At 39.6% G+C, this 52,565-nt stretch overlaps 2 gene segments (V, D, J or C); both read left to right on the top strand.

Moving 5' to 3' along the window:
- The first annotated feature begins 28,185 nt into the window (after nt 1–28,185).
- LOC127186647 (Ig lambda-2 chain C region-like) lies at nt 28,186–31,929 on the top strand. The segment is given in 3 exon segments: nt 28,186–28,203; nt 29,973–30,090; nt 31,482–31,929. Coding segments are annotated over 3 exon segments (453 nt in total).
- Nucleotides 31,930–31,990: 61 nt separating this feature from the next.
- Nucleotides 31,991–35,689, top strand: LOC127186645 (immunoglobulin lambda constant 6-like; the record flags this gene model as incomplete). The annotated part of the segment is given in 2 exon segments: nt 31,991–32,000; nt 35,384–35,689. Coding segments are annotated over 2 exon segments (316 nt in total), but the record flags the coding sequence as incomplete, so codon positions are not given.
- Between the last annotated feature and the right edge of the window lie 16,876 nt (nt 35,690–52,565).

Here is a 52,565-nt window from a genome sequence, read left to right as displayed (position 1 = left end):
AAGAAGAAGAAAAGAAAGAAGAAAAAGAAGACAAGAAACGAAAAGAGAAGAAGAAGAGAAGAAGAGAAGAAGAAGAGAAGAAGAAGAAGAAGAAGAAGAAGAAGAAGAAGAAGAAGAAAGAAGAAGAAGAAGAAGAAGAAGAAGAAGAAGAAGATTAATTTGTCATAGGAACAGATCCTGGGCCTGTTATCCTAGTTATGGCTTCCCAACACACTTTTATATTCTGGTCCTAAGACATCCAGCCTCTTGGGGTCAGTTAAAGAGGGAAATTCCTGTTCTTAGACTTTTACACCAGGAGAAGTTAGCAGGATGGCATCAAGAAGAAGTTGGGAGTTGCAAAAGGAAAGATGAGCAGATGATACTAGGCCAGGGATTCAGCAAGAGTCAAGGGACAGTTTTGTTTTTGTTTTTGTTTTTAATGTAAGTGATCACATCCTGAGAATCACATAAACAATGTCACAAGGCAAAAACCTAGGCATAGGTAATTGAAGGACTTATCCCCCCCCCCAAAAAAGCCTCTCTGGCAGAGTACAATCCCAGGTGTGAGCCTGGGTATCTCCATCATGGCTAACATTCATTGGGAGAGCACCCTGAGACCACGGAGAAGTTCACAGTGAGAGATCTGATTCCCCAGGGCCTTTGTCTTTTATTTGGGGTTAGAGTATCATGCCTGTGGTTGAGAGTTGTCATGGTTGTCTAGCCATTACCTGTCACTTATTTTTTTCTTTGGGACTTCAAGAGGAGGTTGTCTCTGGCTGGAGCAATCGAGTCTGTTCCTGTATGAAAAATTGACCTGGACACTGTGAATGACCTGGACACTGTGAATGACCTGGACACTGTGAATGACCTGGACACTGTGAATGACCTGGACACTTACCTGGTTAAGAAAAGGATCATATTTTATTAGAATGACAAGAATTGATTACAAGCATTCCTTTTTGACTAAGAGAGAGGAAAGAAAATGAAAGTGACATGTCACAAAACACCTGCTGAGTGAGGTGTCAGTACTGGTCTCTCAGCAAGGACTAATATAAAGCATGCACAATGTAGTGGAAGGTGCACACATCAGCAGAGTAAGGATACTGGTCATGACTAAGTCCCTGTGAGGTTATTGTAATCAGGGTCCACAGGTTAGGATGATTTTCTGAGCCAAGGGACTCTTGAATGAGTTGAGGCTCTACCCCTTCCTCATTAGTTTTGTCCCACTTTTTATGTGTTTATCTGTTTTTTATTCCCTTTACATCCTGATCACAGGCCTTCTCTCCTCTCCTCCTGGTCCTACCCTCTCAACCTCTTTCTCCTACGTTCCTTCCCTTACTCCTCAGATAATGAAAGTACACACACACAAACCTACTAGCAAATCAAATACCATTAGGACTGAGTGAATCTTTTACCCTTGTGGTTTGGCAAATCAGTCCCATCAGTGGGAAGTGATTAAAAGTCAGGCAACAGAGTCCATACCAAAGACAGCATCCTCTCCACTTTTTAGGAAACCCACATGGTGGCCAAGCTACCCATCATCTATGTATGTCAGCAGCCTAAGTCCAGTTCATGCATGGCCCTTGGTTAGAGCTTCAGTCTCCACAAGCTCCTCTGGTCAGAAGATACTTGGCTCTGTTGGTTTTCTTGTGGAGATTCTTATAGAGTTCCTTTTCCATTCTAGTATCAGCTGTAGAGCTAGATTTGGGGATAGATGCTATTTAAATTTGATTTTGTCTTATAATATCTTGTGTTCTCCATAGTTGGTTATTATATGTTTTTCTTAGTAGTCAGGGAAGACATCTGTCTTTTCATGCTTGTAGGATATCTGTTTAGGCCCTTCTTGCTTTTAGGATCTTGGTTGAGAAGTCAAGGGATAATTCTGAGATGTCTGCCTTTATGTGTGACATGACATGTTTCCCTTGCAAGTTTTATTATTCTTTCTTTGCTCTGTGCATTTAGTGTTTTGATTAGTATGTGTGTGGAGGATTTTCTTTTCTGTTTAAATATATTTGGTGTTCAGTGAGCTTCGTGTATGTTTATAGGCATCCTTTTTTTTAGGTTTGGGAAATTTTCTTCTACAAATTTGTTAAAAATATTTTCTTGACTTTGGAGATGAGAGTCTTCTTCTTCTATTTCTATTAAACTTGTGTTTGGTCTTTTCATAATGTCACATATTTCTAGAATACTTTATATTAGAAACTTTATAGTTTTAGTATTTTCTTTAACTGTATGCATTGATTTCTTCAACTGTACCTTCTACACCTAAGAATCTCCCTTCCATCATTTCTATTATGTTGGTAATGCTTAGGTTTGTAATTTGTGTTCTATTCTCTAGATTTTTTACCTCCAGGATTCCCTTGGTTTATGTTTTCTTTATTGCTTTCATTTACAGTTTAAGGCCTTGAACAGTTTTACTCATTTCCTTCACCTGTTTGATTGTATTTTCTTGTATTTATTAGATTTATTCACTTCCTCTTTAAAAGCCCATATCTTTTTTTAGAGTGAAGCATGTTTTATTTCAGACAAAATTTCCATACACATAGATTTTAGGAAGGGAGAAATTCCAAGAGGCTCACGTACACATACTGTATAATGATGGTGCTTTGAAAAAACATTTTGGTTTCTTTGTTTGGTTGTTTGTTTGGTTGGTTGGTTGGTTGGTTAACAAATGAGTCTTCTTGTGAACACTTACAATAATATAGGTCAGGTGTCATGTATAGGAACAGAGATGACTCAAAGACAGCTGTACCACTAAGCCCACCCCCGGCATGAGTGATGGCTCACATAAGCTGTGAACCTAAGCCCACTAAAAAGCCTGTTGCATACAGCTCTACAGTTTGGAGAGTGTAATTTTCAGGTACCTCAGTTTGTCTAAAGCTGAAGAAACATGTTGACCACAGACAGTTCATCAAAGAAAAAGTAAAGTAAGACTTTCTAAAAATACAAGTGGTGCTGGATGGTCGTTTGTTTATTTTCATCACACATTATTACTTTAAACAAATGTTCAACAGATTCCTGGTTTGCTGTTGTTTGAGGCAAATATTTTTCTGGCTCATGATGTGACAGTGACTGTTGTCAAGGGTTCAGAAGGGAAATCAGAGTTAAGCAAATTAATTTCCTACTCTTCATTGCTTTGTGAATTAATTGATGTGAATTACAGTTATGTTGTCCTTAATAGCCACTTCATTTTTCCAACATTATTATCAATTAAGTTTGGGTAAAAGTGTTTGATAAGCATTTCAGCTCATTAAATCTTACACTTCTCTCTGTGGAGAACAGTAGCTATATGCATGTATCTATAGCTCAGCAATCTGTCAATATGATTCTCTATCTATATATCATCTAATTATCTATTTGTCTATCTAATAGGTGTACTTACTCAGTATTATAGGTAATTGAGTTTCTTTTTCATGGAACAAACCATCTTCTCAGCTTTATGCTCTACCTGTTTTAAACAGCACAGCATCTTGATTATGTTACCTTAGTATGGAAAGAACTTAGAGAGCTTTTATGAAGCTTGTCCCTTTGTTCCATCTTAAGGTTATTTTCTGTTTTCCTCTGACTCATCTATTGAAGTGTAATAAATATATGAATATGCTTTGCATATTTGAGGTCCTATAATGGAACATTTCTCTTTGTTGTTTGAATAAACTGTGTTCATATATTCCAATTTAAACTCAGGAGCTGTAATATGCTGAGAGATCTTGGTTACAATTTTTTGAACCACTTAAAAGTCTATATAAATATACTTTTGAAAAAAGGAAGAACTTATTAATAGAATAAATTAATAAATGCATCCATAAAATAGAATCTCGATATCTTCAGCTTACAATCTCTAGATTCAAGGCTTAGACTTGCTGACAAGTCTCATTTGCTTCAAAAGTGAAAACACACTTGTTTTAAAAGTTAATCCAGGAGGGATCCAAGATGGTGGCAAGCAGTGTGGACTGTGTTTGGAGGCTCCAGTGAACAATTCAGGGAAGTACACAGATTTCTCAGCCAGGAACACTGAGGTCCCCACGCTATGGCAGCAGGAGTGCTCTGCAGTTCGAAGGGACCAGGGTGCGGAGGACCTGCAGGACCCTGCACATGGGAGGAGCACGGATTTTCTCAGATGGGAACAGCAGAGGCAGAGGCAATGGCAGCAGCAGTGGCAGCAGCAGCAGCACCAGGGGCACCAGCAGCAGCACCAGCGGTGGCTGAGGTTTGCAGCTCGAATCCTTTCGGTGGATGCAATTGGTGTGGTGCCGGTGGAAGTTACTGCTGGAGAGGGGACTCTGGGAAGGATTTGTCTCGTGGTGCCTTGAGACCCAAACTGGACTTGGTGGACATTTCAGCCCTAGAGTTCTGGGTTCAGCTCAGTGCACAGTGCTATGGAGACGCTAGCTTAGCTCAGCAAGCAATTCTGCCCAAGGCACTAGCTCAGCTCAGCCACAGCTCCCTTGCCATGACGCAGGCTGGGCGAAGCACTCAGTTCCACCCAAGGCGCTAGCTAAGCTCAGCAAGCAGTTCTGCCCAAGACACTAGCTCAGCTCAGCATGCAGTTCTGGGGCACTGATGCAGACTGAGGTCAGCATGCAGATCCGGCCCAGAGTCGTTAGCTAGACCTGCCGGGCAGATTGGGCCCAGAGACTAAGGGTGAGCTTTGCACAAAGGCTCATCAGCCCCAAGACTCTGGCTGGACTCTCCATGCAGTTTAGGCTGGGAGACCCAGGCTGAATCCAGTGTGGGTCCAGAGTCCCTGGCTGAGCTCAGTGCAGAACTTCGCCCGGAGACTCAAGTGGAGCTCGCCATGCAGTTTGGTGCCAGAGTCCTAAACTGTGCTTGGCAGACACATTGGGCCCAGAGACTCTAGCTGAGCTTTCGGCACAGTCCCGGCTCTAAGACTCTGGATGAAAACAGTGCACATTTTGAATCCAGAATTCCTGGCTGAGCTTGGCTGATGGTTCAGGCCCTGAGTCTATAACTGACCACAGCATTCACTTCGGGCCAAAAGCCCCTAGCTGAGCTTGGTGCGCAGTCCCAGCCCAAAATTTCTGGATGGACTCTGCATGCAATTTGGGGGCCAGAGTCCCTAGAGGAGCTCAGTGCATGGATTGGGGAGTCCCTAGCTGAGCTCAGCAGATGGGCCCAATGAGAATATAGCTGAGCTCAGTGCGTGTGTGGTGTTTCAGGCCCAGTGTCCCTGGCTGGACTTGGCAGGGGACCCAGAAGGCTGTGGATACCTTGGCCTAATCCAACGCTCATTCAGAGACCCAGAAAGATTGCAGGACCCACAGTACAGGGGAGCTGAGGATCACTGGCTGTGAGAGTACAAAAAGACAGGGCTGGCCTCGTGCCATCCACACCAGTGAAGCTTCAGAGCTTCCGGCCTAGGGAAATCATGAGAAAACAAGTGAATCTATAATCAGGCTCCCTCCACCAAACTTTGGAAGCTACCCAACAAAAACAGAGATGGCAAGATGTCTAAAGGACAGCTTAAAACCATACACAAAAAGCCCCAAACAACATGGTGTCTCCAGTTTCCAGCTATCCAAAAGAAAACACCCCCAGAGAGAACTCAATATCAGTGGAATACAAGAAAATGACCTCAAATCCTTAGTAATGAGGATGATAATGGGGGGAAACAAATAAAATTCGTAAACAAATGCAGGAAGACCAGACAACAGGTGAGAATATAAAGAAGCACATAGAGTGGAACTGGAAATTTTCAGGAAAATGCAAACAACCAGATGAAAGAAATAAATAAAACGGTTCAAGCTCTGAAGACCTATAAAGAGGCAATGGAAGAAACTCAGGAATATACAAACAATCAGATGAAAGAAATCAAAAAATAAGTTCAAGATCTGAAGATGAAAATGGGTTCAATGATAAACACACAGAAGAAAAACAAGAAACGTGAGTCCTCAGAGAAGAAGGCGAGCAACACAGAGGCAAGCTTTTCTAACAGAATCAAGAGATGGAAGACGAATCTCAGATCTAGAAGATACAATCACAGATCTTGAAGCAACCATTAAAGAAAATGCCAAATCTGGAAACTCCTGACAAAAAACATCCAAGAAATTAAAAACACCATGAAAAGAAAAAATCTGAGGAAAATAGGCATTGAAGAGAAGATATCAGACTCCAAGGCCCAGAAACTATTCTCAACAAAATCATAGAAGAAAATTTCTGAATCTAAAGAAAGAGATGGATATAAACTTACAAGAGGCCTACGAACACCAAATAGAATTGAACAGAAAAGAAAAACAGCCCATAACATAATATTCAAAACACAAAACATGTAGAACAAAGAAAAAAAATATTAAAAGCTGCAAAGGAAAAGGGCCAAATAACATTAATGGCAAACCTATCAGAATTACACACCCAACTTCTCAGCAGAGGACCGTAAAAGCCAGAAGGGCCTGGACAGAGATGCTGCAAATCCTAAGAGACCACAGATGCCAGGCCAGACACTTTACCCAGCAAAACTATCAATAACCATTGATGGAGAAAACAAATATTCCATGACAAAACAAATTCAAACAGTACCTATCCACAAATCCAGCTTTACAGAAGGTACTAGAGAAAAACTCCATCCAAATGGTAAAGCTACAACCAAAAACTACCCAGGAAATAGCTAACTATCCCATGGCAAAAACACAACTACACAAACGCTCGACTGGAACCAACATCAAAATTAAGACTCTTAACAGTCCACTGGTCATTAATATCTCTCAACATCAATGGCCTCAATTCTCCAATAAAAAGACACAGACTAACTGAATGGATACATAAACAAGATCCACATTCTTCTGCATTCAAGAAACACATCTCACCCATCATAAAAGGCATTACCTCAGGGTAAAGGTTGGAAAAAATATTCCAAGCAATGGTCACAAGAAGCAAGCAGGCGTAGTCCTTTTAATATCGAACAAAATAGACTTTCTACAAAAATTAATCAAAGGGATTCAGAAGGACACTTCATACTCATCAAAGGTAAAGTCAACCAAGATGACATCACAATTCTGAACATCTATGCTCCCAATACAAGGGCACCTACATTGTAAAAGATCTGTTAATGAAGTAAACCACACATCGATCACACCACATAATAGTGGGAGACTTCAACACCCCACTTTCACTGAAGGGTAAGTCATTGAAACAGAATCTAAGCCAAGAAATAACATCATTAACCAATGCCGTGGGTCAAATGGATCGAACAGATATATATAGAACCTTTCACCCAAACAAGAGAGAATATACCTTCTTTTCTGCACCCCATGGAACCATCTCCAAAATTGATCACATCGTAGGTCACAAAGCAAGCCTCAATATATACAAGAGGATTGAAATATACCTTGTATCCTATCAGATCACCATGCTCTTAGGCTGCAATTCAACAACAACAGACATACAAAAAGCCTACATGTACGTGGAAACAAACAACTCTCTGCTAAATGACCTGGGTCAGGGAAGAAATAAAGAAAGAAATCAAGGAGTTTCTGAAATTCAATAAAAATGAAGAAACAACATACCCAAATGGGTGGGATACATTGAAAGCAGTGCTAAGAGGCAAAGTCATAGCACTAAGTGCCTTTAAAAAGAAATTGGAAACATCGCAGATAAGCATCTTAATGACACAACTGGAAGCCCTAGAAAAAAAGAAGCAGAAAACACCCAAGAGGAGTAGACATCTGGAAATAATCAAACTCAGGGGTGAAATTAAAAATTAGAAACTAAGAAAACAGTCCAAAGAATCAACAAAACCAAGAGCTGGTCTTTGAGAAAATCAACGAGATAGACAGACCATTAGCCAAATAACTAACAAAGGGCAGAGAGAAGCGGTGAAATCAACAAAATCAGAAATGAAAAGGGAGATATGACAACAGACACTGAAGAAATACGAAGAATCATAAGATCCTATTTTGAAGACATATACGCCACAAAATTTGAAAACCTAAGGGAAATGGATTAATTTCTTGATCAATTTCACTTGCCAGGGTTGAGTGAAGAACAGATAAACAAGCTTAATAGTCCCATTTCCCCTACAGAAATAGAAGCAATCATCGATAGTCTCCCAACCAAAAAAAGCCCAGGGCCAGATGGTTTCAGTGCAGAATTCTACCAGACCTTCAAGGACGAGCTAATACCAATACTAGTCAAGCTACTCCAAAAGATAGAAATGGATGGAACATTACCAAATTTATTCTATGAGGCCAGTCTCAATGATACCTAAACCTCACAAAGACTCAAGAAAGAAAGAGAACTTCAGATCAATTTCTCTTATGAACATCGATGCAAAAATACTAAATAAAATACTTGCAAAACAAATACAAGAACACATCAAAGATATCATTCATCATGACCAAGTAGGCTTCATTCCAGGCATGCAGGGATGGTTTAATATACGGAAATCCATCAATGTGATCTACCATATAAACAAACTGAAAATTGAAAACCACATGATCATCATTTTAGATGCGAGAAAGCATTTGATAAAATCCAACACCCATTCAGTTGTTTAAGTTCGGGGATACAAGGCACTTTCCTCACATAATAAAGGCTATATACAGCAAGCCAGTAGCCAAAATCAAAATAAATAGTGAGATACTCAAGGAAATTCCTCTAAAATCGGGAACAATGCAAGGCTGCCCACTCTCTCCATATCTCTTCGATATAGTACTCGAAGTTCTAGCCAGAGCAATAAGACAACAAAAGGAGGTCAAGGGTATCCAAATGGGAAAGGAGGAAGTCAAATTATCCTTATTTGCAGATGATATGATAGTGTACATAAGTGACCCTCAAAATTCGCCAGAGAACTCCTACAGCTGATAAACACTTCAGCAAATTGGCTGGATACAAAATTAACTCAAAAAAGTCTGTAGCCTTCCTATACACAAATGATAAGCTTGCAGGGAAGAAATTAGGAAAACCACACCCTTCACATTAGCCACAAGCAATATAAAATATCTAGGAGTTACTCTAACTAAGCAAGTGAAGGACTTGTTTGAAAAAATTTTCAAAAATCTGAAGAAAGAGATTGAAGATGAAATGAGAAGATGGAATGATCTTCCTTGCTCATGGATCAGGAGAATTAACATAGTAAAAATGGCCATTCTACCAAAAGCAATCTACAGATTCAATGCAATCCCTATCAAAATACCTACACAATTTTTTAAAGACATTGAAAGTTCAATTCTGAACTTCATATGGAAAAACAAAAAACCCAGAATAGCTAAAACAATCTTGTATGATAAAAGGTGCTCCAGATGAATCCCCATACCTGATCTCAAACTGTACTATAAAGCAATAGTAATTAAAACAGCAGTACTGGCACAGCAACAGGCTAGTGATCAGTGGAATAGAATCGAAGACCCAGATATGAAGCCACACCATATGGTCACTTGATTTTTGACAAAGAAGCCAAATCTATTCAATGGAAAAAGGATAGCATCTTCAACAAATGGTGCTGGTCTAACTGGAGGTCTATTTGTAAAAAAAAAAATGCAACTGGACCCATATTTGTCACCTTGCACAAAACTCAAATCTAAGTGGATTAAAGACCTCAACATAAAACCGGAGACACTAAGTCACTTAGAAGAAAAGTTGGGAAGAGTCTGGAACATATTGGCACAGGAGAAATCTTCCTGAAAAGAACACCAATAGCCTAGGACTTAATGTCAACAATTAATAACTGGGACCTCATGAGGCTGAGAAGCTTCTGCAAGGCAGGGAGAAACTGTCAAGAGAACAAAGTGACAGCCTACAGACTGGGAAAAGATCTTCACCAATCCTAAATCTGACAAAGATCTAATATTCAAAATATATAAAGAACTCAAGAAATTAAACACCACCAAACCAAATAACTGAATTGAGAAATGGGGCTTGCAACTAAACAGAGAATTCTCAACAGAGGAATATCAAATGGCTGAGAAACACTTAAAGAAATGCTCAACCTCCTTAGTTATCAGGGAAATGCAAATCAAAATGACACTGAGATTCCATCTTACACCCATCAGAATGGCTAAGATCAAAAATTCAAGTGACACCACATGCTGGCGAGGATGTGGGGAGAGAGGAAGACTCCTTCATTGCTGGTGGGAAGGCAAACTAGTAAGCCACTTTGGAAATCTATCTAGTGCTATCTCAGAAAACTAGGAATAGGGCTTCCTCAAGACCCAGCTATTCCACTCCTTGGAATATACCCAGAAGATGCTTCAGCACACAACAAAAAAATTTGCTCAACCATGTTCATAGCAGCCTTATTCATAATAGCCAGAACATGGAAACAGCCTAAGTGTCCATCAGTAGAAGTAGATAAAGAAACTTGGTACATATACTATGGAATACTACTCAGCTATTACAAACAAGGAATTCCCAAATTTGTGGACAAATGGATTGAGCTAGAAATGATCATAATGAGTGATTAACCCAGAAGAGAAAGAATCAAATGGTATATACTCACTATATATGCATAATAGCCCAAGGGGCATGTCCCACGAAAGCCTTCACTTACCAGGAAACTGGGACAGAGGGGAGGACATCCTATTGGGACTCTAATGAGAGAAGCATGGGAGAATAGCAAAGTAGAAGGATCCAGAGGGTCCTAGAAACCTACAAGTAGAGCATTATTATAGGCAGATTTGGGCCCAGGGATTCCACTCAAACTAAGGCACCAGCCAAGGACAATACACATGGTAAACTTTAAACCTCTGCCCGGATCTAGCCAACAGACAGAACATTCTCCACAGTTGAGTGACGAGTGGGGTATGACTTTCACACGACCTCTGGTGCCTCATATTTGACCATGTCCCCTGGAGGGGGAGATTTGGTGGCACTCAGAGGAAGGATAGCAGGTTCCCAAGAAGAGGCTTGATACCCTATGAGCACATACAGGGGGAGGAAAGCCCCCTCAGGAACAGTCATAGGGGAGGGGAAAATGGGAAGGAGGGAAGAATGGGAGGATACAAGGGATGGGATAACTATTGAGATGTAACAAGAATAAATTAATTTAAAAAAAAGAGAGAGAAATTCAAGCTTAATAAAAGTCCTATGTATGACAGTCTGAATTGCTGGACCAATTGGAATCAGGAGCACTCTTCAAAGCTGTCATGGGAGATGTTCCGTTCTGGTGACAAACAGCAACTGAAGCGCTTATGAAACACAACGAATGCAGGATGCCAGCATCTCAGCATGGTGGAGGATGAATCCTGTCAGGTCTGATCGAGTATCAGTGTCTGGTAATTTGCTCTGAAATTATATAATTTCTCAGAAGCATTGTACAGTTCTAAAACTATAAATGCGTGAGGTGTGCAGGATGTACAGAACAATTGAGACTAGTTTGAATTCATGTGCATATAGACTGACTTAAGTTATCAGTCTCCCTTTCATCAAGGTCTGTTTTATTTTGACCTCAATCAAAGAGGAAATATAATATTGCCATTATCAAAGAACATACCATCATTATTTAATTAAAACCAAAACAAGATTGTATAGTTCTAAATGTCCTTCTCTAGGCTCTATAACACCTGATGAATAGGCTAGCCTGCTACCTGTCTTCCGCAAAAATGTATCCTGTTTTAGAGACAAGCCAGTTGCCCTGAGCAAAAGAAAAGGCATTAAGGTTGCCCTTTTAAGTATATTAACTTTAGCCTTTGAGTTCTGGGGATATAACTAGGCTGATGTGTACTTTGTCACCTGTAAGTCTTCAGTGTCTTTTTGCACTTGGTGTGACCACCACCTGTCCCCCATGAAGCTAGCTCATGTTTAGAGGGATAAGCTGGCTGCCAGAGCAGTGACACTTTAACTCAGCAAACAAAGGCTTTTTGAAGTGGGAGACATGCAGCTTGCATGTCTGTGAAGGAAAATTTTGTCATTTTAAATCCTAGGCTGTCAAATCTATTCAATGGGAAAAAGGTAGCATCTTCAACAAATGGTACTGATCCTACTGGATGTCTACATGTAGAAAAAAGCAATTAGACTCATGTTTGTCACCATGCACAAATTCAAGTCCAAGTGGATTAAAGACCTCAACATAAAACTAGAGACAACAAATCAGTTAGAATAAAAAGTAGAGAAGAGCCCGGAACACATTGCCACAGAAGACAACTTCCTGAACAGAACACCAACAGCCCACGCCTTAAGGTCAACAATTAATAAATGGGACCTCATGATGCTGAGAAGCTCCTATAAGGTAGAAAACACTGTCAACAAAACAAATCGACAGCCTACAGACTGGGAAAAGATCTTCACCAACCCTACATCTGATAAAGGTCTAATATCCAAAGTATATAAAGAACTCAAGAAATTAAACACCACCCAACCGAATAACCCAGTATACCCTGTGAGCATATACAGGGGGAGGAAATCCACCTCAGGAACAGTCATAGGGGAGGGGAATAAGGGGGAAATGAGAGGGAGGAAAGAATGGGAGGATACAAGGGATGGGATAAATATTGAGATGTAATATGAATAAATTAATTTAAAAATTGTTGACTAAAAAAAAGAAAAGAAAAATGTGGCTCAGATCTAAACACAAAGTTCTCAACAGAAGAATATCTAATGGCTGAGAAACACTTAAATAAAAGCTCAACCTCCTTAGTCATCAGAGGAATGCAAATCAAAATGACTCTGAGATTCCATCTTACACCCATCAGAATGGCTAAGATGAAAAATTCAAGTGACACAGATGCTGGCAAAGATGTGGAGAAAAAAGAACACTCCTTCATTGCTGGTGGGAAAGCAAACTTGTACAACCGCTTTGGAAGTCTATCTGGCGCTACTTCAGAAAACTGGGAAGAGAGCTTCCTCGATTGTTCCCAGTTATTCCAGTACTTGGAATATACCCAGAAGATGCTCCCCACAACAAGGACATATGTTCAACTATGTTCACAGAAGCCTTATTCTTAATATCCAGAACCTGGAAACAGCCTAAATGTCCCTCGGTTGAAGAATGAATAAAGAAATTGTGGTACATTTACACTATGAAATACTATTCAGCTATTAAAAAACAAGGAAATCCTGAAATTTGTGGACAATTGGATAGAATTAAAAGTGATATACTGAGTGAATTAAGCCAGAAGTAGAGAGACTCACATGGAATATACTCACTTATAATTGGGTACTAGCACAAAAGGCATGTCCCATGAAAGTCTTCACTTACCAAGACATTGACATAGATGTGAGGGCATCCTACTTGGACTCTAGGTAAGACAAATATAGGAGATAGGGAAATAGAAGGACCCAGAGTGTCCTAGAACCCTACAAGAAGAACATTATGATGTTCAAGGCCCAGGGGTGTCTGCTCAAACTATTGCACTAACCAAGGACAATACAAGTAGTAAGCCCTACTCTGATATAGCCAATGGACAGGACATTCTCCACAGTTATGTGGAGAGTGGGGACTCACTCTTCCATGAACTCTGCTGCCCCAAATTTGACCACCTCTTCTGGGTGGTACTCAAGGAAAGAATAAGCAGGCTACCAAGATGAGACTTGATACCCTATGATGATATAGTGATGGAGGATGTCCCCCTCGGACTTAGACCTATGGGAGGGGAATAGGGTGAGGGACAGAAGGATACAAGTGATGGGATAACAATTGAGTTGTAATCTGAATAAATTAGATAAATAAATATATATATAAAAATCCTAGGCTGGTTTTTGCAAGTAGCTTATCAGTAGAGGGGTCACACCCTATGGAGACCAGGCTGGTCCAGAACTCACAGAGATCCACCTGTCTTTTCCTCCATTGTGTCCTATTAAGGGTGTGTGCCACCACCACCCTGCACTAATATTTCATCTCAGTTCCAGTCGAAATCTACAAAAATTTCAAGTAATATTCAAGAGTTAAACAAAAAAATTCTAAGTATGGGTCAGTTGTGCCAATTTAGGCTTCAGTAAGTGAAGCCCTGTCCACCATTCTTTTGAATTAGTTTTTGCTAATTCACATAAGTAGACCCTTTCCAGAGAGAGCTGGCAAACACCTGACAGCTAATAAGTTCTGAATTTCAGCTGCTATCAACTCTATGGAAAAGAGTTTGGTACCTTCTTCCCTTCACATTGTTGGTAACTTAGCCTGGCATCTCTCAGCTTTCAGCGTTTCTCCCTGAACAACAAAAGCCAAAAAAAAAGCCAAAAAGGGTCCAGGAGCCTTCTGCCATAAAGACTTAGCTCTAGTGAGCTACTCCCCCTCCCCACAAAATCATAACAAAGTATTTCTTTTTTAAGGGTATGGATACAATAAGTATGTTGGGCACCAATTTGTTACATTAAAAATGTATTGATTCAGCCTAAGATTGCTAATAAAAGACACAGAGTCTGAAGCATACTTTAAAGCTGCCAGCACTACGGTAGGCAGAATCTAAACTAATACAAATCTACTCCTAAACTATGGTAAACAAACTACTCTAAACTGATATATCAAACATACACCCCAAGCATTTGCCACTATGGTGCTCTTTCGGCCATTTCTCTGCCTCTGTCCTCCTCAACTGTAAACCTGTCTTCTTTCCCAGCTGCCTATCCTCACTCTCCCCTCTCCAGGAAGTCCCGCCTTCCACTTCCTCTCCTTCTGCCTAGCTTATTGGCTAAACAGCACTTTATTTACAGTAGTAGTTGCATCCATTCAAAACATTCCTCCACAGAATTGGAAATTTGCTGTTGGGTCAGCTCCAATATAAGTGCTAAAATGCCCACAAGAAAATTTTTTAAGAATTAAAGTACAGGTGCCCCATATTTGACCAAGTCTCCTTGATGGGGAGGCCTGGTGGCACTCAGAGAAAGGATAGCAGGCTACCAAGAAGAGACTTGATACCCTATGAGCATATACGGGGGAGGAGGTCCCCCTCAGTCACAGTCAGAGGGGAGGGGAGTAGGATGAAAGCAGGAGGGAGAGAGGAATGAGAGAATACAAGGGATGAGATGACTGTTGGGATGGAATATGAATGAATTAATAAAAAATAAATTTAATTTAATTTTAAAAAGAATTAAAGTACAAATGCCTGAGTTTAGAAAAGCTTTGGTATGCATTCCTAAAGATAAACCCTTTGTTTTCTGTTGAGGGACTCTGATATTTAGCTGTGTCAGAGAGTTTTAAATAATTCGTGGAGATAGGAATTTAGGACTGGATGTTCCTTGTGTTAGTCTTTCTATCCTGTTATTATGGCTATAACCAATTGTCTATCAGGTTAGAGGAAAATAGTTAAAGCACCCACTGCATGCATTTCTAGTGGCAGATAGAGATAAAGACAATGAAAAGGAACCAAGATAAAATGGCACTGATATAAATTTTTGTTGTACCACAAAAGAGAGCCTGTCCATCAAGAAGAGAAATTTACAGTAAGTGACAGGAAGTGTTGCAGGTGACAGCCCTTAGTGCCATCTTCTTTATGCCTGCATTTGAATGCAATAGTTGAAGACTGAAGCTTAGAAAGAATCTCATCTTCCACCATATTTACATCCTTTTATCATGACTTTCTTCTAGTCATGATGATTACTGGCCCAATGAGCAACCCAAAACGTCTGATTTTCCACTGAGATTAAACCCTACCCCTCAGAGACCTTTAACACAGTAACCACATGTCCTTAGAACTATCTAGCAGTTGCAGATTGCTTGTTGAAATGACGGATGCCAGTCTCTGTATGTAATGCAATAATTAGAATCCAAAGGCATGGATTTAAACATGCTGGAAGATTATAAGCAAGTGCCCCAAGCCATGTACAGACATATGGGAATATTTTATTTTGAAGGTACATTATTATAATCAATGTGAACTTCAGGCTGAAAGAAATCAAAATGCAAGCATACCATTGAATGTGGCTGTTACAGGAGCATTCTCACTGCAAGATCAAGAGGCTCCCAGATACTATAAATAGTTTGCCCTCTAGAGAGTTTTAAAGACTTAAGACAGGGACCTATTGAACCTTTTACTAAAATTCTGGCTGAGTACAAAGATCTATAGAATAGAAAGTGTAGCATGCTAAGGCAGCTGGAATACTAGTGCTCGAGCTTGCTTATGATGGAGCCACAGCAGAGATGCAGAGGGTGTAGTCTGATAATTAATTCACCTCTGGATGATTGGATCCTTGCATGTCCAGAAATAGGGACTCAGACATATACCACCAACGTTGTTACCAAAGCTCTTGCAGCAGTTCTAAAGTCTAATGAACTTTGTTGTTTGTGTCAACAAATAGGGAATTTTATGAAAGACTGCCTTATGCAGAAAAAGGAAGCATCCAAAGAGACATCTACTAAGTATAAAACATGTCATAATGGCATGCATTGGGCAAAAGGTTATAAATTTAAATATGATGCAGATGATTGTCCCCTGGTTCCTCTAAATTCCCCAGGGACAGCCCTCAGCTCCTCCTATAAGAGGGTCTTTCCCCAAAGTATCCATCTCAAGTAGAACAGATATGAATAGGTCATAACCTAAAGTCACTAGACTGAACCAATTGAGTCAGTAAAGCCCTGAATGGTTAGATATCAGGAAGGAAGAATGTTTAATGGAATTATGGATAGAGGGGCAGATATTTTCATTATTAGGGAAGAGGAAATATCCTCTGAGTGGAGGGTGTTGCTATTCCAGTCTGCTCTAAAATAACCTTGAACTTTATTACATGGACAAACTCTGATGGACACACCAGAAAAGCTAAGCCCTTGATTTATGAAGGCTTATCTAATAATCTCTAGGAAACAGATACATTATAAATGACCGGAGCCACTTATTAGTGATATTAAAGCCTTTTCTGATGTCCAGACATCATGAGAGGGGAACTCCATTTTCATCCTCATACTAGGAGCCATTGTTTCACTTCTAAGCCCATAAAAATTCAGTGAAGAATACATGAAACTGTATAGGTGGAGCAATTGCCTTTAAGTAAAAATAAACTACAACATGCTTAGGAATTAGTTGAACAAAACTGGGACATGTTGAACAAACCATTCCTATATTTGTCGTTCAGAAGAAAAGCTAAAGAAAAATGAAAAATATTATATGACTTAAGAGATATTAATTCACAGATGAATAAAATTAATTTACAGCCATTCTTCCACAAAGCAATATAATTCCTATTGATAAATGCATTATACTTTTGGATATAAAAAGCTATTATGCAGACATAAGTGAGTATATATCATTTGAGTCTTTCTGCTTCTGGGTTAACTCACTCATTATGATCATTTCTAGCTCAATCCATTTATCCACAAATTTTGGGAATTCCTTCTTTTTAATAGCTGAGTAGTATTTCATAGTGTATATGTACCACAGTTTCTTTATCCATTCTTCTACTGAGGGGCATTTAGGCTGTTTTCATGTTCTGGCTATTATGAATAAGGCTGCTATGAACATGGTTGAGCAAATTTTCTTGTCCCATGAAAGCCTTCACTTACCAGGAAAGTGGGACAGAGGGGAGGACATCCTATTAGGACTCTAGATGAGAGAAGCATGGGAGAATAGCAAAGTAGAAGGATCCAGAGGGTCCTAGAAACCTACAAGTAGAACATTATGATAGACAGATTTGGGCCCAGGGGTCTCACTCAAACTAAGGCACCAGCCAAGGACAATACACGTGGTAAACTTTAAACCCCTACCCAGATCTAGCCAATGGACAGAACATTCTCCACAGTTGAGTGGAGAGTGGGGGTATGACTTTCACACAAACTCTGGTGCCTCACATTTGACCTTGTCCCCTGGAGGGGGAGACCTGGTGGCACTCAGAGGAAGGATAGCAGGTTACCAAAGAGATTTGATACCCTATGAGCATATACAGGGGGAGGAAATCCCCCCTCAGGAACAGCCATAGGAGGGGAATAATGGGGAAAATGGGAAGGAGGGAAGAATGGGAGGATACAAGGGATGGGATAACCATTGAGATGTAACAAGAATAAATTAATAATTACTCTCTCCCACTACTTCAAGCCAATAGAGAATGAACTGTCTCTGACCAGCTTAAACAATATAACACTCAGAGTTACCCCTGGGAAAATACAGCAAATCATAACTTTTAATTTTCTGGCATCTGTTAGAATCCCCAAGGTCAAGCTGTAGTAGAGAGAGTGCACAAACAACCCAAAGAACAAATTCATAAGTACAGATGGGGGATTATGGGTATGACTAAGACTCACCCTCAACATATTATTAATGTGGCATTATTTACTTTAAATCTTTTGAAAACAAATGACAATGGGCACTGTTGTCAGGGCCTATAAGTTTATCTCTGGTGACCTGGAAAGATGTAATAACAGGTAAATTGCAATCACTAGTCCCATTACTTAATACCGGAAAAAGGCTCCACTTCTGTCTTTTCCAGAAAGTGGACAGAAGTTGATCTTGATCCTGGCTTGGCTCATCAGACCCTGAACATCTGATACCAAAAATGAAGCATATGAATGAGCAGCTGAAAAAGAATGTTCATGTGTTTGCTTACTGCATTGACACAAATATGTCAGTGATGAAAATTAACAGCATTTGTACCTAAACCTCTCTTGTTAGCAGGGAGAGATGTCAGAGAATCTTGGCCTCAACTATTTACAAAATTCACTACTATTTTCTGATATGGATCCTGCAAGAGAAAATTCTAAAATTTGAGTGACACCATTCCAGAACTAAATGCCCTCTTTCCTTTCATAACCCCTATAATTTATTTACCTACGCTATTATCTCTTTAGCCATTATGTATTTGTTGGCATATTCCACTCCTTGATCAGGAGGCTTTGCTCTCAGGAGAGCAAAATGGCATCGAGGAGAGAACTTTAGGGAAAAATATTTCAGGCATTATCTGGCAGCTAGCCTACCTGGCACACTGTGCTTTTAAATATGTATCATGGCACGCCATGCTTATGAGTGTTCTCAGAAGTCAGAATACTAAATTCTGAGGCAGTACAAGTAGCCAGTAGCTGACAGGCTGATGTGTCTGCACTTTCCTGTCTCCTTTATGTGCCTTTTCCTCCTAGAAGTACTAGCGGTACAAGCGCTCAGTATCCAAACTCAGAAAATGTGCTAACAAACCATAGGTTGATAGGCTTCCTATATATAAATAGTCCACTTACAAGCAATGAAGTAGAAACTGTCCCCTGAAACCATCTCTGGAGTGGCTTTCCTCCATGCCCTTTACTGATTCAAAGGCCATTATGGTCCTCCCAGGGGATGCCCAATAGTCCACAGTATTGCTAAAAAGGGAAAGACACAAATACATATAGTCAATAGCACAGAATGCAAGAACAACAGACAGGCAACTGGAAAACAACATAGACAGGAACATGCAACCAAAAAATCAGAGGCAGCCTAGGCGAGACTTCATAGGCTGAGGTCACATGTTAGGGGAGGAAGGCTCCCCTTTCTGAGGACTAGAGGAGGGAGGGAGGGGATTGAGGGAGGGTAATCCAGGAGGCAACAAGTGAGAGGGCTGTAATTGCTAAGTAAAGTGAACAAATTTTAAAAATTAACATACAAACAAATAGGGAAAAAAGACAAGCAACACAAACTTGCCAGCAGGTGTAAGGGGAAAAAAACCCCAAGTTTTCTTCTTCTGTGTAGTTTTTTCTGGCCTGGCACAAGTAGCCCTGGCCAGATTAGGGGAGAGGGCTCTGTTTCAAATTAATCTGATCAGAAAATTCCTCATAAACATGCCCAGCAGCTGATTCTACACTCAGTCAAGTTAAAAACCAAGATCAGCTGCCACACTTAGATATGTAGAGCCAATCCTTGGAGGCTATCTGAGAGATCCAACACTCTGTTTATGTCCCCAAAATTTTGTACTCTCTGCCCCAGTTTCCCAAAAAGGGGAAATAAAACTGAGATAAAATATTTAGTGCGTTTGATAATCAGGAATGCTCATTGGGTAAAGGTGCCTTTCTGGAAGCCTGATGACCTGAGTTCCACTCCAAGGACTTGTGTAGTAGGAGAGAACCAACTCCTGTGATACACTATACAATTAATAATTAATACATCAAGTATTGAAAAAATACTTTTATTTAGTTTGAGAAATGTGAGACTAATGAAGAGCAACAGTTGTACTGCAAGAAGGGTGTGTACCATAACTGCAGGGAAAGGCTCTGAAAGTTGTGATGGAGAGTGTCTAGGACTGTTCAGCAGGAACCCAGAGGTGCCTATCTCACACTGGAGTTGGACAGAAGCTCCTGGCAGGAGACACTCCTCTAACCTGAAAGTAAAGGGACAGATGACAAATGTATTGAATATAGGGTCAGCTCAACTATACCCTTCTATGATACCTGACTGGATCCAAATTTCAACCTATTTCAGTCCAGAGAAACACAGTCTTAAACTATATGATGTGGAACTCTGAAGTATCTTTACAAATATGAAACTATAATTGTGGCTGCACTGTAAGCGATATGCTTTGTGGTCTGTGGTGAAATGTATATCCAGAGACCATGGCAGATGCAGAACATTGGAGAAGGAGCACCTAGTTTTGCTACATTTAGGAACAGTCCTTTTTTTTTTTCTTCAGATTCAAGGCTTGGATCCATGAGACAGTCACATCCACATGAGAATGCTTGGCATGGGCCACCTTCAGTGCTACCCTTCCACCAGAACTAATATCAGCCTCCTATACCTAGAACCATAACAGTCCAATATCATAGGCAAGAGATGGCTTGAAACACAATACGGTAAAACTGGACTATATCAGAGGCCTCATAGTGCCAGTAAGGGTGCCCACATTCTATAACAGATCAGAACTGTGTTAACTTAGAAAGTCACAATATATGTAGTTTATTAATGTGATCCAGCCATTAGCACCAGGCCTTGCACTCAGAAACTGTATAAACAATTTTGTTCAGTGGCAATATATAGCATGAATAATTGTGGAAACTGATTGGGAAAAGGATAACACATCAAGCCTTGATCACCGTATTAAATTTATACTTTATTTTTCCCAATATTGTCACCATCATGGGGAGGTGAGAAGATGTAGGAACTGTTCCCTACTTGCATACTGCCTTCAGTTCTGGAGATGCTGGCAGAGGTTATGGATCGACCTTGCACAGCCAAGATGGGGACCTCATATTTTCCGTATTGGACATATAGTATCTCTAAGTCCAAGAATGGTCATACGTCAAACAACTCAGAAGATAATAAATGACAAAAATAATTAGCCTTATTAAGAACACTTGGGAATGTAAGAACCATGATCAATTTCTTGCTAGAAGTCACAATACTTACAAGTGAAATGAAATTCTGGACTATTGTCCAAATCCTGGACTCCATGAAAACAAACATACTGATTTCCAACAAATTCAGCAAGAAATAAAAGTACTAAAAATGTATCCAACCTAAAAGAGGTCTAAGAAACTCCTCAAGGGACTCGGAAGTTCATTTTGCTATCTCCTGAGTGGTCTTTGATATAAATGTTGAAACAAAATATCAAAGCCAGAAACTATGAAAGGTACCAGAGAACTGAACGTCTGAACTTGAGCAGAGGTGTTTAATGTGTGTGTATGTGAGCTTCAGTGTATGTATGTTCACCATGTCAGTGCAGGTGCTTATAGAGGCCTGAAAAGGTTGTAAGATGCCCTGAACAGGGAATTACAGGTGATTTTGAGCCACCACCTGTAAGAAACCCAGATCTTCTGCAAAAGCAGTACTCTTAACTGCCAAGCCATGTAAAGGTCTTTTTTCATTCTTCAAAGATGGAACAACCAGGAGCTGGAGAGATGGCTCAGAGGTTAAGAGCACTGACTGCCCCTCCAGAGGTCCTGAGTTCAATTATCTATAATGTGATCTGATGCCCTCTTCTGGCCTGCAGGTGTATGTGCAAGGAGAGCACTGTATACATAATAATAAATAAATAAATCTTTTTTTTTAATGAATGTCCCTATAGTGCCAAATTCAGTTGGCTTTGAACTCTGGCCTTAGGTGATGCTCTTGCTTGAGGATCTTGGCTGGCTAGGGCTTAACGCACATAGCATGTTTCTGTGTCTAATCAAGGGATTTTGAGTTTTCTCAAGAAACACACACACATAAATGTTGGTGCATTTGCCAAAAAATTTATCCTGGTTGTTGTAAATTGTAGATGAGTCCTGATATATCACATACACTCAATTAGTATGTATAATAAAATTAAGGTTTAAAAGGTTTATTCAACATCTTATGAGATAGCTCAGCAGGTTGGCACTTATTCCTGAGGTTCTATGTTCAATCTCCAGTACTGCAAAAGTTACAAGTGACAGAAAAAAGTGCTTAGAAAGCAAGAGGGCACAAACTCACTGGCATTCTAGGAATATAACAATAAGGACTTTTCTCTCTGTGTGTAGGCAGTTTGGGCCATCTGAGAAGAAGGGCATGGAGAGACAACATCAAACAAAAGAGAATAAAGATTCATTTGTTCAGTTCAGATTCAACTATGTTTAGCTCAGTATCTATTATCTACAAGACACTGGGCAATATATTTTCCTATGCACCAAGCACTGCCACAGCACTTAAAATGAGAGAGAACTGTCATCATGAGAGAATCCCACTCCAGCCACATCTGAATCCTATGGCATCAGACTTTAGGCAATCGGCCAAAGTATAAATTTATTGACTTACATATTGACAATTGATAATCTTATTCCCAGGTTTACATACTAAGGCAAAGAACTAGGGTGTCAGTGTCACCATTACCATTGTACTGTGTATTGTATTCCAGGGATTCAAATGAGAATTCAACCCAAAGCACATGCTCACTCCCATCCTTTGCCACCAATGCCTCACATATCCCAGCTCTTGGCTCATTGAAAAGAGGGGAACAAACATATATTTTGGGAGAGTTGGAGGTTTACAGAGCAGGGTTCCTTTTGGGTTCTAAGTCATTTTGTACTCCAACTCCTAGAGAAATAGTGGTTTCAACCTTTATTTTCTTTGGATTCTCATTGACAGTTACAGAATAGAGATGATTATAAGAGATTTCAGACTAGTTCCTCAGAAGCCTACAGTAAAAGGGAAGCCATCCAAAGAAGAAGTTCACTAGAGAGAAGCATGGGGCCAGCAGATACAAGCTGTTACTAACTGTCAAAATCCATCTGTTGCAAAACACCATCCCATTTCACACAAGAAAATTGAGGTCTAGGGATGGTATATTTAACAATGTCACCATGACAGCTTCCATGAGCCATGTAGAGTCACAGCCTTCTGAGGCCTTGTATGACTCAGGAAAGGGTTAGACAGGAGCTGGACAGGCTGATCTATTCACTCCAAGGAAGGATTGATCTTTTTTTATTATTATTATTATTAATTTATTCTTGTTACATCTCAATGTTTATCCCATCCCTTGTATCCTCCCATTCCTCCCCCCCCCCATTTTTCCATTATTCCCCTCCCCTATGACTGTTCCTGAGGGGGATCACCTCCCCCTATATATTCTCATAGGGTATCAAGTCTCTTCTTGGCTACCTGCTGTCCTTCCTCTGAGTGCCACCAGGTCTCCCCCTCCAGGGGACATGGTCAAATGTGAGGCACCATAGTACGTGAGAAAGTCATATCACACTCTCCACTCAACTGTGGAGAATATTCTGACCATTGGCTAGATCTGGGAAGGGGTTTAAAGTTTACCTCCTGTATTGTCCTTGGCTGGTGCTTTAGTTTGAGCGGGACCCCTGGGCCCAAATCTGCCTATCATATTGTTCTACTTGTAGGTTTCTAGGACCCTCTGGATCCTTTTATTTGCTATTCTCCCATGCGTCTCTCATTTAGAGTCCCAATAGGATGCCTTCCCCTCTGTCCCAGTTTCCTGGTAAGTGAAGGCTTTCGTGGGACATGCCCCTTGGGCTAGTATGCAGATATAAGTGAGTATATACCATTTGATTCTTTCTGCTTCTGGGTTAACTCACTCATTATGATCATTTCTAGCTCAATCCATTTATCCACAAATTTCGGGAATTCCTTGTTTTTAATAGCTGAGTAGTATTCCATAGTGTATATGTACCACAGTTTCTTTATCCATTCTTCTACTGGGGGACACTTAGGCTGTTTCCATGTTCTGGCTATTATGAATAAGGCTGCTATGAACATGGTTGAGCAAATTTTCTTGTTGTGTGCTGGAGCATCTTCTGGGTATATTCCAAGGAGTGGAATAGCTGGGTCTTCAGGAAGCCCTATTCCCAGTTTTCTGAGATAGCACCAGATAGATTTCCAAAGTGGCTGTACTAGTTTGCATTCCCACCAGCAATGAAGGAGTGTTCCTCTCTCCCCATATCCTCGCCAGCATGTGGTGTCACTTGAGTTTTTGATTTTAGCCATTCTGATGGGTGTAAGATGGAATCTCAGAGTTGTTTTGATTTGCATTTCCCTGATGACTAAGGAGGTTGAGCATTTCTTTAAGTGTTTCTCAGCCATTTGATACTCCTCTGTTGAGAATTCTCTGTTTAGTTCCAAGCCCCATTTCTCAATTGGGTTATTCGGTTTGGTGGTGTTTAATTTCTTGAGTTCTTTATATATTTTGGATATTAGACCTTATCTGTGTTTTTGACTGTGCCCATGATAACCAGGGTCTGGCAGATGACATCATTTTGGATGAGGATGCAGCCTAGGAACATGGGCAGGAAGCAACCCCTAAGTCTGGAGAGCTTGAAGAACAGGTATACACCCTTGAGTCATAAGCAATGGACTCTAATTAAAAAGTATAGCAGTAACCTTAGAAAAGGGCAGAAGGGCCCAACTCTGATGAGTATCTGGGTAGACTCTGACATATGGTGTTTGCATTTTGTTGATTATGGGTTTGATAACAATAACTTTAGTTTTTACTATTGTGTTGTGAGATTAGAAATCTTGGATTCTGAGTCTGATCAGCCAGCGATACCATTTTATTCACCCAAATCTTCTGAGTTGAGAGAAACCAAGGTACCACAAAGAGAGATGCACAGCATAGGAGTGGTGTCCTGCTCCTATTCTCCCTCACCTCTCCTCTTTCTCTTCCTCTTACTCCCTCTTCCTTTTCTCCTTCCTCTTCTCCCTCTCCTCCTCCCTTATCTTTACAATTTATCTCCTATCTTCCTCCTGCCCATTCTCTTTCACTATTTGTTTGATCAATGCACTATCACAGTGTTAGCTAGCTAGAGATTCTGCCAGACTGTGGGTTCCAGATGATGATGCAGAACAAACTCCCTTCCCTTGGCTGCATGTTGCACAGGTCAAATGGTTGCAGGACACATATCTGTCATTGTATCCTTGAGAAGTGTAACAGAAATTCAACATCTAGGTCCTGCAAAAGAGTGTCTGCCAATATGCCCTCTCTTTCTGGGGAGAGGTGACTGTCATGAAGCAAGAGCTTGGCAAACAATAGACAGGTAACACAACATGTAGTTATATGATCAATGCTGTATTTATTTTGGGAATGATAGCAAGGCTATTGAGAGGGGAATGTGTCTTGGCTTGGTTTGTTCCCAAGGAGAAGACTTTCACTCACTAAGGTAATCATAAACAGTTACAAAGTTCAAGGCCTGGTAATATAGAGGACGTGTGAGTGAAGAAAATTAACCTATCAGGTTGTAGAATAAGATGCATTGTCCATTTTGGGAGAAATAAACAGTGAAAATAATGCTAGCACCACATATTTTTAGTACTGGGTGGTGATGGGAATATCACATAAAACAGCAATGATTCAATAGGGAGAACAGGACACCAAGTACATCAGAGAGCTATTGGGCAAAACTATGGGTCCAAGAAGTCTAATGTTCTAGCCTTTGATCTGAGGTGTGGAAGAGGCATCAGAAGGACTTATGCAGGGAATAATTAAAGTTGAATTGTATCTTGGAAAAGTTGCTTCCAATAGCAAACTTCATGGTATTGTTTGAAAATGGAGACAGAGGCCAAAGAAATTAAAAGGAAACAGTGTGGTAGGGAACAGTCTATGCCTAGAGATGTGGGAGGTGCCCAGGTATACTTAGCAACCTAGGCGAAGATCCCTGAGGGGTGAGAATTAAGGGAGTAAAATTAAAGTAAGAATTACCAGAATCTTGTTGGAAGGAATTAGCACTCTCCTAGACTTTCTATAAGATATAAATGTACCACTATCCCAGCAACAGCAGTGAGCTGTAAAATAAGTGGTTTTTTTTTTATCTTCCTGCTGTAATTTCACTCTATGAACTATTAATAAGTAGGGAACATAATGAAATTCATAACCAAATTCTAATATACAGGAAGGATGAGCTCAACATTAATAGTAATAACAAAAAAATGGGAACTCATATAAATGCCGCAGAAGATCATATCATGTTTCATCCATCGTAAGCAATCAATGGAAAACTTCAAAATTATGTTGCCTACCTGCAAAATGTAGCATAAAGTTAATACTTAGTAAAGGTTATTTTTATTATTATTACAACATTAGGACAATAGTATATTAAACTTTCAATTTTTGAGACATTTCTAGAAAATAATAAAATCTGTTTAAAATAACAATAGTAGCATACTGAATGCTTCCAATTGCATTCTTATTATTTAAATATATATTGATCATACTCTTTCTCCTACCCCAAGGATTCTCAGATACTCTCCACCTCTCTATCAACTCAATTTCATGCATTTTTCTCTCTATACTAGCCCAAGGGGCATGTCCCACAAAAGCCTTCACTTACCAGGAAACTGGGACAGAGGGGAGGGCATCCTATTGGGACTCTAAATGAAAGAAGCATGGGAGAACAGCAAAATAAAAGGATCCAGAGGGTCCTAGAAATCTACAAGTAGAACAATATGATAGGCAGATTTGGGCCCAGGGGTCCCGCTCAAACTAAGGCACCAGCCAAGGACAATACAGGAGGTAAACTTTAAACCCCTTCCCAGATCTAGCCAATGGTCAGAATATTCTCCACAGTTGAGTGGAGAGTGTGATACGACTTTCTCACGTACTCTGGTGCCTCACATTTGACCATGTCCCCTGGAGGGGGAGACCTGGTAGCACTCAGAGGAAGGACAGCAAGTAGCCAAGAAGAGACTTGATACCCTATGAGAATATATAGGGGGACGTAATCCCCCTCAGGAACAGTCATAGGGGAGGGGAATAATGGAAAAATGGGGGGGGGGAGGAATGGGAGGATACAAGGGATGGGATAAACATTGAGATGTAACAAGAATAAATTAATAAAAAAAAGAAAAAAAAAGAAAAAAAGAAAGGAAAACACAAAAATCAAAATAAACCATTAAGAGAAAAATACCAAAACAAATCAGAAAAGGCTTACAAAAAACCTGAAGTTTATTTTGAATTGGCCAGCTAATCGTGGCTATGGGGCTCACCCTGGATTACACTTGACATACTCACTATCGCTCTCATGGAGAAAACTGATTTTCCATTTATCAGTGATTATCAATTGCAAAAATCTTCTTGCCTACGTGTATGACCTTGTGTCTATTTTTCAGTGCTTAGATTTCATCTGCTTTGTGCTTGTGCAGGTCTTCCGTTTGTTGTCACGGTCTGTGAGTTCATATTTACATAGGTCCTGGTGTGTCTGAGTGATGCTGTTTCCTTGGAGTCATCCAACACTTCTGGATCTTGTAATCTTCGTGTCTCTTCTACATAATTCCAAGAGCTTTGAGGGAGGGGTTAAATGAAGACAGATCATTTAGGACTGAGTACTTTTAGGTCTCTTACTCTCTCCATGTTGTACAGTTGTTGGTCTCAACATTAATTTCATCTACAGCAAGGAGATATTTCTTTTATGAGTTGAGCAAGGTTATGATCTTGTATAGTGATCTGCCATTATGAATCATTGTATTGTAGTTCCTTTATCAAAATAATTGTGGTAGATTTACCCCTAGTCTCCTGACCTCAATCCACTCAGAATAGTTAGTTACCCCTATAACATTCATGCCACTCTCGTACCAGCATATCTTGTAGGTGGGTTGCTCGTGTACTTCACATAGTCTGTGGTTAAGTGGTATCAATGACCACCTTTCTCTTCTGGTGGCATGCGAAGTAATTTTCAGAATAATTAATGCTAATCAGCAGAATGAAGTTTCTAATTAGGCATCAGCTCAACTTTTCTGTGTTCAATGACATAAGACATCATTGTCTTCAGTAATAGGAATTTACCTTCAGGTTGTGCATGTTCCCTTGGTCTTTTGGTGCATTATATATTAGTTAGATTAGCTTTAGAGTGTGCTTTGGCATCTGGAAGGAAAACAATTTGTCATTATTACTATTTATCTAACTATTCATGCCTAATCTGCATTGTTCTTACTGCTTGATTTTAGAATTTCTTTTTTCAAGAACTCTAATTTCGTCCCTATGACTACAATTGATGTGGTATGTGATTAATTTGCAAAGAAATTATCTTACAATACTTAGCATTTTCATCTAGGAACACGAAAGGTTTCATCTAGAAACCTTTATCTTAAATAGACAAGTAGTTTAATTACAAAGCAAATAATGCTTATAGGGCATTCTATGTTGTTTTACTTCTGTAGTGTTTTCTATAATATTATGGAATCACAAATGGATTGTTCACACAGCAGAGACTATTGAAGAATTTGGATGCTGCTTCTACATTCAGCCACTTAGTTCTTTTGCTGGTTGAATGACCCCCTCAGCTATTTTTCCAGGTTTCTCTGTTGATTGTCTGGCATTTTACCATGAATTCATGTCTGCAAGCCTATTTCAGTGTCTAAAGAAGTAGAATGTTTTAGGATATTAGAGAATAAGTTGGAGTTTGTCCTTGTTTCTGACTCAAATGCTTTGCCTTATATATGAAGGATCTTACAATTTTTTAAAAGAATTACTGATTTTACAAAAAAAAAAGGAATTACTGATTTAGGTAGTTTCCTTCTAGAGTTAAAGAAAGAATGCTGCTCTTTTAGTAAGAAACTAATACTGAGTTTATGCTGTTGATATATTAAAAAAAAATACTTTTTGTACAAATCTTTAACCAGTGGCAAGTTGTCATGTTGAAAAAATTTAAATAAATTACAGAACAAGGAAGGAAAATTTAAATTGTAGACTAAATGCAGTGGGACACTCTCTATGTAAATTAATAATCTTGGGGAGCTAGAGAGATGGCTCAGTGGTTAAGGGAATGTGCTGCTCTCACAAAAGACCCACATGTGGTCACCAGGACCCACATTAGGTGTCTATCAATGGTCTATAATTAGAGCTTCAGAAGATCTGACAGCATTTTCTGGTCTCTAAGGGCACTAAACTCGTATTAAAAACTCATATTCATATATACATGTGAATTTTTGTTTATTTAAAAAATATCTTGAGAGATAAAATCAAATTTCAACAAAACCTAAGGATTCTTGTCATCATGAGCTCTTGTAAGGTGGGATATTTGTCTTTGTCTTTTGAGCATTTTAATGGCTGTAGAATAACAAAAAATATGTTGATTTAATGAAAGAAAAAACATTCTGAGATGACTCCAAGCTCTAGATGGGAGACAAATGGCTGAAAATAAGGCACTGTAGAGGATCAAATTTTGTCTATTTCATGAGAAGTTTTAGGAAACTATGAAGGTGAATGCCAGAGTAATCTACCCATATTCTAACATAAAAAATAAAGAGATGGGTGTTTATGGCCATTGTTTGGTGTGTGTATATGTAAATATAACTGTGTATGTGTGTGTAGATAACTATATAAAATGTGAAGAGATACTGCATAAAATGGTCAAGAGATGCTATATTCTGAGAAAACACATATGAATGAAAGGTAGATGAGCTATATCTCTGTGGAAAGAAATAAAGAGAATTCTCTGTGTGGAAGGCAAGAGTGGCTCTGTGTCCCTAGTTCAAAAAGAGGTGGCCAAGTGTGAATATCCAAATTTGTTGGGAAAAAAATCTGTCTGTAAAATGAGGCCAAAGTCCTAGAATTTTATTCCATGGAACAAAGGCACCTGAAATAATGTGTCACTGGAGATTTCTTTGGTGTCCACTGCATTGCTGTCAGCACAGATAGTATCAGAGATAAAACAGAGGAGACAACTCCTTGGGGGTGTCTTCCTGACAGGAGACAAGCCTGTGAAAAAGGTTATCACTCATCTTCCCTCAAATGAGGTCACAGCTCCACCCACAATAGCCAGCTAGTATTTTGATCCAGCCAAGCTGACAGAAAACAGGTCCAGGCACTGGCCCCACAGGTTTTTTGTTGAGTTTCAGTCACTGTGGTATGTTTTCGGCAGTGGAACCAAACTCAGCGTCCTAGGTAAGTAGTTTTAATGCCTCTTCTCATTCATGCTAGCCTTTGTTGTCTTGCAAAGGTCTGCTTTTTATTTATTTATGGAAACCTTCTCTCATCTGCCCTCCTCAGACTTAAGAACTGAATCCTTACCCTTCTCCATGGCAACTAGGGAAGATAGACAATTTTAGAGTAGCCTGCAGAAAGGGCCAGGAGAGTAGAAGCAGCTGGCCTCAGTTTCTAATACATATGCTGTGATCTCAGGTATATTATCTAGGGTCTGGCCAGAAACAAGGACTCCAATTCTTGTTCTCAGGAAGATTGACAATTGGGGACTGTGGACCATGTCAAAGAAAGGGCACTAAGTCTTTCATAGGGCCCAAATAGCTATAAAAGTGTGGCAAGGGTTGGATCTAGATGTGTAATCCCAGCTTCAAGAGACTTGGGTTTCCTATGTGGGAAACCACAGAAGTGTAGTGAGAAAGTAGGGTTGTAACAATTTTCAGGTCTCTGTTGTTTTACTGGGATGCTGAAGCTCGATGGACACAGAGAGAGCCCTGACTAGTAGGGTAAGCAGACCCTGCTCTTCTCAGGATTATCACTAGAGATGATCGGGATTCCTTCTGAAAAGCCCCTTAACCATGCATTATGTTGTCTCATGTTCCAATTGTCAGCTTCCCATCTTCATAAAGTAGCATGTATTAAACTTAGGATGTTGGGAATGAGATACAAACTTGGGATTTCAGAATACTACCTGACAGGGAAAGAAGCTGCTGCTGTGAGAAAAAAAGCTGTTATGCTCTGTGTTCTGAGGCAAGTAACCTCTACAACGTGGTAAATGGTATTTTGATGAGCTCAAACTGTGCAAGAGTCACCAGAGCCCCACAGATCCTCTCTAGATATAACCAACTACATAGTGGAAAAGCTAAGTGAATTGATGTGGAGATCCTGCTGTTCAAGATAAGAGGATTCTCAGTGCTCCATCAAGTACTGAGGACAAAAAAAGAATCTCCTCAGTTGAAATGCAGTCTTCAAAGCAAGGTGCAATATCCTGTTCATCAGAGAGTTCTGACCACCACAGTAACAAAGGAAAATAGCTGGGCTGGAAAGATGATCAGATATGGGGCAAATTCTAAGTTCAATTATAAACAATACGGTGGAGAGAGCACAGTTATTTCTGATGATAGTGGGGAAATTGAGGCAGAAAGGAAGAATAAAGGACTTGTAACTTGGGAGACTTTCCTGGAAAAGGCTAATATAAAAGAGTGTCTGTACTCAGCCAGGTTCAACGGGGCACATAAAAAAAAGAGAAAACCCCAGGTGAATAAGATGACCAAAGTAAATGTTTAATTCACTTGTGATTTTGATATGTTTTATTTTTTTTCTCCTAAATCAATCCCCTTCTTTTATTCACACAGGACAGCCTAAGTCCACTCCCAAAATCACAGTGTTTCCACCTTCTCCTGAGGAACTTCAGACAAACAAAGCCACACTGGTGTGTCTAATCAACGACTTCTACCCGAGTGCTGTGACAGTGGCCTGGAAGACAAATGGTGCACCTACTACTGATGGTGTGGCCACTGTAAAACCCAGCAAAGAGGGCAAGAAGTATGTGGCCAGCAGCTTCCTGAGTTTGACACCAGAGCAATGGAAATCGAACGATCTCTTTACCTGTCAAGTAACACATGAAGGGGACATTGTGGAGAAGAGTGTGTCCTCTGCAGAATGTCTCTAGGAGCTTAGCCTTCTCTTTATCCTGGGAAGCCTGGATCTAGAGGACCCAGATTGGGGTCTCATCTCTATATAGCCATCTCAACCCTTCTCTTACCCACTGAATGTTCAATAAAATATCATTAGTTAATCAGAGCTACTGCTTTGTCCCATTTGTTCCCATTGTATGTTTACTTTCCAAAGCTTTTAATCTACAATGTTGGGAGGTGAGATCATGCTTTTCAGTGAGAAATTTTTCTCATTTAAAACATACAGAGAGTATCACCCCAGGAATGATTTTTCCCCTCATCTGTATTGTTCTCTGAATCCTGCCATGCAGGGAAACTTATTATTTAAAGCACATATCAGGTAAAGAATGGTTCAGAGTTAAACTATTTACTTGATATTATATAGCAAGTCCCCCAAACAGTGATTCTTTCAATAAACTAAGAGAATTTTATTATATGTCTCAAAACTTGTTGTTCACAGTCCTCTATACTGACAGGAGTGGGTGATGTGGGATAATCATTCAGACACAATAGCTTCACCCTGTTAGAAATGGATCCAACCTCAGACCAGAAAGGATGATGAATGATTCCATATAGGAAGTGGTTTCAAAGTCAAACTGAGGATTACTCAAGGTCATGTAAACTGAGATCAAGGAAGACCGATTGTGACCTGGAAGCTAAACTCAAGAACACTGACTTGGGTAGATTTAGGAGTAGCAAGTCTTTACTGGGACAAGTCTTATCATGTGCATCAACACCCTAGTGTTCACTTTAGAGTGATGTCAACCAGTCTTTGAAACTGACAGTCATCCTTTAGTGGTTCAGCCTCTGTCCAGATCAATAAATATTTAAAGTTTGGGACTTCAAGACATCCTCCTCTATAGCTCATAAGCAGTGTGGACACTGACTACATTCAGAACTCTTTGGTAGATTACACACTTCAGTAGCATAGTCTGAAAAATCATAAATATTCTTGAACAATGACTCAGAGATACAGTTCACAGCATAAAGATTGATCTCTGGACCCCACATCGCCAGTTTCTGAACTAGAAGGAGCTTTTAGAATCTGTGTCCTACAATACCTTTCTGATGCTAGGCCATGATAACTTCTGTGCCTAATGATTGGAAGTGAAGATCCTGGGTAATCTCACAACAATGTTTCCTCCTGGGGAAAGGGCCAACAGTCATCCATACTCTGATGTTGCTCATAGCTTCACTTCCTCGTAGTTTTGTTTCAAGTTTCTACTGACAGATTTGAGCACAAAAATTGGGAAACACAGAAATAGTAATATTTCCATATTCCCACCAGGCAGACTCTAACACGCATTTTACCTAGAATTTTATAGAGTTTTAAGCTATTACAGAAAACTTCTCCATTGCAGCATGTTAAGAAAGTACATTCCAAAAGGTGTATCTTTTCAGCTATAATTATAATTCTGTGTTTAAAAAGAATGCCTGGATAGTATATCAAACTTCAAATTTTTATTGATTTTTTTTCATAACATAAAATAGCCAAGTTGTCATCAAATGGCTGCATGTCAAGATTCTACAGTGCTCAATAATGTATTATCGGTAATCATTCTACCATATATAGAAGATGAGATGTGGATTGAAACTAATGGCTGTGTGTGTACTCGATCTGCTGCCTCCTGAACAACCTCTGAGCTCTCTTTGTTTTTTATCTTGTTTTTGTTTTTGTCAGGCATGAGCTGCAGGGAGCTGCAGAGTTTGCATAGGTTCCATGTAGTTGGTGGCCTCCTTGGGCTGTCACTGAAGACTTCTCTCTGTCCCTTCTTATACTATAAAGAGCTTCTTCCAGAGGGAGTTTGGAAATTTTGTGATTGAGTTTCTGACAAGGCTGTCCCAGAGGACATATGGAGCCTGGGAAGAAGAATCTTTCAGTGAGATCACCATGTTCCTATAATCATCAGTCACTGAATATATCACAGTTGCAGCTTGAGAGTAAAGAGCCTATAGGGTTTTTGTATGAGTCTGTATCATAGTGTTGGGGTGTTCGGCAGTGGGACCAAACTGACCGTCCTAGGTGAGTGACTCATCCTTCCTCTGTTTCTATTGCCTCTAAGATTTGAGATGGTTTCTGTTGGATTATTTCTGAGTCTGTATTCCATTGCATGCCTACACTTCATTCTAGGTAAATTATCTCTTGCTTCTCTAGATTCTGTGTCTCATTTCAGATAGTTCCCTGTACCTTTTCTTGTCTAATCTCAAAGACTGAAACAGACAATTTATCAATGTCATTCTGTCATTCCTCTGGGCTTTGCAGCACTCTGATAAGTACTGTGTTGTGTCATCCCCTTTTTCCAGTGAAGTTTGTGAGGGGTAAAGTGAACTGTGATCTCACATAGAAGGAAGACCAGAAGCATACAGGGAAAGGCAGATGTTTAATTAGATAATGTTGAACACACAGAACTGAGGCAGAGGAATAACATGTCAGAGGCCAGATAACCTGTACAGTAGTACTGTCCTAGGATTTCGTTCCTAAGACAGGCAGGAGATAGAATCAATCTGAAAGCCTCCATAGAAATCCATGAAAAGAGCAGAAACCAACCTAGTACTTGGAAAATTTTAGTAAGTAGAAGAAAGTGAAGGAAGCACTTGACACAGGAAGTCAAGAGAAGAGAAATTGGAGGTGTACTTGGGAATCTGGGTTCCTGGGTTTCTCTAAGACACTGCTTAAAAGATAGAGCAACTGAGTTTGCATTTATCTTGTCCTGATGCATGAAAATTATACAACTTATCCAGAGAGAGAAATCTCACCTCGTTCTGAATAATGAAAAACAGTTGAAGCAGGTACATGCTATGCTTGGACCCTAGAGACACACTTGTTTGAAAAAATTCCCAGGCTTAAAGTTTAGGCTCAAAGCACAGGTTTTTTTTAATCTTTTTTTTTGTTTTGTTTTGTTGTTGTTGTTGTTTTTATTAATTTATTCTTGTTACATCTCAATGTTTATCCCATTCCTTGTATCCTCCCATTCCTCCCTCCCCACCCCCATTTTCCCATTATTCCTCTCCCCTATGACTGTTCCTGATGGGGATTACCTCCCCTGCACCAGCCAAGGACAATACAGGAGGTAAACTTTAAACCCCTTCCTAGATCTAGCCAATGGTCAGAACATTCTCCACAGTTGAGTGGAGAGTGTGATATGACTTTCTCACGTACTCTGGTGCCTCACATTTGACCATGTCCCCTGGAGGGGGAGACCTGGTGGCACTCAGAGGAAGGACAGCAGGTTGCCAAGAAAAGCACAGGTTTTAAATCATAACTGTCTTCTGAGTGGGGCAGACAGACTGCAGATATACATAAAAAGCAGAGAGAAGGGTACAAGAGCAAGAAGTAGAAGATTAGATGTCTGTGTTGGGTATCAAGGTGCAGGGAATGTGTTGGATGAAGTGCTAAAGAAATGTGTGGGTGCATAATTCCTAGGTACATAGGGAATACATGAAAGAAATACATACCTCATCTTCTGTACTATGTATGTTCAAACACAGTCACTAAATTCAAAGACACTTTACACATTATCTCCAGGTTTCCTTCCTTCTAGGGGAACAAAATTCTGACATTCTCTTTTTCCACCTTGCAGGTCAGCCCAAGGCTACACCTTCAGTTACTGTGTTCCCACCTTCCGCTGAGGAGCTCCAGACCACCAGAGCCACAGTGGTGTGTATGATCAATGAATTCTACCCAGGTGTTGTGGATGTGTCCTGGGAGGCAGATGGCACACCTATTACCAAGGGTGTGGAGACTACCCAGCCTTCCAAACAGAGCAACGACAAGTACATGGCTGTCAGCTACCTGTCCTTGACAGAAGAAGAGTGGAGATCTAAAAATGTTTACAAGTGCAAGGCTGTTCATGAAGGGAACACTGTGGAGAAGAGCTTGTGCCCTAGTGAGTGTTCCTAGGTCTTCTGAACTGCATCTTAGCCACAGAGGCTGGGATCAGAATTATGCCCAAGTATACCTCTAATGCTTTTGCCCTTCTCCCTGCTCTCAAAATGCACAATAAAATATCTACTTCAAACCTGCAATTCTTCTCTGCCTCATTTATCTTTAGTGTATACTTCACTGGGATTCAGAGTAGTATGGGAAATGTCTTGGCGCCCTGGAGTTTTTAATCAGGGTCATGGCCTACATTATCACCACAGGAAGCACCATCTTTACAGAGATACCATTTTTTCCACTCTCCTCTGGACCTCTGATCACACCATGCAATTGTGCAATATGAGTGTCTTATTCTTCCTTAATTTCGTTCTTTAATAGACCTAATCATGTGTCAACTCCATTTCTACTGATATCTTGTGATTTTGTCTTAAAATTGCAATTTGGAAACAGGAACAATTCTAAACAAGATCCCAGTTTCTATCATTCAAGTCAAAATAAATAGTACCAGGGAAATTGAAAGGTTATCATAATCAATCCAGACAAGCAAAATTAGGCTAAAGATAGACAGTGCATGTGCATGTGTGAGTGTGTGTCTGTATGTGTGCATGTGTGAGTGTGGGAGAGGGACAAAGGGTTCATAAAGACTGTAGTATGGTTTTAATCTTCCTTGATTGGAATAGAACTTTGTTGAACTGAAGCAAACAAGAAGTGATTCCCATGCCAAATGTAACAAAGGCATTCAGTGCTGGATGTGAAAGACTAAGTTTTTACTTCAGAACTAGATTCTGAGGTTTGTCTTATAACATCATGGCTCAAGGCTCCAGGAATGACTAAATATCTGTGTACTCTACAGAACAAGACTGTCCCCAGTATCCCCAGTATTCCCATCCCAACCATATCTCATTTCTTTCCTGGCTCATGGCATAATACTTCAGGGTGCACCTGTGTTCTGAGATTACCCCAGGCTCCTACCAATTGATTAACCCAACCCCCTAGCAACTTAGACATTGTTCAAGACAACTGTTCCATAGTTCTCAGGACCTGGACAATGAATGAAAACTGTCAATGCCAAGTTTCTGTTTGAGGAATCAGCACAGTGATAGAACTTGAAGGATCAGGAAGTTTTCAAAACAATGGTGTTTGCAGAAATAGAGCAACATTATGGAATCTCAGCCACACCAATTAAAATCTTAGCCTCTGCATTAAAAGGACCTACAGGAGATGAAATTGTGCAGCAACTTACTTTAATTCATGGAAGTGAAATCTGTGACTCAAAGCTGAAGTCACAGAATTATCTCATTGTTCCTACAGGCTTCAGTAGCCAGCTCAACCTCTCCCCACCCAGGTGCTGCCCAGAGAAATATTTTTCATCATTTTATTTCAACATTGTTGCTGCTGTTTTGTTGTTATTTTCTTGTGTTAGTTCTTTGAAACAAGGTCTTCTAACTGGCCACAGAATCACAGAGCTCTGTCTGACTACCACCAAAGTGATAGGATCACAAGTGTGCACCACAAAGTTCTGCTTGTTGTAATGTTTAATTACTGAAAACACTGAGCTAAAATTCAAGAACAAAGGCATAGATAGTAAAATTCTGTTCAAACCAACCAGCCATTGCATAAATTGTGCAGTGTTTGTTAATGAATCCAGATTCATGCTAGGCAAATATTCTACTGCTGAACTACTTCAAACCTTTGTTTTATGAAGGTTGGTGACTTTTTTATTTTTGTTGGTGCCTATTTATTGAACATAGTGATGGTTTCACAAAGATATTTTCATTCTAGTACATTTACTTTGATCATATACGCCAGCCTACACTTTGGTTTTTCTCTTTTTCTGAACACAAAATAATTTTGTTCTTCTCTATGGCTGAATGAGTCTCAATTTTTTATAGAAAAAAAAGTACATTTCCTTTATCTTCTCATCTATACCTTGGCTAATCTTACAATCTGGCCATTGTAATTAGCCCTGCCTGAACAAGGATGTACAGCATCTCAGTATTTGTCTGTGTACATAGCAGCAAAAGACTCCAAAGAAAATGATTAAAACTAAACATTACAGCCATCTAGTAGGACAGAAAACACAAACTGTCCTATTCAATAGTAGTGCACATACTACAAGGGACTGGGGAAACAATTCTATTTATAGTAGATTCAAAATAGTAAGCACAGCATCTAGAAGTAAACCTAAATAAGTAAGTGTAACAAGGAAAACTTTTAAACACTGAGAAAAGTTTCTCTTTTTAATCTTATTAATTTATTCAGGTTACAACTCAATTGTTATCCCATCACTTGTATCCTCCCATTCTTCCTTCCCTCCTGCTTTCACCCTGTTTCCCTCCCCTAGGTCTATGACCAAGGGGGACCTCCTCCCCCACTATATGGTCATAAGCTATCAAGTCTCATTTTAGTTTCTTTTTTATATAAATGTTTGCTGTGTATCCTAGATCAGCCTTGAACTTCATCATTCAACTTCCTTGGTGCCAGGACTACAAAATCCACACTACTATATTTCCAACTCTTTCTTAATGAAACTCTCATAGAATAATTCCTTGATTACATGACATTTTTTTTTCAAGACAGAATGTCTCTGTGTAGCCTTGGCTGCCTAGACCCACTTTATAGGCCAGGCTTTCCTCGGACTCACAAAGATCTGCCTGCCTCTGCTTCCTAAGTGCTGGGATTACAGGCATGTGCCACCATGCCCAGTGACCTCCTGAGTTCTTAAAAATATTCTAAACACATGATATTTTTACTTTTTAATAGACAACATCATACTTGTATGGATTTTTATTTTAAAATTTTCTCTCTCTCTCTCTCTCCAAACTACTTTAAATGACCTCAATCTTCCCAACTGATTTTGTTCCTGACTGCATTTCTGTCGTGTGTGTGTGTGTGTGTGTGTTTTCCAGTTTTTTCTAGCTGCTGTGTTTTCACGCTTGCCATTTTCATGTGATATTCATAAGACAGGGCCCCACCACATCGTCCTTCTTCTTCAACTTCCACAATTCTTATACCTCTATTCCCACAGTGTTTCTGAGCTTTGGGGATGGGGATGCATTGTTTGGGTGCCAGTAAGTCACCAGTCACTTAGTCTCAACAGTCTGAATAGTTATAAGTCCGGCCATTGACCCCCTGGGGGAAGGCTATTCTGACCAAGACCTAGAGTGATACTGTTCTATAATGCAATCACAATGTTTAGAAAACAGATGAACTACAAGTCCACTTGGCAAAACATCAGTAGTAGGTAGGAGCCAGGGGATAGGAGCACCTGGTGTGGAGATATAGGCTTCTGAGTCTCTGCCATCCTCTGCAAACAGGATGAGATTCTCATTCTAGATATGGACAAGTGCTAATGTTCTTAATGCTCCTCCTTTCTAGGGTAAGACTCTTCATTTCACTTCTTTTTTATTTTTTGTATTTCTTTTCTTTTTCTTTGAACAGGATCTCTCTGTCCAGCCACAGCCTAAGAATGAACTCACTCAAAATCCACCCACTCTCTGCTTCAAGTCCTTGTATTACCAGCTTGTATCACAATGATCAACTCCTTTTTTTAATATCTAAGGAATTCAAAAGGCACCTACTTCCTTAAATCTTTGGTTAAAACAATTAAAGTTCTAGAAAGCCTTCCTACCTTAGGCCACACTGGTGCTGTTTATCTCCTGTCATCCTCCAATAGATTCTTACTGCCACACCCCTTCATCTTCTAGACACAGGGCTTTACTCCTTGGGGACACACACATGCCTACACAGACATGCCTCACATCACTTATTACAGGGTACTTATTATTGGAATATGATCCCTAACAGCATCTTCCTTCGCAGTGCTCTGGATATATGAATTTACTCATATTTAATGTGTACTAAAGGCCTAAGAGAGGCACAAAGAAGCTCTGATCTCTTTTTCTTTCTTTTTAAAAAAAATTATTATCAGATTCTGTGAGAACATGCAGTCTTTTTAAATAATTTATTTATTTCTGTTTTATGTGCCTTGGTGTTTAGCCTGCATGTATGTCTGAGTGAGGGTGTCAGCTCTTGGAGTTACAGATAGTTGTGAAATGCCGTATCAGTGCTGGGAATTGAACCCTGGTCCTCTGGTAGAGCAGACAGTGTTCTTAACCACTGAGCCATCTAGTCAGCACCCCCAAAGCTCTGATCTCAGTGGGTTAATCCTAAGTGCCCAATGATCAGATGTCATTTGGTTGTCAATGTGCCAGAGCTTGGTTTTTAAATACAACATTGGCTTATATCCAAACAAGCAAGTGATCTGGATTTGTTTTTTCCACAGCCATGACAGAAAAACATCAAAACAATGAGGAAAGTCCTTGTACAGGGGATATCAATAGATTGAAGAGACAGTGAGAAATGGACAAAGATGTATTTCCCATGAGAAAATGGATCCGTTTACATTTCCTAAGATATGCATAATACTCCAGTTACCATGTGGTTTATGACTAAAATTGAAAAGTTGGCAAATCTATGTCCTACAACTGAAGAAACTTCACAGAAGAGTCTTGGGGGAAAGTCCTGATAGAAACTAATGACAGCAAAGGGTTTGGAGAAGAATCTGTCTCAATATGACAGATCTTTCTTGAGACTTTAAGATAGCATTTAAAGCAGGATCAGTTACAGCTGCATATAACCCTTGAGATTGAGGTCCAGGGCCTGCCAAGCAAGTCTTCTCTATAACGCTGCAAAGGGCTTTCCGTGGTCAACAGCTGGAATGAGTGGACCAGGTCAGTGCCTAAGAAACAAGCTAATTTCCCCACATCTAAATAATCTGAATTTAGGGATCAAAGATACCAAATGAAGATCCAGAATGTTGGACCTGGCAAGGGATGACCAGGCAGCATTGTCCATAGCAAAGTTAAGGACCCAAGGCTTCTCCAGTTAACATGAGGGAGAAGCAGACCATGATAGATAATGAAAGTATGTGAGGCTGTGCAAGAGTCTGGAGGCAAAGTGGGATGTGAAGCAGCAACAGCCAAGGGCTGGAGAATATCATTCAAATAAATAGCTTCTCGACTGTTACTTCTGATCTGAGTTCAGGAGGGAACCCTAGTAAAGTCTCTTCTTCAGCTTTAGGCCTATGTATCACTTCAAGACTAATGCACACAATGTCTCTGATTTTTGCCAGAGGCCAACTCCCAGTCATTCTACTCTCTTCTTCTTCTGAGGAACTTTCTACAAACTTCTGTGCCTTACGAAAGCTTTCATTCAAGTACTTTGAGAATTGTCTGGAGAGCATATGCTACTCCTTTCCACTATCCCTGCAAACAACATCAGCAAGTACGTAGCTAGAGACTACCTGACACTAGAACTACGGATATCTCATAAAAGATACACCTTCTAGTTAACCCATGAGGAGAGCACTATGGATGAGACTTGACCTAACCCTAGGGACCTTAAATGGCTGCAAGGAAGTAATCTCACATCAGCCTATATGATTTTTTTTCTCAGATTCCAAACAATGATAAAACATACCACTATCAGTTTCTGTTATTGCTGTGTCTTATTTTTTTTCAATACTTAATTTTTAGCTTCTTGGGTTTCTCTGTATAGTTAGAGGGACCCTCAACACCATGAGGTTTTAGCTGCTATATGGAGGGATGCTAGCTTTTAAACCTTTGATATGTATTCTCCAGTCTGTATAACAACAGAGTTTAAATATAGAGTATAGAAATAAGTGGAAAGAAAGTATGTTTCAAGTAAGGTTGAATAGAATACATAATTGTGGGGAGGCATGGGAGAGACTGGAAGAGGAAGATTAAGTAGGAATGGGGAGTAACGATGAGGTAGGGAGAACTAACACCAAAGGCCAGTTGAGAAATTATATAGCAACCAATTACTGTATTAGCATCTCAAAATATGCACCTATGTGGAATAAACATAAATGGGTTCATCAAATAATAATAGAGACAATGCTTCAACCATACATATTTGTCCCACAAGTAAAACTTCCTGTGCCAGGGACGTGTGATATATAATTGAATTTTTGGCAAAGGGGCCCCATGAAAAGCCCCAAACAACTCAGGCTGTTCCAAAGACTTTTGATGGCTCTTGACAAATGGATGATAAGCTCATACTACTCAATACTGCTTATATATCTCACTGAACATGAAAATGTGGAGCTTGTGGATAAGTAGAGCCTTTATCCCTAGTGTCTAGTGTTCATAATACTGGAAGGTGCTCTGAATGCTACCAGAGGAGAAAGGTAAACCAGCAATCCTTCTACAAAACCTGCAATCTAAAACAGTCTGCACACGTTAGGGCAATAATGGCACAAACATTGTGAGAGAAACCAACCACTCTCTGATTGGGTTTAAGACCCACTGCGCAAGATAAAACCCATGACTGGCATTGATTGAATGTTGTTGAACCTGAGACTAAGTAGTCCATAGGCCTAGAGGACAACCAAACAGTATTGTTCTCCTAAAAAGACACATCAATAAAATGTCTCCTAATGACTTTCTGCTATACCCATAGATCAGTGTCTTACTCAGCCATCATCAGAGAAACTTCCTATTATATAAGATAAAAACTAATATGGAGACTCACAAGTGATCAATGTGCAGAAGACTATAAAATATCGAGATTTAAATGGGATGTCTTCGTCAAATCCCTCCTGTCAGTGCTCAAGAAGCTATGCAGAAGAGGAGGCAAATAGATTGTAAGAGCTAAAGCAGATGAGTGACACAAAGGAAACAGTATCTTCCAAACACAATAGAGCTGGTGCACATAGGAGCACTGGATATTGTGATAGTATTCACAGGGACTGCACAGATTTAGATCTTAGCACAGATAGGAGAAAGTGAACAAGAACTAGCCATTATTTAATCAAAAACTATTTCTAATTGGCAACTGCTTGCAAAAATGTTTTTTCTCCAATAGATTCTCACTGGGAGTATATAAACCACATTTATGGCATGACCTCATGCCTGGCAGTAGAGGGCCAACACAAAAGAAACTCAATTGGGATTTTGTAGATATTTTGTCTCATATTGCTTTGGGCATTCTTAAACTTAAAGATCTTTTGCTTGTATGTTACATATATTAAGGTTTTTAATTGTGTGGTTTTGTGTGTACTGTGCTTTTTAATTGGGTTTTTAGTTCATTTGTTAAAATAGAGGAGAGAGGGGGTGCTTAGAGTTGGATGGGCGTGGAAATATGCAGTATCTGTGAGGCGATGGGAGATGGGAAACTGTGATAAGACTGCATTGTATAAATTGTTAAGATAAGAAAAGGAATATTAAATCAGGTTAGGGATACAGCATGAGTTAATTTGTTAAAGATTAGGATCTGGGCATTCTCCACCTATTTTAGTGTAAAACCTAGTAAATTCAACTTAGAAATGGCCCCAAGATTAGCACTCAGGAACTCTAACTTAATAATAAAAGCTGTTTCAGAATTGAGTTCAGGACTAGACTCAAGTCATGCAAGGTCAAAGCAGGGTGTAGTCTGAGAACTGTCACCAAAGCCAGGTGTTCAGGAAGTCTAAGTGGGGCCACATGTTTCTCCATTGGCCTCATGTCCTTTCATGTGTAACTTCATCAAGTGTGTACACCAGACTGATGGTAGGCATGGGCCTTAACACAAGTCACAAGGTAGAGAATCTCTAAGCACCCCCATCTCTCCCTTGGCCCAGGACTTACTCCTTTTAGTTAATCTTTCATACTAGGGTCCCATGTACAACATTGTTGCTCACAAGGTACATGGCAGCTGCCTGCACCAGAGCTCCTGGTTCAGAAATCAGCTCAGTGACATAGTCTGAAAATCTGGAGACATCTTCAACAATGGTACAAAGTGAAGGAAAGATAAAAGTAAGACTTGCTCCTGGCCACAACAATCCAAACCCCAGCCTTTGACACAAAAGAAACTTTTGGAAACTTGGATCTTACAGTATTTGTTTGATTCTGCTTCACAGAAGTACTTTCTGTGACTCTTAGAGGTAATGGCCTCAGGAAGAAAAGACATTTAAATGAGGTTGAATCTCATATCTCAGTGTGTTCTAGGCTATGAAAATACTGCTACCAACACAGTAGCTCTGCTGAGGGCAAGGTCAGTATCAACTGAGTCCCATCTGCAACCCAGAGACAATGCTCCTTCTGTTGCCTTCTTTTATTACAGAGAATAGTGAATATCAGGGACAGAAATTTGGCAATGTTCCCATTAATTAGCCACTGAATAATTTATTAAATTACTTAACACTCTCCTAATACAAAATTCTGAAGCGGATCTTGAAAGCTTGTCTTTTTGTGTATGTCCCACCATAGTTATACATTAATAATAACTAAAATGCCCACAAAATCAAGTCTAAACAGAATTTTTGGACAACCTTGCACATCAAAAAAGAGTAATGTCTTCACATATCCACAGATATTATAAACTCTAGTGGTTTTCATGCTCTTTCATCCCTTCTTGTTTCTTTATCTGTATACATCTGAAAGATAGACTTTTGTTTCTTGATCTAGACAAGCAATCTGGGTCTTTTGATGAGGAAGCTGAAACCAAAATATTTAAAGTTAATATTAAAAGTTCTTTGTTGATTTCTCTCATTTTTATTGTCTGTGTTGCTAGTTTTATTTTATGTTTCACTGAGAAATCTCTCAATTGTATTTAAGTATTGACAGCTCCATTTCTCTGTCTATAGGAAGTTGAAAGGTAGCTTTAAAAAGACATATGTGAGTGTGTTCTAGGCTGTTGGAAACTGTGAGGTCCACATGTCAGTCTGGTTCCCATCCAGTCAGCAGATAAAACAGCCGAGCTTTTGCTGCTGGGATTCTTTTCCTGTTTCTCTCACAGCCCAAGATCTTCCTCAGTTGTTGTGGGTAGCAGTTCTGCACTCCATGAAAAGTTGATCTTCTGTACAAAGTTTATAAAGTATCAGCTGAAAAAAAAAAGAATTTTTGGAAGATAATTCCAAGAATATGTAGTATTTTCAAAGAAAGACGTCCAACACTAGTCATCTTCAGTGAGATCAACTTTCTTTCATGAAGACACATACATTTAGGCATGCCCCTAGTACAGCTGCAGCCAAAGGCTGCAACCATAACTTTGGGTAAAACTCACACTTTTTAATGAATCTATTTCACAGTATTGTATGTTTCGCAGAGTGACTAAGATGGCCATCTTAAGCTTGCATCTCCTTTCCTTGATTTTCTAAAAGTTAAAAAATAATCTGCTTTCTTTTTGTTGTTGCTTGTTTCTTCTTGTTATGCACAGACATGGAAATTTTCATGTAAGGAAGGCCATGATGTATAATAATCTCACAAAGTTGTACACAGGTATCTAGGCCAAGAAATCTTCAGAACATTGGAAGCAATTAAAGAAAGTTTATCCTACATTGCATATCATGAATTTGTCAACCAGAGCTCTAAATGGAGCCTTATTCACACACTGAGCTCAACTGCTACAAGCATATCTCTCATTCTTCACCATGGTCACATTATTGATGAGCTCAAAAAACACTTCCATCACTCTGTCTTTACCATCTTTTGAGAAGCTCCAAGTCAAGAAGATCACTATGTGTGTGTCATATCAGTGACTTCTATCCATATATCACAACTGTGACCTCTAAGGTAGAGGATGCCTTTGTTACACAGAATGGGGAGGCTAAAGAGACACAACAAATATGTGACCAGAACCTAATTCTGGTGTCAGACCAGTGGCGATCTCAGAGGATCTACAGCTTATACATGACCCATTAAGGGATTATAAGAGAAATAATAGTGTCTCCTGGCGCATCTTCCTGGTTTTCTAATATTCACATTACAATTGTGGGCTGGAGTTATAGGAATAATAATGAATTTTCTCTCCTACACTTACTTATTTTATCCCAGTGGATCCAATCCTGTAGGTTGCAGCCCTTGAGGGAGTCAAATGAACCATTCACAGAGGTTTCCTCAGGCCATCAGAAAAACACATTTACATTATATTGTGATTCATAACAGTAGTAAAATTACAGTTATGAAGTAGCAACACAAATTATTTTACAGTTAGGGGTCACTGCAACATGAGGCACCTTGAGCTGAATGTCTTATTATCAAGATTACTGTCCTCTCATATTTACATCTACTCAGATATATAACTATCCTGTATGCTCTCTTAGGACAATTATGGTCATGGCATTCCTCAATCTTGCCTTTTCTGTGGCTATTGGTTGGCTAAATGGTGTTATTCCTGCTTAAATTTTGTATTTAAAAATAACTTCCTTATTTATTGAGAAGTGGGGAGAGAGAGAGAGAGAAGAGAGAGAGAGAGAGAGAGAGAGAGAGAGAGAGAGAGAGAGAGAGAGAGAGAGAGAGAGAGATCACATTGTCAGAGGGCAATTATAACTACTCAATTGTCACCTTCTACCATGTGAGTTCCAGGGCTCATACTCAGGTTATTGGTTTGTGGCAAGTACCTTCACCTGCTAAGCCTTCTCATCAGCCCTTAAACCCATATGTGTAGTCTTGAAATTTTTGTATCTCATAAGGTATAATTCAGTTTTAAATTAAATTTATGATGTAAATATTCCAGTTAACTCATGCAATAGGGAATTCAAAGCTGCATATGCAACATATAAATAATGCAAAGAGAGTTTTATAGTCTCTTTCAGGCAGGGACTGTGTCCCTTTTTGTCATGGAAGATGTTACAGGAGATCATCAGCATAAAGATAGCTCCAAATAATTTTGGGATCACAGCTCTTAGTGTGAGTTGCAGTGGCAGAATAGTGCATGGGGCAAGAAGCATGAAAATGAACATATGAAGAAAGCCAACTACTAAAAGTATTGGAAATCTCTTCCAACCAATCAGGGCTATATGGAACATATAAATATAAATGTGAATAAAATCAGCTGGTATATTTAAATGACTATTAAAGAGTCATGATTCTGAGGGCCTTGGTACTTATGAGCCTTATACTTTGTTCTATCTTTCCAACCAACTTTTATTATTGGAAGAAATGCCTCATTCTTCCTTAGTAAGCAGTCTCTATTTCTATCACTAAAGTGACCTTACTCCAATTCTGTTTCTCAGGGCCCATATTCAACTCTGCAACATTTCAAATCAGTGAGAGGGACCCTTGGACTAGAGAATATAAAAATATGGGAAGAAGTGGAAATGAAATAAAGAAGGGAGAAGTATCTCCTTTGATGATGAAGATCATGATTCTTATTCTTTGCCTCCTAGAAGACAGAGGGAACAACTTAAGAAAGGTGGGGTCCAAATTCACTGACACAGCCTCATTCTACCAATGATCAGGCATGTGTCATAACAGAAGGATATTCTAGGACTGACTCCCCCAAAGGCTTTAGAGTTTCAGCTCAGGACCATGACTAGCACCATGCAAATCATACATACATAGATCAAAATCTATAGTGCTCCTAATACAATCATAGAGTACAGTTCATGGTGTAGTGCAGCACATTGGGTCTATGTTAGCAGATACTGAAATGAGGGACCTTGGGGTATATACTGGTAATAAGCAAATTACCAAAACAGAGGGGAAATAGAAACAGGACAAAGACAGTGCGTGAAAATCAAGAACACAGGACCTAGCAGAAAATGTCCTGACCCATGGATTCCAAGAATATATATGAGTTCTATGGATTCTCCAGCCAGCAAGGGAAGGTAACAGAGAGGAAGACATGAAACTTGTCTTAGAGAGTAGATCCAAAGGTTCATGTGACTACCAAGAGTTAGGGACTAAGGATAATAATTCACATGAGTACATTAAGCCTCTTGATTTCTGTCCACAGTCCCTTAAGTGCCTAGTACAAGGCCCCAGCTGCATCAAGAGACCTGTACCCTGCTGTCAGACTACAACTAACACACACCAGTCCTCCCAATCCCTTCTCTTTGGGACTACAGTTTAGCCCATAGCCTCTGTCTGAGATCTCACCCTCCCGTGAGGAGCTCCAGACTAACAAACCTTTAATGGATGTCTGATCAATTATTTCTACCCAGGTGCTATTACAATGGCCTGGAAAGCAATCAAACTCTGCAACTAAAGCAACAACAAGTACACAGCCAACAGCTACCTAACCCTAATGCTCCAACATTATATATTTCATAGGACATACAGTTGCCAGGTCATGCACAGAGAACCATGGAAAACATAATATCCCTAAGAGTATTCCTGGACCACATCCTTCACCAAAACCCCTTTAGTTACTTCCATGACTTCCATCAGTAAAGGGATATTATCTGGAAGTTGTAGGGTGAAATTAGGACTTTCATTCCCAAGTTAGTTTTGACCATGCTATTTTACCATATCACAAGAGAATCAAACTGATGCAATGGGAAATGGTTAGTATGATTAATATTGTTTCTGTTCTCAGCATCTTATCACCAGACTATGTTCCCTGATCACTCTACATGTTCCTTGTCAGGCTGAGGGTCCAGGGACATAACTTCTGGTTCTGACATGTTCCAGGGCTCCTTTCTAGCTCATGACTTCCCAGAGTTGCCTCCTCAACCACCTTCTTTTTCTACCCCTTCTCCTCATCATCATTTCTTTTTCTCCTTGTCCTAAACCTTCTTTATGACAGCTTCAAAATTATCTGAATTGGACCATGCATCTGTCTTACAGTAATGCTATAGGGGGAAATTCTACTGTGAGTATTCTTGTCCATTCAAAACTCAGGATGGGAAAATTTCCTAAACTCTACTCTTCCCATTTCCTCAATACTACAACTTCCATATAAGTCCACTTTCTTTCTGTCTCTCATTAGAAAATGAATAGGCTTCTAAAGAATAATATGAAATAAAAAATTAAAAAACTAACACATTGGAATCAGACAAAACAAACAAAAAAAGCCCAAGAAAAGCACAAGAATCATATATCTACTTATTTACACACTTAGGACTCCCTTAAAAACACTAAACTGGAAGTCATAATATATACACAGAAGACCTAGTATGGACCTGTGCATGGCTTTGCATTGTGACTCAGTCTCCATGAGTTCATATGTGCTTTGATGTCTGAGTGTGCTGATTATGAGAACCTTGTTTCCTTGGTGTCCTCCAACCCTTCTGGATCTTACACTTTTTCTGCTCTGCTCTATATGGTTTCTGCCCACTGAAAGAAGAGGTTTAATGCAGGCATGCCATTTAGGACTTAGTTACCCAAGGTTTCTCATTTCTCTGTGTAATGTCTAGCTATGGGTTTCTGTATTTATTCCTATCTGCTGCAAGAAGAGGCTTCTCCAATGAGTTAAGCAAAACCTGGATATGAGTATAGTAGAATATTATTAGGAATATATATACATATTATATATGTGTATATATACATATATATGTAATTTTATTTTGCCCTAGGTCCCATGTCCTATCTATTCTGAGACTTTTGCTCACTTAAATAGTATAAAGTATGGGTTCTATGTCACAGAGTAGGCCTTAAGTCAAATAACGTAATGGTTGGTTATGTAGTAGTGTTCAAATTTTGTTCAAAATGTTCAAAATTTGTTCAAAATGTTCAAAAATAACATGTTCAAAATTAGAACACTGTTCTAAAAATAATCCATCAGAAAATTGCTTCAACTTGTAAGTTCCTAGTTTATGAAATATACCCTGTTAGTGAAATTTCCCAAGACAAATGACTTTTTTAGGATAGTTGAACCAGTCTTAAGAAGCTGCTGACCACATTCAAGATGGTGGTGCTGAGTTTGCACAGTGTGTGTACAGCAGGACAGCAGTGAGGAAACAGCTACCAACAGAACATGCTGTGGAACCCAAAACCAAAATGTCTCATTTTCCCAGGTGAATGACAGGCCACAGTGTGGTAAACTCACACGTCCAACATCAGATTATCAAAAAAAAAAAAACCAAGAAAAACCTTACAAGCTCCCACTGGCACTGCCTGAGCCTCAGACACATGCCTTCTCTCACTGTAGTATTGGGGTTGCACAGCTCCAACTTCAGGCACCCACTCTCATTGCCACACAATAGATACCTTCCAGACCTTACGGCCCAAACCTCAGACCTTCCCATGGAGTGGATACCCTCTGTTACTGGGATATGCAGCTCCAACTTTGGACTTGCTGCCTCAGTGATCACAGTGTCTGAACATAGTCTCAGGGCAGCTGAACCTCATTAAAATTAGAGCAAGAAATTCAGTAGTGGGGCAGCTGACTCTAGGACTTCCCCTGATGAGAGAGGGGAGGGTCCCCCAGGCTCCTGAGTAGTTCCATTTGGTCTCCAGGATCAAATATCTGAGGCAAGGTCCCTGAGAACCACCAGCCAGTCTGAGATCATTCCCACCAATCTGAGGAGGGTACCTACAGGAACATCCATCTTTTTGCCCAGGGCTCTTTCTGGATGCTCCCCAAACTTCATCAGGCAAAAGGATATACCAGCCAATACCATAGTCAACCACATGACTAAGGCCAGAATGAAAACACAGTCAACAAAAACCAGAGCAATATGGCATCTTCAGAACCCAGTTATCATACTGTAAGCAGCCCTGGATCCCCTAACACAACTGAAACTCAAGAAAATAACATTAAATGTATATGCATTAAAATGCTAATGGAGGAAATGAATATATCCATTAAGAAATACAAGAAGATTTCTAGGACCTTCTGGATCCTTCTACTTTTGCTATTTTCCATGCTTCTCTCATCTAGAGTCCCAATAGGATGTCCTCCCCTCTGTCCCAGTTTCCTGGTAAGTGAAGGCTTTCATGGGACATGCATCTTTGGCTAGTATGCAAATATAAGTGAGTATATACCATGTGAGTCTTTCTGCTTCTGGGTTAACTCACTCATTATGATCATTTCTAGTTCAATTCATTTGTCCACAAATTTCGGGAATTCCTTGTTTTTAATAGCTGAGTAGTATTCCATAGTGTAAATGTACCACAGTTTCCTTATCCATTCTTCTACTGAGGGACACTTAGGCTATTTCCAGGTCCCGCTCAAACTAAGGCACCAAGATCTAGCCAATGGGCAGAACATTCTTCACAGTTGAGTAGAGAGAGGGGTATGACTTTCACACATACTCTGGTGCCACATATTTGACCCTGTCCCCTGGAGGGGAGAGACCTGATGCACTCAGAGGAAGGATAGCAGGTTACCAAGAAGAGACTTGATACCCTATGAGCATATACAGGGGAAGAAAATACCCCTAAGGAACAGTCATAGGGTAGGGAAGAAGGGGAAAATGGGAGGGAGGGGAAGAATGGGAGGATACAAGGGATGGGATAACCATTGAGAATGTAACAGAAGAAATTAATAAAAAATTAAAACTAAAAAAAAAAAGAAATACAAGAAGATACAGGCAAACAATTTTAGGCCTTTAGAGAGGAAATGAATAAATCACTGAAAGAACATGCAGGAAAATACAAACAAGCAAGTGAAGGAAATGGAGGAAATACAAATGGTTCAAAATCTGAAGATGGAAATTGAAACAATAAGAACACACAAGCTGAGGAAAGTCTGGAGAGTATGAAATAGGGAAGAAAACAGGAACTACAACATCTCAAAAAGAATACAAGAGATGGAAGAAAGAATCTCAGGTGTAGAAGACACAATGGAAGAAATCAATCTATCCATCAAAAAAATCTTAAATCTCGAAAATTCCTGACAGAAAACATCCAAAATATCAAGGACATCATGAAGCGATAAAAACTAAAATATTAAGAATAGAAAAAAAGAAGATTCTTGGCTACAAAATCTTAGAAAAGAGGTGCTTTAAGCATACCAGAGACTACAGAGCACCAAATAAATTAGACCAGAATGGAAATCCTCCCACCTCATAAAATCAAAATACTAAATGTACAGAACAAAGAAAAGATATTAAAGGCTGCAAGAGAAAAAGGCCAAGTAACATATAATGGCAAAGCTATCAGAATCACGCCTGGCTTCTCAGCAGAGACCATAAAAGCCAGAAGGGCCTGGACAGATGTCTTGCAAATCTAAGATACCACAGATGCCCGCCAAGACTACTATACCAAGCAAAACTCTCAATTCGTAAATGGAGAAAACAAGATATTCTATGATAGAACCAAATTTAAACAATATCTATGCACAAACCCAGCACTAGAAGATACTAGAAAAAAAACTCCCACCCAAAGAAGTTAACATACCCCAAAACTGTAGGACATTAATAATTTCACTACAGCAAAACAAAAGTAGACAAGGCCACAAACACATTTCAACAACCAACATCAAATAAAATGTTTTCTAATAGTAACTGGTCATTAATATCACTCAACACCAATAGCCTATTTCTCCAATAAAAGGACACAGACTAACAAAATGGATATGATAACGGACCCATCATTCTGCTGCATACAAGAAACACACCTCAGCCACAAAGATATATATTACCTGAGAGCAAAGGGCTGGGAAAAGTTTTACCAACCAAACAAACCCAACAAAGAAACTGGAGTAGCCATTCTAATATCTAATAAAATCAACTTTGAACTAAAATTAATCAAAATAGATGAGAAAGGATATTTCATACTCATCAAAGGAAAATTCTACCAAAATGAGATCTCAATTCTGAACATCTATGCCCCAAATTCAAGGGCAACCATATGTGTAAAGGAAACATTACTAAATCTTAAATCATATTTAATACTCATACATTAATAGTATGGGAGACTTTACCACACCACTATCATCAATGAAGAGATCATTGAGACAGAAAGTAAATGGAAGCATAATAAAACTAACAGACTTCATGAATCAAATGGACCAAAGATACGTCTACAGAATTTTTCACACAAACACGAATGAATATACTTTCTTCTCAGCACTACATGGAACCATCTCCAAAATTGGCTATATAGCCAGTCACAAAAAAAAATCCTCAATAGATATAAGAAGACTGAAATAATTCCTTGTATCTTATCAGACTACCATGGGCTAAAGCTGGACTTCAACTACAACAGAAATAA

This window comes from Acomys russatus, unplaced genomic scaffold (assembly GCF_903995435.1).
Source record: "Acomys russatus unplaced genomic scaffold, mAcoRus1.1, whole genome shotgun sequence".
Classification (NCBI taxonomy): domain Eukaryota; kingdom Metazoa; phylum Chordata; class Mammalia; order Rodentia; family Muridae; genus Acomys; species Acomys russatus.
The sequence above is the reverse complement of the archived record's forward strand: the minus strand, read 5'-3'. Positions and strand labels throughout refer to the sequence as shown.